This window comes from Pimephales promelas, chromosome 7, assembly GCF_988280905.1.
Source record: "Pimephales promelas chromosome 7, fPimPro1.hap1.1, whole genome shotgun sequence".
Lineage (NCBI taxonomy): Eukaryota > Metazoa > Chordata > Actinopteri > Cypriniformes > Leuciscidae > Pimephales > Pimephales promelas.
Window position 1 is genome coordinate 2994459 of NC_142775.1, and position 71677 is coordinate 3066135.

At 40.2% G+C, this 71677-nt stretch overlaps 6 protein-coding genes across 7 annotated transcripts; 1 reads left to right on the forward strand and 5 right to left on the reverse strand.

The window, feature by feature from the left end:
• Positions 1 to 18427: 18427 nt before the first annotated feature.
• Positions 18428 to 31698, reverse strand: LOC120492722 (urokinase plasminogen activator surface receptor). Its single transcript, XM_039690963.2, has 5 exons — positions 31621 to 31698; positions 31415 to 31537; positions 31040 to 31171; positions 19068 to 19169; positions 18428 to 18928 (listed from the first exon to the last, which is right to left on the reverse strand). The coding sequence occupies exons 1-5, from the start codon at positions 31667 to 31669 to the stop codon at positions 18738 to 18740; spliced, it is 597 nt and encodes a 198-aa protein (XP_039546897.2). The 5' UTR covers positions 31670 to 31698; the 3' UTR covers positions 18428 to 18737.
• LOC148978234 (uncharacterized) lies at positions 19176 to 31029 on the reverse strand. Of its 2 annotated transcripts, none has more exons than XM_089132943.1 (2): positions 30550 to 31029; positions 19176 to 30012 (listed from the first exon to the last, which is right to left on the reverse strand). In XM_089132943.1, exon 2 carries the CDS (start codon positions 23767 to 23769, stop codon positions 22324 to 22326), a length of 1446 nt encoding a protein of 481 aa, XP_088989069.1. In that variant the 5' UTR covers positions 23770 to 30012; positions 30550 to 31029; the 3' UTR covers positions 19176 to 22323. The 2 variants fall into 2 exon arrangements, with proteins under 2 accessions (XP_088989069.1, XP_088989068.1); XM_089132942.1 differs by having other exon boundaries at positions 23768 to 30012.
• A 6996-nt stretch (positions 31699 to 38694) lies between the features above and the next one.
• Positions 38695 to 39496, reverse strand: LOC148978235 (putative C-type lectin domain family 20 member A). The gene has a single exon (XM_089133547.1). The coding sequence runs from the start codon at positions 39472 to 39474 to the stop codon at positions 38695 to 38697; it is 780 nt and encodes a 259-aa protein (XP_088989673.1). The 5' UTR covers positions 39475 to 39496.
• Positions 39497 to 40055: 559 nt separating this feature from the next.
• Positions 40056 to 42513, forward strand: LOC148978236 (uncharacterized). Its single transcript, XM_089133621.1, has one exon. The coding sequence runs from the start codon at positions 40536 to 40538 to the stop codon at positions 42021 to 42023; it is 1488 nt and encodes a 495-aa protein (XP_088989747.1). The 5' UTR covers positions 40056 to 40535; the 3' UTR covers positions 42024 to 42513.
• Positions 42514 to 48581: 6068 nt separating this feature from the next.
• LOC148978237 (macrophage mannose receptor 1-like) lies at positions 48582 to 49441 on the reverse strand. Its single transcript, XM_089133622.1, has one exon. It carries the CDS (start codon positions 49323 to 49325, stop codon positions 48582 to 48584), a length of 744 nt encoding a protein of 247 aa, XP_088989748.1. The 5' UTR covers positions 49326 to 49441.
• An 8862-nt stretch (positions 49442 to 58303) lies between these two features.
• LOC148978238 (macrophage mannose receptor 1-like) lies at positions 58304 to 60355 on the reverse strand. Its single transcript, XM_089133623.1, has 2 exons — positions 59389 to 60355; positions 58304 to 58991 (listed from the first exon to the last, which is right to left on the reverse strand). The coding sequence occupies exon 1, from the start codon at positions 60121 to 60123 to the stop codon at positions 59392 to 59394; it is 732 nt and encodes a 243-aa protein (XP_088989749.1). The 5' UTR covers positions 60124 to 60355; the 3' UTR covers positions 58304 to 58991; positions 59389 to 59391.
• Between the last annotated feature and the right edge of the window lie 11322 nt (positions 60356 to 71677).

Below are 71677 nucleotides of genomic sequence, written 5' to 3' on the forward strand. Positions count from 1 at the left end.
TACTCGTGTGATTTTGCGCTCGTACTTCTGTGATTTTGCGATCGCTACTCGTGTGATTTTGCGCTCGTACTTATGTGATATTGCGCTCGCTGCTCGTGTGATTTTGCGCTCGCTGCTCGTGTGATTTTGCGCTCGCTACTCGTGTGATTTTGCGCTCGCTGCTCGTGTGATTTTGCGCTCGTACTTGTGTGATTTTGCGCTCGCTGCTCGTGTGATATTGCGCTCGCTGCTCGTGTGACATTGCGTTTGCTACTCGTGTGATTTTGCTCTCGTACTTGTGTGATTTTGCGATCGCTACTTGTGTGATTTTGCGCTCGTACTTATGTGATATTGCGCTCGCTGCTCGTGTGATTTTGCGCTCGCTGCTCGTGTGATATTGCACTCGTACTCGAGTGATTTTGCGCTCGCTACTCGTGTGATATTGCGCCCGCTATTCGTGTGATTTTGCGCTCGCTATTCGTGTTATTTTGCGCTCGCTGCTCGTATGATATTGCGCTCGCTGCTCGTTTGATATTGCGCTCGTACTCGTGTGATTTTGCGCTCCTACTCATATGATATTGCGCTCGCTACTCGTGTGATATTGCGCTCGCTACTCGTGTGATTTTGCGCTCTTTCCTTATATTATTTAATAATTAATTTAAATAAGTAGCGTAATTTCCTGCTATTAAATTCAGATAAAACGGAGGTATTAATTATTGGTCCAAAAAACTACTCACAAAACCTCTTACAATACAACTTTAATATAGATGGATGTCCTGTTACTTTATCCACTACAGTAAAAGACCTGGGTGTTATACTAGACGGCAACTTGTCTTTCGAAAATCATATTTCATATGTTACAATAACAGCCTTTTTCCACCTTAGAAACATTGCTAAGCTACGTAACATGCTATCTATTTCTGATGCAGAAAAATTAGTTCACGCATTCATGACCTCGAGACTAGATTACTGTAATGCTTTATTAGCCGGTTGTCCTGCATCCTCAATAAACAAGCTACAGTTAGTACAAAATGCAGCTGCTAGAGTTCTTACTAGGTCAAGAAAACATGATCATATAACACAGATTTTATCATCTCTACACTGGTTACCTATTAAGTTCCGTATCAATTACAAAATACTACTACTAACCAACAAAGCCCTCAATGGTTTAGCTCCTATGTACTTAACGGACCTTCTTTTGCCCTACAATCCACTGCGTTCCTTAAGATCACTAAATTCAAGGCTTCTGGTCATTCCTAGGATATCTAAGTCCACTAAAGGAGGGAGGGCATTCTCGCATTTAGCTCCAAAACTCTGGAATAGCCTTCCAGATACGATCCGAGGCTCTGACTTGCTGACACAGTTTAAAACTAGATTAAAGACGCATCTCTTTAGTCAAGCATTCACATAATGCTTACCGTTTAGTCCTCTATTATGCCATAAGGAACCGTTTGCCACTGAAACGCATTTCCGCGACAGTGGGGCTTGACAGCCTTTTAGACAAACGGGTCGGTGCGTATGGTTGGGTTGCGGAGAGTTCAGGTTACGGAGAGTTTGTGAGATTGTGGTTTCTAACACCGACTCCCGTATAATGGAAATCATTATGAACATCAGCTATGCTAATTATTTCCCATCTGCCTTTCTGCTGTTATCTCGGGACACTTGTCCCGAGAAAAATGGCGTTCGTCAGGTCCAGTTTTGTATCCAGCCTCTCACAGGGATTTCGGATGCCCCAATGCCTGTGATGAGAGGACCAATGCCTGTGAAGAGACGACTCAACGCCTGCGATATGTTATGCCGCCGTTTTATACATAAACAATATTTATATTTAATATTTATATATAAACAATATAAATGTAAGCCAGAGGAGAACTGGCCCCCGACTGAGCCTGGGTTCTCCCAAGGTTTTTTCTCCATCCAATCTGATGGAGTTTTGGTTCCTTGCCACTGTCGCCTTGCTTTTGGCTTGCTCAGTTGGGGTTATTTTGTGTTTAGCAATATTATTGATCTGTGTTGTACTACTTTCATGTTATCACTGTGAAGCTGCTTTGATACAATCTGTATTGTGAAAAGCGCTATATAAATAAATGTGACTTGTCTTGACTTTCCTTGCGCTGATTGGATGATTACCTGAACATGCTCCGCCCGAACCTTGTTACATATAACTTCATTTCACGAGTTTACATGTTAATGAAATCATATGAAATATTAAAAAGCGTATTTGGCTTGCTGTCCGGGGGAGGGCTCTGAGGCTTAGAATTCGGCCCGACCCCAGAGAACTCCCCAAAATGCCAGATAAACGAAGGACAGCGAGCGTAGAATTTTAACCCCCCAAAAAAGTGAAGTTTATGTAATTTACCAAAGAACGAGCTTGCCTGTTCGACTGGGAAGGCTCTCGCAACGACCGACGGAAACTTGGATGCTCACGGCATCGGACGGATAAGCCCATTCTGCAGTCGAACTGACAGCTCGCTGACGTAAGAATTAGCCAGCGTGAATTTGAGGACGAATTTAACCGTTCACCCGGGAGGGCTCTCGTGGCGTCCGACGGGAACTTATATGCTCTCGGCATCGGACGGGTAAGCCTTGCCGGGTTGGACGTGGGAGCGCCCAATGGACTCGCTTCGAAGGGGGGCTGGGGCACGGGAAAGGCCCCTTACGTCCCGATGAATGGGGAGCCTCCTGGCAACGCGAGCACGGACGTCCGGCGACACCTAAGACGTGCAGACTCTCACTGCAATTCGAACGGGAGGGTTCAACCAGCGTTTTGGAAGGGGGACGGAGCCCAGCCTTCGAACGGGTGAGTCATCTCTGCGTGCGAACAGGGGAGTCTGCATGTGATTGAAAAAACGTACTATGAAGCGAGCGTGCGAGTGGCGAGTCCAGATGTAGTTGGGAGGTATAGTGTGAGCGGATGTAGCTGAAGTGAAGCGTGGCAGGAGATAATTATGATTGAATTTGTTCGGAACAACGAAGAAAACCGGATAATGCTAGGATGTACATGGCTTCTAAAGTATAGGCGGTGCTGATGGAGTGGTATCCAAGACGGGTGATGAGATGCATCTGGTGAGTATATCGATTGATTGATTGATTGTCTGGTATCTGGGCGCGTGGGCGGGATCTTTGGATTCCCTTAACTAGAAGGGACGTTTGGGAGTTATTAATTGCAGGTGTGGGTTTACCGTAGATTCATTTATGGAATATTTGAAAGCCGCTTAGATAGCTTTTGAATGGATCCGGCTTGGAGACCTTTAGTAGCCTACTAAAAAGATGAGCTATGGATGAAGTAACTGTTAAAAGAGAGAAAATTCGAGAAACGACGGGTTGAGAGAGGTGGAATGATTTGAAACTATTTCCGTGCTGTGTAATAAGTTTGTAGGGTTCTTGGAAAAAAAACGGCTTGGAGGATGGATTCGATGGACGTGTCCAGGAGGGATTTTAGCGGATGGTTTAAGGGAAGATCAGCTGAAAATAAAGAGGTACTGGAGTTGGAGTGAGGTCTGCTTCTGGTGCCAGCGTCCTGAATTTCTGAAAAGAGAAACGGGAGAGAGAGTCAGCGATTTGATTTTGAACCCCTGGAACGTGTTTTGCAGTTATTGAGAACTGGTCACATGCGGAGATCCATATGAGGCGTCAGAGGAGTGGCATGAGCGCAGGTGAGAGAGAACAACCTTTATTGATACAGTGCGCGGTTGCTTCGTTGTCGCAATGGATTTTGATGCTTTTGCTCGACCATTCTTTCCCCCATAGGGAAGCTGTGACGACGATCGGGTAGAGCTCGAACAGGGCAGAGGAGGCTGAAGCCTGGGAGCTGAGGGGGCCAGGGAGACGCGAACGAGCGTCCTTGGAAATAACCGCTGAAGCCGATCGAGGGAGCTGCGTCTGTGAACAGTTTGATATCGAGGGGAAGAGAGAAGTCGCTGTAGAAAAAGGTTAAGCCGTTCCACTGATTGAGGAATTTAATACACAATTTTAGCTCGTTTTTTTGACTCGCCGGAAGGATAATCCGAACTTCCAGCGCGTGAACGGATGAAGAGAGGGCTAGGAGATGCGCTATAAATGGTTGGCCTTGTGAAATAAGGCGCATCACATAATTTAGGTGGCCCAGCAGCGAGAGAAGTTCGCGTTTTGAACGATCTGTGCTGTCAGTAAAATTGGATGCGATTAAATGAAGGGATCGATTTTCTACTTAGGCAATGAGGCCTGGAAATTTACTGAGTCCAGATTGATGCCTGAGAACTCGATGGATGTAGTTGGACCCGATGTTTCCTCCTGGGCTAACGGAATCCCTAGATCTTCGAAAACTTTTTTCACTGTGAGGAGGTGAGCCTCGGGGATGGTGTCGTGGGGTGAGATTATTAGAAAATCGTTGAGCGGATGGAGAAGATGAGGAATTGCGTAATTATTGGAAAGGATCCATGTGCGCCGCTGCCGGAATCACAGATGTGGAGAAAATGACAGCGTTGTCTTGGGCATCTCCCTTCGTTGAAGTTCCTGCCAACTTGTCTATCCCACTTCTTTTCACTAGCAATTATGCATTATGTGCGTATTATTGTCTATATGAATGAGTTTGTGAATTAGACGCTCATTACAGCATTACTGGTCATAGTCTTGTCTTAAATTGTACCTCCTTAAACTTTACCTCCTTCACTGTATGTACTGTATGTATGTATGTGTGTGTATGTGTCTGCACATAAAGGGCAAAGCTAGCATTGTAAGTGTGTGTATGACCTCAGGGGGAGTTAATGTATGCAGGGTTCAGTGCACACTAGTCCTGAGCAGGAGACATTCACTGCTATCGGCACACTGACATTTAAACGTGTGTGTATGTGTGCGTTTGTGTGTGTGAGAGAGAGAGAGAGAGAGAGAGAGAGAGAGAGAGAGCATGTGTGCATGTCAATGAGCGTACGTGTGTGTGCGTGAGTGTATGTGTGTGTGTGAGAGAGAGAGCGTGAGCGTGTGTGTGTGTGTGTGTGTGTGTGTGTGTGTGTGTGTGTGTGTGTGTGTGTGTGTGTGAATGAGCGTGCGTGTGTGTGAGAAAGTGAGCGTGTGTGCTTGAGTGTGCGTGTGAATGAGTGTGCGTGAGTGTGCAGTTGATGTGGGTCTGTCAGTATGTAGTGTATTGTTGTCTGACAGTTTTCCTTCTCTGCCTTTGATATTATTAGGTAAACTGTATATCAAATATGATTAAAGCAGCTTTAAATGCTAAATACAATTATAAATTCTGTTAAAAAATACATATTTTAAAATGTTCCACTTGCTGTGATTTTCAGTGCTGAGTGACTGGCAGTAGGTGGTGATGTCTTTCATCAGAGTAATTGCCACTTCATCCAAGAACAGATAGTCTTGTGTTCACATATCATCTCTTCTGGTTACCTATTGAGTTCTGTATCAATTACAAAGCATTTCTACTGACCTATTGTCCTAAATGATTTAGCTCCTGTGTAATTTACTGATCTTCAATTGCCTTACAATCCATCATGCTCTTTAAGGTCACAAAACTCTGGACTTTTGGTAGTACCTAGGATATCTAGGTCCACTAAAGGAGGGAGAGTGTTTTCACATTTGGCTCCTAATCTCTGGAATAGCCTTCCTGATAATGTCCGGGGCTCAGACTCCCTCTGCCAGTTTAAATCACATCTCTTTACCCAAGCATTAACATAATGCATCACACTTGGTACTCCCGTTATATCAGATCAAATACACATGATTATCTTTGCTTAATGTAATGAAAAGCAGCTACACGACTTACTTACCATTTGTTGTTTTTTTCTGTTTTACCTAAGGATGCCCAATCAGAGTTTAATAGAGAGTACATCAGCTCCGGTTTGGATCCAGCTTCTTTTGTAGACTTCAGACGCCCAAAACATTTGAAGGGATGACTCTGACTCCTACAAGGACTTCAGATGACGCAAACTTTCTTATATATTTTTAAAGTCCCTATAAAGTCAAAATTAAGTATGTGTTCTGAGTCTGTCACACCACAGAAAAATGTGTTATTAGCCACCCAGCCAAATTTGAATGATAAAAAAGCCGGCAAGTACATAAAATAAGCTATCAAAATCATGAAAAAATGAGCAGTTATCTCTGTTCTTAAACGCTGGGGGTGTGTCCGCTGGCTGCGCTAAAACCACGCCCACTAGCGGGAAAGCTGTCGACGGTGATATTAGCTATGGATATGGCTACAGAAACTTTTTGAAAATATGGATGACGGTACTGAATACGCAGACGGATGCATTATGGATAGGTTTGGGTAACCGGTTACAATAGTCTGAAGCACAGTCTGATCTGTCTCGCATGCACACTCTTGCTCACTCGCTTTAGACTCCGGGAGATTTTAACTAATTTGCGGGCATCAGGGAGCCGTTATCAATATGCAGGAGACTCCCGGAACGTCTGATTGCGAGGGGATTAATGAAGATGCCGAAGACAGAACGCTTCACGGTTTGCCTGCATTTCGCTTCAGAGTAAGTGTAGCGATGATCAGCTGCGCCAGCTGGCTTTAATCTGTTTTACCCTTTATATGTTCAGTAACTGGTGTCTCATGTTGTCAGATCGTTGTTCATCCCGGTGTGTTCCTGAGTGTGTTGGACCTCCTGTGGATTCCCTGTTCGTCTCCGTTCTTCTACCACGGATTACTTCCCGCATGGATCATCACCACTGGATTGGGAGCACTGCACTGGTTGTTCACCGAGGTCCCTGTGTCACTGACCATCTGCACTGGCTACCGCTCGACCCACCATCATCAGCTGTGGACTCCCCTGTGTGATTCTGACATTTATTATTATTATCTCTAATAAAGAGCTTTGCATTTGCATCCTTCTCCTGTCGTACATAACAATTATATTAGCGCGCATTATCTGATTTCATTGTGCGAAATGATTTCCAGGCAGTAGCGTAGAGTGGAGCTCAACTCTAGTCTACATTGATGGGCGGAGTAGTGGGAGTGGTCTGCGGAGCTGAGCATTGCAATGCACTATGGGGATTGTTGTCAATTCACAAGCACTAAAAAGTCATTTTCTGCCTTTTATCGACCCAAATTCGAAATTTATGATACTATTCTACTACATATATGACCCACTTTCAATACATATTCACGTCTCCACGGGTGCAATTACCCTTTAAAGGGGGGGGGGGGCCTGGTTGACTGCTTTTTTCTGTGCATGATTGTGTTCATGGGGTGCAATAAAACATGTATTCGTGGTTTTTTCGTTTTTAAAAAGTCTTATTTTTCATAAACTTCACGTTTATTGTCAGCCGCGCTCTCCTCTGTCCTCAAACGAGCGGTTGACTTCCTGAGTCAATGAAACCACTCCCTCAGAAACAAGTAGTGGGCTCAGATTGGTTAGCTTGCCCCGGTGTGTTGTGATTGGCTAAACTGTCGCTTACGTTGTCCAGAAAGTTAACGCACATTACCTTTACGGGCGAAACGGGCACGTCATGAGCTCCGGTCCAGATGTAAATATGCGTCGAACTGCAGGATCAGTTTGAGGCAGAATCAGACCGAGAAAGCGGCGATGAAGAGAGTCAAACACAACCACACACGGCTCTTAATAAACGTTTCTGAATGATAATTTGCCTCATTTTGTTTAACTTTATACACGTTTGTTTTACACGATAGCATCTGATTGGCAACAATAGCAACTGACTGGCTACTAATGTTATACTCAAACAGCGTTGGCAAGTTTACATTCTTGATCAAATCGAAAATAACGTCATAAAACATATATACATGAAAAATACATTCACAACATTAGTACTTATACAAAATTCATGTTTACGCATTTGTCGTAGACACAAAATAGCATAACTAATAGCCTAGTGGCAATAAAGCCAGCGCTGGCATTTGAAAAATATAAAACACAAGGCTACGTCTGGAATTATACATGCAAATACATTTAAAATGACTAAGTCTTAGCCGACTTACAGGTTGTGGCCCAACAACTGCTGCCTCTGGTTTTAAAGTCGGATCTGCTTCATGTTTTAGTAACAGTTTCTTGTTGAATATGGAGTTGAACTCGTGGAGATTCTGGAAGCTGTCTTCCGTAAAATGTGCAGCACAGAGAGCTAGATTACAATCGTCATTTTCAGGAACATAATCAAACATAAATTGTATCCATTGTTGACGAAGTACAACGTCCGTGGGAAGCTCGAAGACATAAGACCTGGCAGCTGCATGAACAACTCACTCGACGAGCTGCTGGAGCTGCTGAAATATGGCCATGCCCTTTTCTGCATATTCTGAGGGAGGGTTGATGCAAATGTGCGGGTTAGTGACGTACCGTAACCCAGCTGTAGTCCCAATCCAGTCGTTTTTGTAGGCGATTATACTTTCTGATTTTTTAAAAGACGATATCTCTACTTACACTGAACTTTCAGCGCTGCAACTTTGCAGATACTAGGCGTTTCTCAATGTCAAGGAAGGATCCTCGGAAGCCGGAATTTCGAGGATGCTACGTCATCGACGTCCGTCGAAGGACTGTTCCAATGTCGAGGATCCTCAGAATTTCAACCAAGGACTGAGTCCTTCGTTCGGAAAATATCCCATACACAGGAAAGGATGCATATGTGTAGCCTTCGCGCTCTTAAATCACCCACAATCCTATGCGCAGCTTTGCTATCTTGATCAAAAAATAAAAAAATGTCGACCGTTAGCGGAGTCGGAGTGATAACGGCAATATGCTTTCAAATGTAAGCAAGTATAATTTCAGTTTAGCCATTTATTTAATGTTTGTTAAACTATTTAACATATCGGCTCAAATTTGCTGAGGGGATTTAAAGCTGTTCCCTTTTACTGGTGATTAATTTTTTATTTTTTACTTCATTAGCCTTTTTTGTTGGTCACATATTTTACAATTGCATGTGTTTTAACAGCTAACGTTAGATCATGTTGCTATATGGAGGTAGTTCTGTTAACTCCGGTAATATAATCGTTTTTGAATGAATAAACTCCTTTTTAAATCAATATTTTATGTCAAATTATTGATTTATTTGGTAGGTAGCCATGTTATAAGTGGGAAAATGTATAGCGAGGCGGTTGTTACAGCGAATACAACCGGCTGATCAAGACCCCTCTGCTTTAGAGTTTGCGGGGTTGTATTCACTATAACAACCGCCTGGTTATACATTATCCCTTTATTTATTTATTTCTATGAGGACTGACAAGACAAAATAAGGACTGTGTATTTAAACAGTGCAGTACACCAGCACAATGATTTTTGCAGCGCCGAAGCGTACCTTTCACTGATGTAATGACGCACGCAATGACGTGCACTTGCTAGCCTGTTCCATTTACGTGTTCTCCGAATGCTAAAGAGGACCCTTGCCTAGCCTCTGAAGGAAATGACTTGGAAGGACCCGTCCTGCCAAGGAAGTATCCTTGACATTGAGAAACACCTACTGTTCATGCACCAACAGCAACATTACACACTATTTAAAATCAAAAAAGTGAAATCGCAGTCAACCCCCCCCTTTAAAAATACATTGGTTACACTTTTTTTCACATGTTACTACTGTAATAGCAGTAAATTATGCATAATGACATGCAACTAACCCTAAAACCAAACCCTAACCCTATAGTAAGTGCATGTAGTTACTTGATATTACTCAGTACTTGCATGTATAGTTACACTGCAACAACAACACGTTAAAATAAAGGGTAACACTTTATTTTACGGTGTCCGTGATACAGTTTAATACTTAGTATTAGACGTTGTTATAACACGTAACAAAATGTAATTAACATGTAACTAAGGCAGCTACTGTTACACACACGTAACAGCAGAGTCGGTCACACACATGTTACACACTTGGCACAGTGTAATTATACAAGAAAGCACTTAGCACTACACAATGTAACAACAAATACTTAAATATGTCACTACTACGGTCTGGAAAAGCCTGCAGTTACACATGGTAATTTTGTACGTTCTGTATCATCTTCCAATGCATAATTTACTGTTATTACTGTAGTAAATACATGCCACGTCTAACAAGGACACTGTAAAATAAAGTGTTACCGATATATTTTAGTTACCAATGTTTCAGAGGGCTCTTAAAACTGTGCAAAGAAACTTATTAAGATGTATAGTAGCACTTGTGCGTTCATCCATTGCTGAAAATGTATCGGCTTCTTGCTGATATGTTAATTTTGTTGCTGTGATTTTTCGGCGATAGTCTGCAGTTGTGTGAAGCGGGTCATATAGGCCAGGTTAAAGTGGAGCTGGGGGGAGGAACTGCTCCCAAACTGTCCAACTGACCCAAACTCCCAGCAGCGTCGCTACTGTGTGTGTGTGTGGAAGGGGGACGCTGGTCTGGAGGCAGTCATCACCCCTGGTCTTACACACACACACACACGCACACAGCACTGAGCTCAGTCTTTAAAGAGCTGATAAGCAAAACATTTACATATCGCTGGACAGTGTACAGAGCCCTTAGAGGGACGTGGCGCTGGCAAAAATATAAGATGAGGAAACAATATATTTCAAAACGCTCTTTTTCGCTCGCAAAACTTGTGTGTTCCCCCAAGAAACAATTGCTTTCACTCGGAAAACAACTCAAAAGGTTTTTCTTGGGAATGCAAACATTTGTGAGAAAATCAATGTACTATTATTGTAATTTTTTCCTCACATCTCTTTTTTTTTCACATTTAATGTGAGAACACACATTTCTGTTGTCAGTAGTCATTTCAAAAGCAGAAAATCCTGCAATGAAGGCTCTGGCGATGAATAATCCTGGACAGGTCGGCAGAAGAGCACGCGTTTCACACACTTCAGATGACTCCGGTTTGTTGAGTTTGTTGAGTCACGTCTCATGTGCGTTTGTCTGCTGTTTATCTGTGACACAGTAATGATGCGCGAAGGACACATGTCGGTGCTAGTTATGTCATCGTAGTGTAAGCATATACTCAACGTTTCATAATGGGCACAAACACCCCTGGCGTTCACTGCTGGACATCTCAACACTTTCTGTATTGCCATTTACGGGAGCTGGAATGATGTCATACTTGTGTGAGAGTTCAAATTTCCAGGAACACTTTGCAATTTAAATTAGTTAATACAATAAATCAAATTAACAATGGAAATTACACATGGAAATCCTTATAACCCACCCTTAAACCGACCCATACCACTTAATGATGGCAATTTCCAAACACTTTACGAATCTTTTGTTGCGAATCAACGGTTCAGAGTGTGTTTCAATCTGCCAGAGTCACGAGATTTCAGTAAACGAGGCTTCAAAACACTTCAAAATTTCAGTGGTTCGCCGCTGGGGGCGATGATCTTTGTCAACCCATGATCAAGACCAAGATCATGAAGTGTCTGTGGGTTTTCTGATCTCCGATCAGTTTTATACATTTGCAGACGTTTTAATTAGTAGACATTACAATAATTTTAGTTAATAGTCTCTCATTGGACTGTTTAGCCGAGCCATTCATTCAATAAAAAAACAAACCCTGACAATTGATTAAAGACCATAGACACTTGTTAAGCATATTAGATGATAAGATAATTGCATTTGAAAGATTTTACTTTCAATCAAAAATGTGTTAAACTAGATTTGTTAAAGGTGTTTTTATGCATGTTTGGCCTGGTTTTTTGTTGCATTTACACTGTTCTGACCGCTAGGGGTCGCCACGGAGGCGGTGTTTTCAAGCCTCAACACAATACAGCACATTTGCTTCAACTGTTTCTGTGGCACAAAGCCTCAGTCTGCACACCACTAATACCACCAACCCTGTCCTAACCTCACCCGTATCAACCCAATAGCAGCACCAAGAGTTGTTTTGCATCCCATTTACAATTTCAAGTCTTTTATTTTGATTCATGTCACAGTCATGTTTCCTGTCTAATGGTGCGTTTGCATGCTATGCAAAATATGATATCTTCCACTTGTGAACTGGTATGTACCAGTGTGTTGTGTTCAAGTGCTTTTGTTGTCTGGAGATCCAGACCTGTTATTTATAGCTAAAACTATTTTAGATTGCTTACATCATCTGCTAGCAAGAACTCAAAAACTCAAACGGTAAATATGCTGTATATTTTCTAGATCATGAATAGTACACATTTTTTACCATTCACGACTCTCGCATTGGTCTCCGCCATTTTGAAAAGGTCAAAGGTTATCTCATCCCGGCAACTCGTACATCAAACTATTCTACGAGATTTAATCTACGAGAAAAAATCTTTTTTTTTTGGTAATTTTGTTTATGAAATGATGTTGAATGTTGAAAAAAGTATTCTGTACAGTTTATCACACTAGTGTGCTTTAATGTTTCCAGGAAGTTTGTTTTTAAATGCTTTTATCTTGTACAAAATGGCACAAAGTCACACTTGTGCGGTTCCTGGTCAAAAATGACCAGCTTTAATAAAATAAATGCATATAAATTTCTTGTTATGCTATATTATCACTAAATATTGGATTCAGTCTTTTTGTAAACTTATTTTCTTTCAATTAGGAGAGGTTTTGTTTTTAGTTTTGAGACTGACTGATTTTTGAGAGGCAACAGAAAACACCGCAAGCTGAAGCCCTCATGTTCGCCTTGTCTTGTAGTCGTTATACTGAAGAACGTCGTGCTGTTTCCACACATTGTTTGTCCAGTTCATTGCTTATGTTTTGTTTCATGTCAAGATTGAGTTTCACATTTGGGATCTTCATTATAAAATGCACTTGGGTTTTCTTCTTCATCTGCTCCATTACCAAGTACATTGTACCAAACAATTCATTTGTTATACAAGTTATAGTAGTTAAAGGCACCTAATATAAAGTGGGACCAAATGGTGAAATTAACAAACTAAAACAAACAAATGTTAATTGTTTTTAAATTACATTTTCAGTTGATGTTAACTAATTCACTAATGTTAAAAAAATTAAGTGTTACCAAATTTTCGAATTTTCATTGGTAACAATTTTATGCTGAGAAACAAAGCAATAAACAAAAAAATGAACAGAGTTGGAACACTATTATACTTTTCTTTTTTCTTTTTTTTTTTTTTTTTTTTTTTTTTTGCTGTGGACAAGATTATTTCAGAGCAAAAGATTCGGATCACACTTTTTAAATTTGATTGTCTAAATATGTCCAGACGAAATGCATGAATTTGCTCCCATTTTAAATTGGTGGCTTTGGTCATACAGAAAATGTCCCTTGGCCTAGGGTGACATGTTTTCTGGTTTTCTTTTATTCGTTCTTTTTATTTATTTTATTTTTTTATTTCTGTCTGTCTGAACTACAGCTGTCCTGAGGCAAGGTGGAGTGTGTCTCCGCACCAAAACACACAATCTGACTTTGCCTTTCAGGAGAGAGAGAGAGAGAGAGAGAGACCTAAAGGAAGGTCAGCTGTGGGGATGTAAATAATTCTTGTCTAAATTTGTCTTTCAAACACAGTATTTGTGCATGACACCAAGAGAAGCAATGGGTGAAATCACGCAAATTAATATTCAGACTGTGCTAAAAAGAAAAAGAAAAATAGAGGGAAAAAAAATCAGATTTGCACCCAAGCAGACAAGGTAAATAATAAGGTAAAGCAAAATTACGTCATCATTTACTCACCGCCTTGCGTGGACGATAAAAGGAAATATCCTGGCTGTGTTTTCCACAGAATGAAAATGAATGGACACAATGTAGATGAGCTTTGAAAAAAAATGCCCATATGACTCATGCTCTGTATTCAAAGTCTCCCGAAGCCATGGAATAGATTTGTGTGAAGTAGACTAAAACAAAGTCATTTTGAGTTATAAATCTTCACTGAAAAAAATGTGGAGTAGGATTTACTTGAAAAAAGCTAGGCAACTTTTTCCACACAGAAAATGCTAGTAAATTTACAAAGATTTGCCAAGTAAAAACCTAAACATATTTATCAGTCGCTTTAATTAGAAATCTTAAGTTAAAATTTACTTGGAATATGGAATTAAGTAAACTTTAATTTAGTTAAGTGAAAGTAACAAAGAATATAAGTATCTTGACTAGTAAAAGGTTGATTTAGTTGAAATTTCCTTTGCATTACATTTCACTCAAACAATTTTATTAAATTATACCAGTCATTTATAGTATGTGTTTTAATTATAGCCTACCTAAGTAATTTATACTTCATCATGTCAGATTTTAAGCATGATGTGAATGCAAAGACCTCAATACTTGGTAGACAATACACAATGGCGGTAACATTTGATGGATCGTTTTTGTGTTTTTTAAATGTGTCATTTTGAGCAGAAAAATTCCTCAAAATGTCACAAAATGGCAAGTTACTAATCCTGACAACAAAAGCAATGATACAACAGTGTAAATACAGCTGGAAACCAGTGAAAAATTAACCTCATTAATCATTCAAGGTCCAGTTCATGATGGGAACCCCAGTATCAGAAAGGTTGAGTAATTTTTACTTTATTGTATTGAGTTCATATTTATGCTTTCATTTCTACTCGCTTGAACTAAGTACTGATATGGAATTTACTCAGTTTTTTTTTTTTTTTAATTCTTGCCTGAACTAACTTTTTCTTGTAAATTACATTGGGTTTTTACCAAAAAATCATTTTTTTCAGTGTTCCGTCTGCTAAAGCTCTCAAAACAACCACGTTATTCACTAGATCTAAATGAACCTGGTTATGTTATTTGGTGACTTTCAGGAACAATATATGTTTATGAAATAATCATTTTGTGGTGAACAATAGATAATCTCTCTAATGCATCTATTAAAGCTATTGTTCACCAGTAAATGGAGTCCAATGGAGAGAGAGATGGAATAATGCATTTTTGCATCTGTGCGTTTGTACTAAACTCTTATTACAGAGACTTTCACTGTCTGAGAGCCTAAACCGAGACCGTACGACTACAGAGAACAGATCAGACACTGGTAAACACTCCTCGAAAACAGACACAATTTCATATTTGAATTATTCTTTATAAAATAAAATGGTAACCCTTTACAATACGGGTGCACTATGCATTAATTAATGTTTAACTAATGCACAACCAATAAAGGGTCTATATGATTAATAGATTCACAATTCAAAGTGTCATTGTGTATTAATTCCTAAATAACATATTTTAGTGACTAATAGTGGAAATTAATGGTAATTAATATGCCATTTTGGTTTAAAAAAACATAATGACATTTTATTTACCAATTAGTTAATAGTCATGTGCCCCAACAAGTAAAGTCATGACATAAATGATCCCTTTGCAAATCATTAGCTAATGATTAATTAAAGCAGACAACTGGAAGTTGAAGTGCATAGCTTTGCCTAATTGTGATAATTAACACATTCATTTACACTATTAGTTAATAAAATATCTTTATTAGACTCTTTATTAGTTGCTGATGCAGTAATAATTAATTAATGGTTTAGTTCTTCATGAGTCATACATTAACTCATGATTATCTGTGCATTAGTTAAGAATGAAATACCGGTAATGCATATTAGTGCACCCAAATTGTAAAGTGTCACTAGTAAAATATCTGCATATGTTGTCTGTGCTGTATATATATATATATATATATATATATATATATATATATATGCGTGTGTGTGTGTGTGTGTGTGTGTGTCTAATGGATAATGTACCATTGCATATTGCTGCAGCCAGAAGTTTATTTTCTGATTGTATATTATCCAATTTATTGTGAACTGTTTAAAGGAAATACTGATTAAACTGTACAAATTGACAATTGATTTTAGACCACAAGCACTTTACGTCGGAAACAACGCCCGCATGAGCAAATCATATTTTAAATGTTTATAGGCTACATGAGAAATATTTTCCAATCATCTGAATATTGAGAGCTCAATAAAATATCTGTCTTGGCGCAGATCTGCCATCTGCTGGATAAGAGGGACCAAGGATCAGAGATACGCTGCATGTTCATGCAAGTACTCCTCACTGCAGACTGTAGCGCGGTGACATCACGTACGTTTGTCACCTATGTATGTCACGTATATGTTATCACACATGTGCCATATCGCGGTGACAGCGCATGCGCGTTACGCGTTTAAGTTTTTTTTTTTGACATAATATTTAATAAAATGTCAATGTATTAAAAAAAAAACTCCAAAGTAATAATGAAAGCAGCACTATGCACTAAAACTATGCCTGCAGCACTAAAACTATGCCTGAATTAAGTTAAACTTATAAGAAATTGTTCTTAGTGTTCTTAGATATCCTTCTTAACTGCTCGTTTTTGCACAAAATAGAGATGAATGACTGAATGAATGAATGTCATGGGATACGGTGACTGGGAAGGGTATGGACATGTTCAGGTCACTTTGTTTTTCATGGCCACGACAGTAGTCATAGTATGTTAACGTTAGCTTGAAATACAATGACCGGTGTGAACTGCAATGTTAATATAGTGTCATAAATGTGGCCCGTCGGCAGAAGATCAACAGAAGATCAACGACCGAGGCGAAGACCAGGAGACTTGCTTGTATCTTCAGCAGGATTCTTTTTTGAGAACACGAGCTCTAGGTAGCTGGAGTCATCAAGTCTGACTAAAGGCCTGTTCACACCGGGACGAATTTCGCGCGCGTTATTCGTCGACGTTTAACGCCTCGTGACTAAACAATGGGCGCCAATGTGAGTGTTCACACTGACGCGAAAAACGCCACGCGTAAAAGCGTCATTTTTTAAAAAACGCCTCGGGTTCGTTTTTTTGGTTTGACGCGCCGCGTCAAAACCTGTCCGACCAACGAGATTGGCGGGTTTGCTCACGTGTCTGGTACTTGTGAAGTTACAGTAAAACACAACTTGAGGGCGCTCAAACACAAAACGGTCTTGCCGAGCACACATACGGCGAAGAAGAGACAAGATACCTATGGGCATTGGGCAAGATGAATCATGTTGAGCTGCTGGTCTCGGAGAATAAAGAGCTATACGATAATATTTATATTAGTATTTCTGTAATAATAGTATAGTATAGGGTGACCAACAGTCCTGTTTTCCCGGGACATGTGTAAAGCGGTCACTTTGTGCTTTATAGAAATCTGAGTTGAGATGAGAACTGCGCATAGTGTGCGTAATGTCAGTTAGATTTTGACAAGTGAGGAGAGGAGAACCGCTCTGCCGACTCTTTGTATTCTTTCTTTTATTTTATTTTCTATTGTGACCAGATGTTTGTTTGTGTTTTTTTTTCTCGCTCGATCCCCGTGTATGAGGACGAGTGTAACGTTTGAGTGGTTTTATTAAACGCGGGGAAATACGACAACTCTCGTCTCTCGTGCATCTGTTCATCCGACAACTGCTATGTTTTTATCTCTGGGCAACATCTCAACTGTGCGTTACACATGTCCTGTTTCCACGTCCTGTCCTGACTGTTTTTAAGTGATGAAAATGTCCTGGTTCTCAAAAAAACTGCTGGAAAAGATCAGTCCTACAGCAAAATAGCCTATAGATGGGCAAACAAGGTGGACGAGGAAGAAAAACAAGATAAAGAGAATAAAAACTAAAGATATGAATAGATTTTGTTAGTTCGTTTTTGTAAGTGTGTGAGAGCTATTTTTTTTTTTTTTACATTTGGAGGCATTTCTTTTAGTTATTTATTATTTATATATTTTTCTAATACAGAAGACATTATTTCTATCATTATTTCATTTGTTTTTTTCTATCTGTCATAATAAAACATTGAGACATGAATATGATCACCCTAGTATAGTATTCTATTATTATTTCTGTTTTACATTAAGCGCCATCTAATGTCAGGGAATGAATTTGCATGTTCACTCGGCTCATCGTCAGCGAAAAACGCTTGGGTGTGAACACAAAAAACGCGTTGAAAAACGCTGACGAATAACGCACGCTGATATTCGTCCCGGTGTGTACAGGCCTTAAGGCAGTGTATGTACATTTATATACATTTAGTGGGCAGTGGTTAGAAATGGAGACAAAGCACCTGGGTAACAACCTTAAACAAAGCATGCCAATGAAGTATCCAGGTTTAGGAACCCGACCAAGACTCTAGAGTGTCACCAATCCTAATCCAATCAGCCTAACTCTTCAACGACTGAGATAGGGGCACCAAGAGCCACTAAAGACAAAGGGCGAGTCTCTCAGTAATCTGACTCATTTAACTTACAATGAGAGAACAAGACTGGCAGGAATCTTATGCTGGAAACTTTGCTTAACAGCTGATATCATCATCATAACCTTAAATGCTAAATGCAATGTACTCTATGTTGGTTTTCTATGTTATGCTATTTAAGGTCATAAGAACAGCGGATCTAAAACAGATTCTTAAATTTGTAATCCCACAGTCAGGATTTTTGTTAAATAATACATTTATTTTGGGTTTTTTTTCACCAAACCCATACTCCCAGATTACTGGGAATATACAACACATGATGCATGGGACCATTCTCTTTTAAAAAGTTTGATTCTCCTGGTCACTATTCACTGCCATTATATGGACGAGCAGAAGCGTTTTTTTTTTTTTTTTATTATTATTTTTTTGTGGTCCGAAAAAGAAAGATAGACATACGGCATTAGAACAACACCAGGGTGAGTAAAAGAATAATCCAATTTTTAATTTGATGAACTATCCCTTGAATCTTTTTTTAAGAAAGAAAAATGTTGAATATTGCAGAAATTAATCTGACGTTTTTACAACACGACAAGCTTTAATAATTATGACCTTAAGGTAGTATTTTATTTCGTAAAATGTCACAGAAATTCACAGCAAAAAAATAAATAAAAATCGCATCAGAACACCAGATAGAGAGAAGTGATTCAGTCCAGCGTGTCTGATGTAGCATCTGTCGAGCTGCTGGATTCAGTGCATCAGGAAGTAGGAGAGCAGAGACCCGCAGAGGAACAGGAAGCTCTGGGTGGCGCTCTGAGCCCCGTTACACAGGTCCCCCTCACAACATGAGATGCCCCGAACATTTTTAACCAATGCCGTGGCAGCACAAACTGACTTAGAGACACAGCCTTTTATAACTGATAACAGGCCCTGAGAATGACCTGATGAAGAGAAAGAAGAAAAACAAAAAAGAAAGGCGGATTCAGTCTAAGCTGTACATTGGTATTTGTGATCTGTATCAAATGTTTAAACCTAGAGAGTTTAAAAGATAATGAGAATCTTCCATTTCCAGATTCTCACCTGTTCCTGTAATGCAGCGGTCTTCGTCCCCTGAACAGCTCAATGTTTTAGAGCAGCCCTTTTCATCACAAGTATAACATTGCTTTCCATTCGGGACGGGATCTACAGAAGGAAAACAAGTATTCTTTTATTTTCTTTTCTGTACAAAATATGTAATGAAATAACAGTCTTTTATCTGCTCCTTTCAATCAGTTCACGACAGACAGTTGGACAGCACTCCCTGCGTTTGAATGACATTTAGAAGTAAAATGAGTGTTGACTTTACAGAGGATTTGCACATTGTCATTTAAAGCAGCGCTCAGTAAGACTGGGAACTTCTTTGCTGTTTTCTCGCAGGTTTCTCTCTCGAGCTCTCCCTACAGTTTCGGAGTATATATATATATATGAGAAAACTGTCGCAAACTCGTTGTCAACTCCCCCCCTCCCATCTCGTTCAGGCCATGTGCATTTGTTTTCAGAGAAGCCGGCGAACATAGGCGTCATAGGCGAACGACGGGGTCGATTTTGTCCCCACCACTTTTGAAACATCTCGCGGCACAGATGTAGCAATGCAAATAGATCATCTCCAGTTAACAGCATTCGTTTCATTTGTTTGTTTAATAACAGGCGATCTAGCACTGAAATGTGTTACCTTCTCTCAGAAACGCGCTTCAATCCGTGGCGGAGATTCTTTCCGGTGAAATCAGAAATCAAAATGCACACAAACGTGTCCCTTTTTCTCATGGGTTCTAATTCCACTCTCGTATATTTTTTTCCCCCTCATCAAAACATGTAAAACCACTGATAAACATTATATCAATTCAACCACTGATAAAAATTATTGGTTTTGATGAGGGGCACAAAAAAAAAAACTATTCGAGTGTAGAATTCTACCTCTGGACGGACCATCACTGTATGCTATCAAGGGCGAATATTTTCTATATACCCACTATACTCGGACATTGTGCTCATTTTTATTTATGTGCATCAGGAAGCTACAGGACATCGTCTTTCAAAACATGACCTACTCGAAAGAGAAAAAAAGAATGAATGCGTTATTGTAGCCTACCCAGCACTTTTGAAAATGACCTTCCGAATGCGTCTCTGTCCCCAGCACATTTCAAACCAAACTGACGCCCGAGCCATGTCCACTGAGGTATGTATGATTCTCAGAATAATATTATTATGTTGAGATAGTGTATATTTTTATTGTGTTACCAAACGTAATCAGTAACATTATGGTTAAAAATCAATACTATTAGAAATATTTCCGCTATTTATTTATTTTTAGTTTAGCCTACAGCTATAGCTACTTCAGCCTGGTCTCATTGTTAATACGTAGGTATTTTACGTTTTTGCAAAGATAGAAAACGTACTTTTTAGTACGTTTGGATAGGTGCTGAAATGTATAATATAGACGTATCTGCAACATTTAAACGTAACATTATTACGTTTTTACAGCTACAAAACGTAAACTATTTACGTATATTCTATATCATAAAGATATCTGTATAATTTCCCTTTTTACCATTTTATACATAAATGTAAGATCCCGTAACCCTAATCCCAAACCTAAACATACCCATTTTATACTTAATATAAAAAAGGATAAAACGTAACGGACAGGTGTTGGGAAAGGGTAGTTGTAGTGAAGATAATAGGTAGACACTCAGTCTATGTGCTAGTTCTGGTTTTATCACCAAGTTCACTCAGGTGTGTCGGCCAGAACACCTCTTAAGGCCAAATGTTCCAGAGTATGAAATAAATAGTGGAGAAATAATTCTGATTATGTTTCTTTATTCCTCTTTCTTGCAATTCTGTGAGTATTGGTGTGTGTGTGTGTGTGTGTGTGTGTGGTTTCTATAAAGAGAGAAACAAATTACAAATGAATAAATCAAACATATGCATGCACTCATTCCTCTCTATGCACTAATATACATTACTAAACAAAAGCAAACAATAATCAGCATATAACTATACAGTATATCTCTTAAACTCTAATACTGTAAGAATAATGTAAAGATTCAAACACTTATAAAGGATCCTCAGATTTTCTATTATAAGTTATATTCCCACTAACATCACTTACTTCTTATAATACTCAACTAAAAAGTACTGATCAATCCTAACAACAAATATAAAGTATAAACGCATCTAAACACGATATTACATATCTTTAACCTGACGTACTAAATCAGATGAGTCGAAGCTCGTACGTGAAATGTACAAACGCGAATATAATTAGCACCTCAGTCTCAAATCGACTCCTTAAACTCCTAACTCTTATCTACATCAAATAACAGAAATAACTACTTTAACTAATAATATAATACCACCGTTTTACTTTTCATTTTACTTGACCTTACTTTTACTTTTTCATTTACGCACACTCTAAGGGAAAGTGCAGCTCACACAACCGACTGACCAACCGACTATCTCTATCGTACTGCATACTAAGTATGTGATGTCAAATAGTATACAAACCAGCGCGCGCCTCAGCCACCGTTACAAGCGCTGAATCAACGGAAGTCAACGTGAAACATAAACCCTAATATGGTCAACTACACTAAATAATAGCAACACTAAAATAACTTTGGGGCCTTTTCTACAGCCGCCCCCGAATGTATGTAATACATTCGCTCATCAATAAAGGCAACAAAGTTCTATGGCTGGGGTGTAGTTGCAGGAGTGGAACCGTCACCATCTTCTCCAGAAGGAAGTGCAGGGAGGACAACCAGCCTGGCAACTGGCCGTGTGTAGATCCTTTCCTTAACCTTTACATCAGCGGACCTGATGTGCCCGTCAGGGCTGGGATGAGTCTTGATCACTTTCCCAATGGGCCAGAGGGCCCTCGGAAGATGAGGATCAGCGATCATCACTACACAGTCCCCTGTAATATCAGGTGGTGTAGCCTGCCACTTCTGGCGAGCTTGCAGACTTGGCACATATAGTCGGATGAAACGGGCCCAAAAGTGGTCGGCCAAAACTTGGGAGTGTCTCCAACGGCGGCGACAGATGAGCTCACTTTCAGGGTAGACTACCTGAGGTAACGAACCATCAAGCCGCCCCATAAGAAGAACACTGGGAGTCACTGGATCTGGGTCGCTGGCATCTGAAGACACATATCCCAAGGGCTTACTGTTAAGGATCCCTTCAACCTCAGTAAGTACGGTGCGAAGCACTTCTTCCGGAACAGGTTGAGCACCGACTGTGGCATAGAGTGCACTCTTAACTGAGCGTATCTCCCTCTCCCACACCCCTCCGAAGTGAGGAGCGGCTAGAGGGTTAAAGAGGAAGGAGATCTTCTGTGGAGCAAGGAGATGTTGTAATTCATTAGACATTCCAGCGAAGGTCTCCCGTAGTTCTCGCTCACCTCCCTTGAAATTTGTTCCTTGATCGGAAACAGCTCAGCAGGTGTTCCTCTACGGGAAATGAACCGACGAAGGGACATCAGAAAGGCATCCGTATCAATGGAGGTAAGGAGGTCCAAGTGCACCGCCCTCGTTGTGAGGCACTTGAAAATGATCCCCCATCTCTTCTCCCAGCGCCGGCCAACTTTGACCTCAAATGGCCCAAAGCAGTCCATCCCTGTAGAGTAGAAAGCCGGCTTGTAAAGACGCAGACGGGCTGATGGCAGGTCTGCCATTTTCGGCACTGCAGGTCTTCCCCTCCATCGCCGACAGTCAGCGCAGCTATACTGGTAGCGCCGGACAGCCTCACGCCCCCGCAGGATCCAGAAAGAGCGTCGAAGCTCTGCGAATACCCGCTCTGGGCCTGGGTGGAGGAGGCGATTGTCGAAGTCTTGGATCAAGAGCGTAGTTACTCGATGACCTGGGTCTAAGATGACTGGATGAAGAGTGGTCAGTTCTAGGCCTTCTGCTCGACGAAGTCGTCCTCCAACACGAATGAGCTCTCCTTTTTCATCCAGCTCTGGAGACAGCGTGCGGAGTCGACTGCTACTAGGTACTGGTTTACCAGCTTTCAGGAGGCTGTACTCTTGCTGAAAGCTATCCCTTTGAGCCCTCTGAAGTACTAACTGTTCAGCCTGTCGGTAGTCTTCAGCTGTAGGCTTGTAATTAGAGTTGGCCGCCCCATGCAGCTCCTGCACTGTCTCTTCAAGCAGCTCCTTCCACGAGCCGTACTGACTCACGTCTGAAGTTGACTGGCTTGATGCAACTGCAGCGACCCCACAGAAGGTAGACTTGCGCAGCTCTGAGTTATCTTCTGCTTGTTCTACAGCAGGGTCCTCTGGCCATGAGTTCGGACTGGTCAGGAGGAAGGCAGGTCCACACTTGATGACATAGCCCGCCTTTATAAGTTTCTCCATCTCCACTCTGTAGGCTTTTGCCCGTGCAGGATCTTTAGCCAGTCGCCTCTCGACACTTCGTAGACTGGGCATGACGGCTTCTTTAGTAGCCTGAAAGAGCGGCATGTCTCTCTTGCGGAGCAGCGGGGTAGCGTAACGTAGAATGCCATCTACATCTACCCTGATGGTTTTGGTCTCCAGGATGCGGATGGCCTCTTGGTCCTGTCTTGAGCGAGTAACTAGTTTCTCACTTCTGAATGGGACATCGTCGATCTGCCATAATCTCTCAACATGTTTGTGGTGAGCAGGACGGCCGAGGGACGTGAGAGAAAGTCGCGAGGCCGGTGTTGCGATTGCTAATGAGCAGCACCTGCGAAGCACACCGGTCTCGCATCTCTCACGAAGGAGCGGAGCCATAAAGGGGGAGCGACGGAGTGGATGAGGGAGAGAGGAACAGGCCTGCTTTTATTTGTATTTTATATTTTATTTTGGTAAGCCAGCAGTCGTCCGTGAGGGGCTGCTGGCCGGTATTTATGTTTTATTTTGGGTAGCCAGCAGTCGTCCGCGAGGGGCTGCTGGCAGGTAATTTGTTTGTTTATTTTATTTAAATAAAGTTTTATTTTATTATTATTATCCGGTTCCTGCCTCCTTCTTCCCTGAACTTTGTTACATTGGTGCCGAAACCCGGGAAGAGGGAGGAACGCGCTGTCCGAGGGTCCTCGCTGCTGTGGGGAATCCGCGGTGCCATCGAGCATGGTGCGCGAGTCGCCGCCGCTAGCCGTGGGCCGGAGCCTGCTGCCGTCCGCCGCAGATGGGAGGAGCAGGGAGCGGGGGACTCGCGGCCATGGACGCTCGAGGTGGGGCGCTGGGGTGAGTTGCCGGTGGGACGCCCGAGCTCGCCGCCGACCGCCTGGGAATGGAGGGGCGGCTGCCTTCCGGGAGGGAGAGGAGGAGTCACCGCCGCTCGCCGTGGGCCGGAGCCTGTTGCCATCCGCCAGTGAAGGGGAGGAGCAGGGAGCGGGGGACTCCTGCCGTCTGCCCAAGGCACCCGAGGAGCCGTCGCCGTCCACCGGGGGCGGGGGAGCGTCGAGGCGTTCACCGAGGGCCATCCAGCGTCGCCGCCGGGCACCGCGGAGGAGATCGCCCAGCTGGGGAGGGACAAGATGGCAGCGCGTTGTGGGAGCCGGACTTTTTTTTTTTTCCCTCTCTCCCCTCTCTCGTGTCCGTCGCTCCTCAGGCTTCCGTCTCCGTTTCCCTCGGCTCGTCGATCCATACCCCCCAGGGATCGCCGCCGCCGGGGGGGAAGTAGGCACAGTCTCGGGTGTACCCCCCGGCCTGTGAGGGGTGATGGGGGTATGTGGTGAGCAGGACGGCCGAGGGACGTGAGAGAAAGTCGCGAGGCCGGTGTTGCGATTGCTAATGAGCAGCACCTGCGAAGCACACCGGTCTCGCATCTCTCACGAAGGAGCGGAGCCATAAAGGGGGAGCGACGGAGTGGATGAGGGAGAGAGGAACAGGCCTGCTTTTATTTGTATTTTATATTTTATTTTGGTAAGCCAGCAGTCGTCCGTGAGGGGCTGCTGGCCGGTATTTATGTTTTATTTTGGGTAGCCAGCAGTCGTCCGCGAGGGGCTGCTGGCAGGTAATTTGTTTGTTTATTTTATTTAAATAAAGTTTTATTTTATTATTATTATCCGGTTCCTGCCTCCTTCTTCCCTGAACTTTGTTACAATGTTTCATCAGCTCGCTCTGGTGGGGTGCTACTGTTGTAAATAGAGACTGCCGTGGTTGGGTGAGGTGACAGACTACACTAGCTGGGCCCTGCAGTGTCCAGCCCAGCCTTGTGCAGATGGCAGCAGGCCCTCCTGGAGGTCCTAATCTGACCGGTTCAATGGGAGTGACGAGATGGGGGTGGTCACTCCCAATTAGAAGCAAGGGCTTAACATCCATAAGGGTCTGTATGGGAAGGCCAATGAGGTGCTTGTATGTGTTCCTGAGTTGTTCCATGGGGTAAGTATGTGCAGCTAGTCCAATACAAACACTGGTGAATGCACCTCTAATCTTGAACTTAGACTTTGGCTTTGACGGCAAAGAAATGGAGAACGACACTGATGCACCACGGAGGGTCCGCACTTCATCTCTGATTGTGCGTAGTGGAAGGTCCTCTTGAATCCCCTGCACACCTAGCTTCTCCGCAGCATCTGGCAACAGCCTAGTTCTCTCTGAACCGTCGTCAAGTATGGCATAGGTGTTGATTGATTGGTCACCATGGTGAATGCGGACTTTGACAACTTTCAGAAGAACCCGACTGCCTTCAGTGGGTCTGTCTAAATACAGAACCTCTGTTGTGCCCCTTAAGCCTGGGCTATCCGCTGCCGGTGTTGACGATGCCTCCTTAGGTGACCTCATATTCACCTCATGCAGAACCTGGAGGTGTTTCCCTTGGCAGAGGCTGCATGTCTTTTTTAAGTTGCACTGAGCCGCCTGGTGTGGCCGTGCACATCGCCAACACCTCTTGTTCCTCTTTATCCATTCAATCAACTGATCCTTAGTTAGCCTGGATACCTCTGTACACTGGCTGAGGTAGTGTTCCTCGTTATTGCAGAATGGACAGTATGGCTTGCTCTTGTTCCCTTTGAAGGAGCTGCGTGGCACTGGAACCTCAGGTTTCTTAGCTGTGTCCTTCACACCATGGAGGACAGAGGTAGGTTGCTTACCCTTCCTACCCTCTTGACGGAACACTGGCTTCTCCCGCACTCCTCTCACAGCTAACTGTCCTTCAAAGTCCTGGCACCAAGACTCGTACTTCAACCAGTCTGAAAGATTAGTTAAGGTGTGGGTTCTTGTTCCCTGATGATACATGCATCGGCGAAACTCTGCTCTTTGCTCAGATGGCAGCTTGCTCAGCAGACGAGAAACATGTGAGCCACATTGTAGTTCCACTTCACCCTCGTGGCCTAGTGTTCTCAGCATTCCCACGAGTGACTGTATTTGGAGTGCAAACTTCTCAAATGCAGCAAAGTCTCCCCGCTTTATGTCCGGTGAGTCCAGCACAGCAGCAATACGCCTCAGCGCTATCTGATGTGGTTGGCCAAACTTGTCATTCAGGGCAACCATTGTGTCGGAGAAGGGTGTCAGAGAGTTAAGGTAAGCGTCTGCTATTAACCTAGCTTCTTCTAGTTGCAGATGATCGACCAACACTTGGTATTTAAACAGCTCAGATGCGTCATGTGGTAGGAGGTTCTACAATGAGATCTTGAGCCGTGCGAACTCACTTGGGTCCCGACTGGCGAAGTTGGGGATTGTTGGGCGTGGCCCACGGTAACTTGGCTCTGGGATGTTGGAGTTATAACCCTGCGGTGATTTAGAGGGCTGTGCCCATGCCATGCTTGAATGTCGCTGTTGGGGCGTTGGGTTGCAGCCAAGGTCACTCCGTTGACCACCATAAGCTGTAGGGTACTTGGGCTCCGCTGGATGTGGCTGCGGCAGAAACTGAACGGGCTTGAACCAGGGCGGTGGATAACGGGCAGTGTCATCCCATGGCTTTGCAGTAGGAAGGGCCTCACTTGCTGAGTGATAAACTCGTGACTGGCCCACAAACATGTCAAGAGCTGGGGGTGGCAGTGCTTCTTCCTTAGTTCTTGGAACCTCATCTATTCTCCTAATAAGTGAATGTAGCATAGGTCGGTCACCTGGTATAAGTTCGTCAATTACTGGGTCTGGCCATGGTGGTGGTGCAGGCCAATCATCCTCTTCTTCAGCGTTAAGTTCACTTTCTACATGTGGCTGTGATGACATCACTGTTAACTCTGGCTTTCTGGTATGAAGAGAGGTTGGAGACTGCATGTTGCGAACAGAATCCACTAACTGTCTCATGTCTGCTCGCAGAGCTCTAAGCTCAACTAAGTCTGATGCCATGTGGCGCTGTGTCTGCTGCAGGAGGTGTCTTTCATGACGAATGTCATCTAACTCAACTCGGCTGTCATTCTGCGGATGTACTGGATGCAGTGCTGAAGGTAAGGGAGTAGAGTAATCTCGTAGCTGTTCCCTAAACTCTCTCTCTGGAAACCGGTGGGCCTGGGGGGCTAGCTGCTTCTTCTGGCTGTGCTGTTGGCTCTCAGCCCTATAGCCCAGGTCCATCTCCTGAAGAATAGCATCCCGCCTCTGGCGTCGCAGAGGAGAGTCTGGTGGGGAGGTGAGGGACGTCATCCTGGCATTTCCCTCCTGGTGAGAACTCTCTGATTCCTCTTTGTACCTCTGACCGATGTAGCCTCTATAATCAATCTCATAATCTGCATAGCGCACAGGTAGGTGGATATGCCGTCTGGGACGTGCACCAGTAGCATCATACTCTGGATGTCGTTCCATCTCTGATGTGAACCCAGTGAATCCGGCTCGAAGGACCATCAATGTAGTGAAGATAATAGGTAGACACTCAGTCTATGTGCTAGTTCTGGTTTTATCACCAAGTTCACTCAGGTGTGTCGGCCAGAACACCTCTTAAGGCCAAATGTTCCAGAGTATGAAATAAATAGTGGAGAAATAATTCTGATTATGTTTCTTTATTCCTCTTTCTTGCAATTCTGTGAGTATTGGTGTGTGTGTGTGTGTGGTTTCTATAAAGAGAGAAACAAATTACAAATGAATAAATCAAACATATGCATGCACTCATTCCTCTCTATGCACTAATATACATTACTAAACAAAAGCAAACAATAATCAGCATATAACTATACAGTATATCTCTTAAACTCTAATACTGTAAGAATAATGTAAAGATTCAAACACTTATAAAGGATCCTCAGATTTTCTATTATAAGTTATATTCCCACTAACATCACTTACTTCTTATAATACTCAACCAAAAAGTACTGATCAATCCTAACAACAAATATAAAGTATAAACACATCTAAACACGATATTACATATCTTTAACCTGACGTACTAAATCAGATGAGTCGAAGCTCGTACGTGAAATGTACAAACGCGAATATAATTAGCACCTCAGTCTCAAATCGACTCCTTAAACTCCTAACTCTTATCTACATCAAATAACAGAAATAACTACTTTAACTAATAATATAATACCACAGTTTTACTTACTTTTTTCATTTACGCACACTCTGAGGGAAAGTGCAGCTCACACAACCGACTGACCAACCGACTATCTCTATCGTACTGCATACTAAGTATGTGATGTCAAATAGTATACAAACCAGCGCGCGCCTCAGCTACCGTTACAAGCACTGAATCAACGGAAGTCAACGTGAAACATAAACCCTAATATGGTCAACTACACTAAATAATAGCAACACTAAAATAACTGTGGGGCCTTTTCTACAGTAGTTTTATTAACAATATAACATTAAAATATATTTTGAGCCACCAATCCTACCCCTAAACCTAACGTTACCCATAACAATTCCTTAAAACTACGTAACAAACTACAATTATTAAGAAAAACATAACTAACAGACAAGTATAATCACAATCATTTATTTATTGCAAAAATGTCAAAACCGATACCAAAAGCCGTTCACATGATGAAGCGTTGCAGTCGCAGTCTTCTCTCTGTCTCTGGCAGTATTGTAATAGTTTTGTATGAAGTACAGAGCAGAAATTAAATAATGAAAATGTTAATCCGACTTCGGTTCGCGCTTCTCCATTTCAAAATTCAAATGAACTAAAACTAACCAACCAGCACAGTCCTTCATGTCGCAAACTGTGACGAAGCAGGGAAGAGCCAATGAACGTTTGATATCACTGCCGTAAAACACGACGTATCGCTTCTCAAGGGCGCAATTTTTGAATTTGAATTCATCAGCGCGGGGTTTGACATGTACGGTCGCTGCTGAGAATGGAGAGATCACGACTGGATAAGAGGCTGAATTAGGAGTTGTTTCTTACAAACAACTATGTATTCTAAAGATTTGGATTACATCAAACTCAAATTGATGTCTTTTGTGATTTTTTTTGTGTTTTATAGGAGAAAACGCTTTATGTGTCTCAAGGTAAATAAACGATTACAAAATGGTTGAACGAATAGCTAACGTTAAAGACTGTATTTTTAAGGTTTTATAGTGTATTGTTTAACAACATGCAGGCGAAACGAGCAAAATGTTCATGAGTATTATATAAATAAATGCGACTGAAAACTTCATTAATAAGACAGTGGAATGCAACAGAGTTAAAACATAATGCTGCTACGATATTAATATGCATAAATTGTGATACGTACAATGTGTACGTCGGTGGATTTGTTCATACGTAAATAAATTACGTTTTTGTGCTGTCAATATGTAAATATTTTACGTTTTAGTACTGTAAATACGTCAGTATTATACGTTTCTGCGCATATAAAACGTAATTATATATACGTATGATAGAACGACACTTTACGTATAAATACATACGTATTCTCATGAGATCACGTTGGCTACTTAGATTATGCATTATCAAAATAAATGTTACGTTACATTCTTCTATCATTTTTCTGGTGATCCGAGTTGTCTATCGTAACGATTGACCAAAGAAAGTCAAACACGTTTAATTTGTTTATTACAAGTTTGTTTATTTTATTATTGAAGCTTGAGACCGGTGGTACTGGTGGTCTGGGGTGCCCCTTACTCGGAGTTGATGACACTTGCCAACGCTTGTAGCTAAAAAGGAAAAAGAAAATGTATCAATCTTTTATCAACATCATTTATACACAAGGTCAAACTAGCACAGAGTTGCATGTGTGAAGTTGCAATGCAATTTCTCGTTTACTTATAGTTCTGTTTGTGTAAATGTGATTAAATAAATATAAAAAGTTGCATTATTAGCTAGCAGCTCTCGTGTCGGTTTATGCATTAAGTCAGCACAGTATATAACGTTACTAATTCTGAGGCTGACGACAAGCTAAACTAATGCATAATTTGTAGAATTTCATATCGATTTATAGGCGATCTGAGAAACACAAATAAACCCTGATAGAGGAAAGACAAAACACTAACTTACAGAAAACAAGCAAGTTTGTTTGCTAATGAAAATGCTAACATCTAAGTTACAGTATCTGACGTACTATTAAGCCGGTAACAGACAGCGAGCATAATAAAAAAACAAAAACAAACAGACAATAGCAAACATCCCGACTCACGAGGTCACAATTACAAGAAATACAAACATTAAACACAGTTTATTATAAAGATACTTACAAGTGCAACAGCAAGAAGTCCAGGTCAGCATCGGTTTTGCAGGCTTCGCTTTCTTTCAGTTCTCTCTATTCTGAAAAAGCTGGTCCGTTTTCTCTTTCTTTGTTCCTCTGATAAACACGTCCGAGCTTTCTTCTTCTTCTTTTACATCAGCCATCACGAAAACTTGAAGAACTCAATATCTAGCGTTACCTTTTTCTTATAGCTAGCCGGCTCCTAGATGGATGGGGACGTGTACGCATGCGTGTGCGCGTATAGTGCCGTAAAGCAATTCGTTACCTCGCGAGACCTGAAATCTCACGATACTTCCTAACACTGAGGCCGGCGAGCCGCCGGCCCAAAGTTGCAACGGTGGTTTTGCGGCTCACAGGCACCAGGGGGGTGCGAGACGATCACCATTCAACACGAAATCAGTAATATAAGCATTACAATGACTCCAAAGCTGTTCAATTAAGGTAAAAAAAGTTACTTAGTTCTGCTTTAAGTACAATACCTGAAAGATCTTGGGCGTTACACAGGTCTGTGTTACAGCAGGAAGAATTAAACATTACATAGCCGAAGTTAGAGGATCTAATTTGACATTCAGGAGCACAACCTTTAGTCCTCGTTTTAATAGTAACGTCACCTACAAAATATGAATGATACAGGAAAGACAAGTTAAACTTGAGAGTTGAAAAAAATTGTGAACATTTAGAATTTTTCATATTTGCATTTTTTAAATAATCTGAGGGAAAACTCATTTAAAAAAATCTTTGTAGATTATTTTGTGATTGAAAGGATTAATTCCATCAGAAAAACAAGAATTTGTTCTGTCGCAGCTCCAGTAAATAACAGCAGCATCTCCAACTTTAAATCATATTGGACTTACCTAACAATTCTGTTGTTACAGAACTCATGCACCAAAGAGATCCAGCTGGACATGTTGTTGCCGTTTGAGAACCCGTACAAGAACCCGTCAGACTGTCGCACTTATAGCACTGAAGAGAGTGTCCTTGAGTAATAAAGAAGAGAGAAAGAGACATCAATTATCTGTATTTGTACCCAGCAACTTACAAACGTAATGCGTCTTTGTACCTGCAGTGAAGAAAACGAAGAGAAGAAAAACTGAGATCTGCAGATCCATCTTTGATCAGGACAGGAGGTGAATGAAGTAATGTGTCCTTTTCAATGCTCATTTTATAGTGTATCAAAAGGGGAGGATCTTTATGAAAAATTAAAGTTTAACAGAAGTAGACATACTTTGAAACAGAAACTGTAGCTCAAATAATTTATTTATCAGTTAAAGATAAAGCAAAGTTCAATGAGGATTTACAAGAAATGAAGTCTACAGTGGGGAAATAATTATTTGGTCCACTGCTGTTTTTGTAAGTTCCCACGAAATGAAGGGTCTATAATTGTATGGTAGGTTTATTTTATGTCCTGGTCTGTAGGACATAAGTGTCCAAACTTACAAAATCAGCAGAGGATCAAATAATTATTCCCCCACTGTACTTAAATCAATCTTCGTAAAGTGACAATTCACCCTAAAACAGAACATCTTTATTCACCCTCATTGCAGGAGCATAATTTTGCCTATGTTCAGTGACAATTATTGCATGCTATGTGGTGTATTTAAGTTTTTGAATATTTGTGTTTTGATTGTAAACTTTATTTATTTGTGTGTACTATTTTGATAAATATTCTCAATTTATATACAAATGTGTTCAATGTTAAAATTATGCACTGGCCTTTAAAGGCATTGCCATGGTGTTATCTCAGTTAGTCTAATATGCATTGAGAGATGATCTTATGGAAAGTCTCAATGCCAATCTCTAGGTGAAGGGTGTGTGATGATGTGGGGCGATTTTAACTCCAAAGGCCAAGGGAATTTTATCAGGATGCATATTATCCTGGATCCATGAAATAACTGGCCTTTAAAAATAAAAATCTACTTGACTCTATTGGGATTTAACACAGGGGTGTCCTGACTCATGCCCCCTGTATTTGAAGGAAGAACATTTGTTTATTTTCGATACATTATTCATTCACAAAGAAAATTGGTGTCCTTAAAGGTTTGGGTTTCCCTCTTTTTTTAATTAAGGCATTAAGATCAATTTCCAAAATATGATTTTTTTTATTCCTCTTTTTATTCAACTTTAGCATGGGTTTCTAAACTTAGCTAAAGCTAAGCACTGTATATGATACACTCTCTAACTCGAAATGGATAATATAATTCTGAAAAAAATGCTTTTACTATTGGTAAATCATTTAGATGTTTCTCACCGCAGAACATGAAATCCATGGGGAGGAGTTGGATCCAGATCAAACTCCTCCCACATACACCTAAACCTACCCAGCTCCGCCCCCTGATCCCTAAACCCAGCCCTAATCCTACCCATCTCCACCGCTTGGATCTTGATCCGACTCCTTTCCATGGATCTCATGTACTGCGTTGAGGTGCTACTGAAATCATTTGCACATATGAATTTAATGTATGATTTAATGTCAGAAATGACGGATTTGTGAACAATATTTACACTATTTTTATTTTTTATTTTTTTATTTTTTATTATTATTATTTATTTCAGGCAATGACACAAAAGTACAAGGCAGACAAAATGTTTGTCAAGTCATACAGTGCAAAAAGAAACAAGAAACAAACAAAAAAAACAACAACAAAAAACAAACAAGAAAAAACAAAAAAACAACAACAAACAAAACAAATCGAATTCTACCTGAAAGGGAGTGGGAAGAAGAAAACTTATTTAATCCCACCCCAGTTCACCACTTGGTGATTAATACATTAAGCTTCATGTTTACTTTGGTCACGGATTGTTTACATAGGTTGTATCATGGTGGCGTTACCACAGTCACAATAATTTATTATAACAACATTATCAAACAGTTTAAGAAGAACAAGCAATACCAACTATGGTAATGAACAATATACCAATGATGGTAATGGACAATATACCAACGATGGTAATGGACAATATACCAACGATGGTAAGGAAACATTGAGCACATGTTAACATTATAAGACAGAGTACAACATCCATATAAATTAAAAATCCTCCTCTCTGTATTTTAACCAGACCCTATGTTTATATGACAATTTAAATTGATGGATAGTTTGACATTGCTTTTGTTGTAAGTCCAGTTTGTTCCAGAGTTTCACTCCACATACAGACACACAATAATGTTTACGAGTAGTTCGGGCTCTTGGTAACGAAAAATATCCAAAGCCTCTCAAGTTATGAGCTCGCACAGGAATTTGAAAAAAACGTTGTAAGTTAGGCGGTAATAAGTTGTTAAATGCTTTATAGAGGACTATTGTTGTATTATATTTTACAAGATCATCGAGTTTTAACAAATTTGACTGCTTAAACAGCTTATGAGTATGTTCTAAGTAACCAACCTTATGAATGACCCTCACGGCTCTTTTCTGTAATATAATCAGAGGATTTATTGTGTTCTGATAATTATTTCCCCACACTTCAACACAATACATAAGGTATGGTAGTACCAAAGTGCAGTATAGGGTACGGAGTGCATTTTTATCAAGGTATAGTTTTGCTTTGTTTATAATTGAGAGGCTTTTGGAGATTTTTCTTTTAATGTGTCTGACATGGGGCTTCCAAGACAATTTACTGTCGATTATTACCCCCAAAAATTTATACTCACTCACAATTTCAATTTGGGTATCACCAATACTTATTCTCTGTTCAATCAATTTGCTACGATTACCAAACATCATTATTTTAGTTTTGTTTATGTTCAAAGATAATTTGTTTGCATCCATCCATTTTTTTATTATATTTAATTCCCTGTTTACCACATTTACGAGCTCCTTATAATCATCACTACTATAGAATATATTCGTGTCGTCTGCAAATAGTATGAGTTTCAGTACTTTGGATATAGTAAAAATATCATTTATATACACGTTAAATAATTTTGGCCCCAACACTGACCCCTGGGGGACACCACAAACTATGCCAAGAGTGTCTGATAAATACTGACCAATTTTTACAAACTGTAACCTCCCTGTTAAATAACTTTTTAACTATGACTATAACAAACATTTAATTGTGTGCTTTATAAATCGTTAATATATTATTTGATAACACAAGACTATAAAACGAATATTACGAACTAAAAACGTTCAACAATCCACTTTCACAATATAAAATGTCACACTTACTCTGTATCACTTTATTTCTTCTGAAGACACAAAAGGTCCAACACAGGAAATCATCCGGTTTCCACTGGCTTCTCTCGAACATTCTCAGAGAAAGAAAATGATTTAGCAAATCATCTTAAATCTGCCCATGATGGATTGAATCTGACCATGAATAAAAACTGATGCAGCTAGAAAATGCTTTAGTGTAATTTAATTCATCTGTGCTCATAATTGTAAAAAACAGTGATGTTTTTAATGTATCCACTGTAATTAATTTATATACCACAGTAGTGATAACTACAAGACAACCATTGACATTGGCTTGAGAAAAACTGAGCAGAAAGTTTGGAATAGATTTCATATTTTGAAGTTGGAAGATTTATGTTTGAAGCGATTTTAAAAGCTTGAAGTTTAGGTTTTAACACCATGCAAGACAGAAAGATAGATAAATAAATTAAGTTTAGTTTACTGCTATCAAAGCATTAGAGTAAAACCTGCAGAAAATTTTGTGCAGTTGTTTAAACATACATTTTTGAGTTAAAAGTATATTTTTACTTGTTCATTCAACTTTCAGTCTAGTTGAGGACAAGAAAACTTAAACTTTCTTGTTATCTGGACAATCTGGCTCTCTAAACACAAAAAAGTCGGAATAACTAAATTGCAATTGGATTTATTGCCTCATAAAAATGTTCACTCATTTACTTGTTTACTATGTAAAAGATAATAGGTATATAAACCTATTACCTAAACTTGTATTTTACAACTATTATCTGTTTTATACATGCTAGAGATAAGCCTATGCGGATTCACTTTCTCTTTGTGGGTATGCACGTGTGTATACACGTGTGTATGCAAGTGCGGGTCTCAGAACAGTCTACACGACACTAATTTCAGCTAAAAACAGAAACCTTTTATTTGTTTCAGCTGTTCATTTATAACACAACAGTGTTTGGGGATGAGATGTTGGAAACATCTCTTGCCTTAACTGTATACTACTGTCTACACTACACTATGTCATATACTGAACTACCTGTCTATACTGTTCACATTGCACTTTTTGCACTTCTGGTTAGACGCTAACTGCCTTTTATTGTCTCTATAATTGTAATTTGCACAATGACAAAAAAGTTAAAACTCAAGTAAATCTAAATCCTGCTACCTCTACACAAATACATTACCTAATATCATGGTTATGCAACCATGTAGTTGAATTTTACATATTTATAGTATTATGTCAGTATCAGTATTTGCTTTCAACCATGCACAGATAAAAAATGTCACTGAACGTTTGCTGTGTAATTGTAATACTGAGCACTCAAACACACCAAACCAACAATTATTAAAAACACACACAAAAACTGCTTTTGCACAGGCACTGCACTAGTTACTATAAATTACAGCAACACCTCCCCCTTTGCCAGGAGACTCATATTTATAACAATAATCTTGGGGGTAGACTCATATAAAGTAATGAAATCCTTTGGTTTTAGCCAGGTTTCTGTCAAATCTATTCTATGATTTGTTATCACATCATTAACAATATGTGCTTTTGAAGAAAGTTAATGTATAACTAAAGAATAATTAAACCATTAATTAACGATTACTGCATCAGCAACTAATAAAGAGTATATATGATTAATAGATTAAGTAATACATGAATTGCTGTATTAATTCAATGTGTCATTGCGTATTAATTCCTTAATAACATATTGTTACGCCCCGTGGCTCAAAAGGGACGCAACAAAATTGGGACACACGAGAAAGCTGAACTTTTAAAGAAATTATTTATTAACACAAAGGAAATTATACAAAACTGTGTAATGTAGCAGTCAGATATCAGTAGTGTCATGCTAGGTGACTGTGTGGAAATGTAATGTGCTGTAGTGTCGTGATGCATGCAAAAGAAACAATAATCAAAGGAATAACATCAAATCAAGTGGGTCGCCCGCCGTCTGCCACTTTGTCTTGCTTCTCTTAAAAGGGAAAAAGGGAAGTTGGCCACAGGTGTCCCCCATGCAATCAGGTAGTGGGCGGAGAAATCCATCCAAAACAGATGAAACCCACAATAAAGACGCAGGGCGTCACACATATTTTATTAACTAATAGTGTAAATTAATGTGTTAATTACCACAATTAGTCAAAGCTATGCACTTCAACTTCCAGTTGTCTGCTTTACTTAATCATTAGCTAATGATTTGCAAAGGTATCATCATTATACTATGACTTTACTTGTTGAGGCACATCATTATTAACTAATCATTTAGTAATTGTAGTAATTCGCACATGAATTTGCACTTACAATTAAGTAATTAATCATGTATTAATGCATATTATTTTACCTGTCATATTATCTGGAAGTTGAAATACAAGGCTTTGGCTCATTCTGGTAATTAACATATTAATTAACACTATTAGTTAAAAAAATGAGTTATTATGGAATTAATCCACAATTACATATTTAATTAAAAACAATTCATGTATGAACTAATACATAAACCTTACAGACTCTTAATTAGTTCCTAATGTGGTAATCATTAATGAATAGCTTAGATAATCATTACTTACACATTAATTCAGTATAATCTGTGCATTAGTTAAGCATGAATTAATGCTTATTAGTGCACCCTTATTGTAAAGTGTTACCGGTTAGTTCACCCAAAAATGAAAATTCTATCATCATTTACTCACCCTCAAGTTGTTCCAAACCTCTATGTGTTAATTTATCACAGTCTTTTGTGACGTCTTTTGACCATACGTCAACATTTTAGGGTACCCTTTAACGTCAAAAGATGTCAGTTATATTACGTCTTGGGATGAGACTGCGCTCGTTTATTTGTTCTGCTGTACACAAAGGAAGATATTTTGAAGAATGTTTTAATCAAACAGATCTCATTCCCCATTGACTACCATAGTATGTATTTTTTCCTAAATAAACACATTGAGGTTTGGAACAACTTGAGGGTGAGTAAATGATGAAAGAATTTTCATTTTTGGGTGATTTTTGGGAACTTTTTTCCTTCTAAACAGAAAAACAAAAACCATATTTTTTCATATTTTTGTTTTCATCACACTTTATTCTAATCCGCCAAATGAAAACAGAATAAAACCAAAATGAATGAACAGCTTGAATATTTCTTCTCTACATGGGCAGGAATAAAAAGCCCCTTTCCGCTGACTGGTCAAGCTGTCATCATTCTTACTCAGCTCTGCACTACAGAATAAATTATATGTAGAAAGCGATCAAAAAACGTTCCCGCTGGAACTCAATCAAACAGCTCTCGCCAAAACTCCTGTTAGAATCAATGAATCTCTTATTTACATTGTGTTTGCATTGTAAGTTTTGAAAGCATTCGTTAGTGTGCAGAAAGTGAGCTATCGAGATCACTGCATTCATGCACTCAACATCCACTGCAACATTTCAAGCCACGATATAAATATAATTTTATAGTCAACACTTTTCACGATGAGTACATCTTGAGAACTGTAATAGTAAAAGTGGGCTAAAAATCTTCGAGAGAATTCCACATGTAATACTTAGCTATTTCATGTGCAAAGATGTTAGCCAATCACAGCTGTGGGCGTCTACACTGAAGTATCACACAGACACGCCCCTTCAAACAGACAATTGAAATAAGAGGGCTAAAATCATTGTGTGGAAAAAATGCCAAAAGAAATGCAATTTGGTTATATTAGATGTTTAATTTTTTATTTAACCATTATCAAGAGTTACACTGTAACACAATGTCAGTACCAGCATGAAAAATAATTAGAATAGAATTAAGATAAAAATAAAAAAGCAGAATTTTACCTTTGCTAAACAATATATCTGTCAACTGATTGAAGGGATGTTTGAAAATAAATATCATTCTCGATTGAAGAAGCTTAAGTTTAAGGCATATAAACCATGAAATGTATGTAGTGTCTGGAAAAAACAGAAATGTCAAGATCTATTAACCTAACAACAGTCAGCTTCAGTTCTCTGCTTCCTAGGGAGTTGGGCTTGCAGACTGTCCATATGACACACCATGTTCTAAGTGCACAGAGCAAAAGAAGTTGAGCTTCTCCTCACAGTCTCTGTGTGTCCAGACCCTTGTTAGCTTGTCCAGGGCTCCACAACGAAGGTTTCTTGCTGGACACTGGGGCAGTCCCGTCTGAGGCCAGGCCGTAAAGTCAAGATCATCTCCATCGACCCATCTCCACTCTCCTGCTAGAAAGCGCAGTCCAGTCCACACATATCCAGTTTCAGCCAGTGGGATTTCTTCTGAAGCAGAAGTAATATTTTTCAGACTCGCCAGATCATTATGATGTTTTCTGCAGTATTCCAGAGCTCCTTCCCAGCTCTCATTCTTCAACACCAGAACGAACTCTGATATATTCATACAGAAGAAGTCTTTTTTATCCGTGCATTGAATGTCATTCAGTTTCTTATGACCTCTGTGTAGAAGAGCGCATTCTTCATTGTCTGGTTCATTATCATCCCAGCTAATTCGTGTTGCGTTTTCTCCTCCGGCCCACTTCCACACTCCTGCTTCTTTGAGGAGACCAACCCAGGCATCAGAAGTTTGACCAACTGCATCTTCCAAAAACTGCTTTTCCTCGCTCTCAGTGGTGAAGATGGACAGGTCATGAAAGAAAGTTCTGCAGTGCTGTCGCGCAGAATCCCAGTCCTTGTTTTCATTGACAAAGTAATGTTGTTTAATGAGACCAGAGGAGAGTCCGTAGAGCTCCAGGATTAGGAGCACAGCGAGTGTCGTCTTCATCTTCATCCAGTGGCGAGGTTTGGTGATTTGTGCATGATGAAACTGACTCTCTTTTACTTAAACTGACAGAGTGTGAGGGTGTGACCAATCACAGCACACCTTTACAGTCAGAACAAACAAATCAGCTGCATTTAACCAATCAAATAACCCTGTTAAAAAGCTGTGGGCAGGTAAAAGTGGCATGGGACATTTATGCATGTGCATGTGCTGAACAACATACAAATACATTTTTGGTAACACTTTATATTAGGACCTGCAAACAACTGTGTAAGTAAAGCGAAATTATAGTGTACGTTTACTTAACTACAGTCTACTTTCGTGTAGGTATAAGGGAACAATATGTTAAGTTTTGGGCAAGCAGATATACAACCTGCAAGTAAACCGAAATTGTGGTGTACCTTTCTTTTATAGTGTGCCTCTGTGTAGGTATAAGGGAACATGTTTAATTTACAGCCCACAGATGTCAAAATTACCCTGTAACTACATTGCACAAGAACACATTTTGCCAGAAATGTGATAAAAACCTTTATATACAACAGACGTAGCATAAAATTGTTGCCTGGACTATATTAACAGGATAGGTGTCATGATTCTGCCATCACGTCGCTGATTTTTCCTAGTCTTGTGGCAGGATCATGGCAGAACCATGTTTTCTGTGTAAGCACATGGCCATTTGTTTGTGCTGTGTGCTTGCGTTGTCTCGTCTCATAACCCCGCCCCCTTGTTATCCTTGTTTAGTCATTATTGCCCTGTTAGAGTCAGCTGTTTCCCTCATTAGTTTCTCCCTATTTAATGCTCTTTTGTTTGCTGTCCTGTGTCGGTACATTGTCTTCCTTACCTTGTCAAACCTTGTGTGAGTCTAGCTGTAAGTTCTCTGTTGATCATCTTGTAAGAAGTGTGTATCTAGTCTTGTCTGTGAGTTATTACCTGAGTCTTAGTTTAGTGTTTGCTACCTGTTCTTGTTTTGCCCCATCGTGGGTTTTGTTTTCTGTTTTTGTCATTAATAAAACCTTATTTTGAGTTACTTGCTGTCTGCAATTGGGTTCATCCTTCCACCACATGACAGAATGTACCGACCAGAATCGAACCCAGCAGACGTGCAGTCCTTGTCCGCTTGCCTTCAGCCTTCTGACCTGGAACTGTGGTGGCGCTCAGCTATTGCTGACAGTGCCAATGGCAAGCTTCCTTTCCCTCCCCAGGGTGAGTTGACCCTAAAGAGGTATGCCCAGGTCATTGAGGAGAGAAGGTTTCTCTTACCAGAGTCCCTGGTCAACCGCTACCTCGTCGCTGGTCTCAAGGTCCTCCCTCCCCTTGCTGAACGAGAGAGTTTGGTCCGCCGTCCATTTCGCAGCATGGTGGACTACCTGTCTCGTAAGGAACAGCTAGGTCCCACTGGATCTTCACCTCCTGCCACTCTTCCAATCATCCCCGAGGGTCACGTGTTAGCTGTCGTGACACTTGAGGACCAAGCTTCTTCCACCCTGACTCCCAACCCACCACCCGTGTTCGTCAGCCCCCATGGAAAGCGTGGAAGACGTTTGTCGTGGGAGTCAGCGTCGGAGTCATCCTCCACGGAGTCCCCCTTGCCTGCGGTGGTCTTCCCAGCGCCTGCTTCGTCTCCCTCTTTGCCCCCCTTACCGTTCTCTGTCCTAGCTACGGACTCAGCTCCGCGACCCAGAAGGAAGAGGAGGAGGAAGAGGGGAGCCTCTGGTCCTCCAGCAGGCGCCGTCCCAGAGCCCGCTCCAGCAGGCGCCGTCCCAGAGCCCGCTCCAGCAGGCGCCGTCCCAGAGCCCGCTCCAGCAGGCGCCGTCCCAGAGTCTACAGTTGTGAGTGCTGCAGAGAGGGAGGCGGTCGACTCTGCTGCTGAGGCTGTTATTCGCTCTATTTCAGCTAATCAGGAGATACCGATTGTTACTGCTGCAAGAGCCCTGTCCAAATACCTGTCTCGTCTTGCCCAGATCTTAGAAGTCCCTGTCTTGTCCCCAGACCCTGTGCCAAGAGCTGTAGAGAGTACTGCTCCCAAGCCAGCAGCAGAGAGTGCAACTACCAAGTTTTCTGCAGAGAACGATGTGTCCGAGTCTGCGATGGAGAGCGCTGGTTCTGAAACCGAATCTGAGAGCCCAGCATTGCCTCTCAACACTCCCCGGTCGCCTGCAACATCCCCAGCCATGTGTCCTGATATGTCCCCTGCTGTTCCCCCGGTCTGGTTTCCTGTTTCTTCACCCTCTGTGCCCCCGTGCGTTTCCCCGGTCACCCCTGTCACCACATCACCCCGGACTGTCTCCCCTAAGACTGTGCCTCATGTGTCCCCATCCAAGTCTGCCCGGATTCCTCGCCCTCAGCCCTCGTCCCGTAAGCCCAAGACCCCTAGTCCACCCATCCGCCCTGGACCTTCCCCCATGAACTCCTTTGTTCCCCCGCCCCCCCTCCCGTGTTTGTTATTTTTATTGTTTCACCCGAACCCTGTTATAGTTTTTTCATGTTTGCCAATGTTGACGTTTGCTATGTTCTGTTGGTTTTTGTCTATGTCTCGTTCTGTCTTGTCTTGTGCTTAGTGTCCATTTGAGGAGCGTCTGGTAGCCGCTCCTTAAGGTGGGGGTTCTGTCATGATTCTGCCATCACGTCGCTGATTTTTCCTAGTCTTGTGGCAGGATCATGGCAGAACCATGTTTTCTGTGTAAGCACATGGCCATTTGTTTGTGCTGTGTGCTTGCGTTGTCTCGTCTCATAACCCCGCCCCCTTGTTATCCTTGTTTAGTCATTATTGCCCTGTTAGAGTCAGCTGTTTCCCTCATTAGTTTCTCCCTATTTAATGCTCTTTTGTTTGCTGTCCTGTGTCGGTACATTGTCTTCCTTACCTTGTCAAACCTTGTGTGAGTCTAGCTGTAAGTTCTCTGTTGATCATCTTGTAAGAAGTGTGTATCTAGTCTTGTCTGTGAGTTATTACCTGAGTCTTAGTTTAGTGTTTGCTACCTGTTCTTGTTTTGCCCCATCGTGGGTTTTGTTTTCTGTTTTTGTCATTAATAAAACCTTATTTTGAGTTACTTGCTGTCTGCAATTGGGTTCATCCTTCCACCACATGACAATAGGTACCTGTTAGTTTTAAAATAATAATAATTAAAAATAAGTTGTTTGTATATCTGTTTGTTACCCTTTATTGCCCAGACTTAACATATTGTTCCCTTATACCTACACGGAAGTACGCTATAATTACAGAAACGTACAGTGTAGTTTGTTTGGGAGTTGTAATATAAAGTGTTACCACATTTTTCCCTCTTTGGTTAGCTAAATCTTTTCAACAGTCACAACGAAAGTAGACACACTGGTGTCCACCTGAACACCCTTTGGAACATATTTTGCAATTTCTTCTTGGTATTTTTCCAACTCTTTTCAAAAGTGTTTGGGTAGATTCTCTTAGTTGCAGAAATGCAAACAGATCTAGTAAACCATATCTTGAATAGCATCCAAACAAACTGAAAAGCATTTGCCTTTGGTAGCTAATGAGGTGAAAAGTGTGAGCGATTGCAAGGTGCAGGCAGGATTGACGTAGGATCCAACGTCATAAATTAATTTTGTAATACATCGCAATGAAAATTATACGACAAATACTCTACAATGCATTGTGTGTTTTGACGCATTTCTATCATGGGCAGCATAACATTTTCAGCAATTTGAGCTACTGTAACTCTTCAGTGTGATCGGACCAGATGGGCTAACCTTAACTCCCGATGTGTATCAATGAACCTTGACCCTAGCGCCAGTTCACTGGTTGTCCTTCCTTGCACCACTTTTGGTAAGTAGCATACCGGAAATCACTATTTGGCCACTCACTTCACTCAGATCCTTTTCGCTTGCAAATTTTCCTGCTTCCACCACATGAAATGATGATCTTCCACCTCAAGAACTGACTGATCACTTAATGCCTAATATATTCCACCCCTGGACAGATGTCACTGTAATAACCTGGGGACTCATAAAACTGGGGACTTCATATTGTATTTACTACCTTGGAGCCAATAAGCAATCGTTGGATAGTCTTAAAATGATTTTAAATAGTTTTTATATGCACTTTTATAAGACATGCTACTAATAAAAATCAATTATTTACCATGCACATAAGTTTGCATGTATAATTCCTGCTTAGTTTTAGACGATTAGGTGAGGATTTTGTTTACAAGTGAACTGTGAGTGAATGTAAATGTGTATTTGTACATTCCGTACATCACAGCTGACGTAGCAAAACCAAATTATTGGTAACCAAAGTTACCAGCAACATGTCAAACAAAGCATCAGTCTGTCTGAGAGTATTGGCCCTTAATTTGCTGTTGAATGTTTAATCAGTGAAAAATTATCTTTGCTATACCACTTGTTATACTCAAGATGGCTTTGTGGATGTCACACTTTGTAAATGTAAATGACAGCAACATAAAACAAACAAATAAAGAAATAGCCGTCAATCAACATCCAAAATCATTCAAAATATTTTCTATTGTCAGAGCGCGACTCACTCACATGAAGGGCCAGGCTGCTGGGAGTTCACTCAAACCATCAACACAAACGATCCCTAACATGCAAAAGATGCCGGCAGATATATAGGCTGTTCCATAGCCTATAACATGCTCTCACACATTTAATTTTTAGAATTTTTGGGAGGAGTAAAATTTACATATGTGGTTTCAACAACCAGTTGCATTTACACTCGTACAGTTTAGTCTGGGATGCGGCCCAGACCACCTCCTGAAGTGGTTTTAGCAATCAGATTCAAATCCGTCTCGAATGCGTTTCGGAGGTCATTTACACCTGGTGTTTTCACGATCGGATCACTGAGTGAAAACGCATGAAGTGGCCAGGTGTAAACAGCCCCTAAGTGCGTCCTGGTCGAAAGAAAATACTTTTGTACAGGAACCCATGCCTCTTGCCTTTCTTGGTGAAACGTATTTGTGTGCTTTATTTGTATTTTCCCTGTTAACCTGGAGTGGAGTGGTCACTAAAAATTTAGCCACTTACTATATATGTTTTAAATTAATTTTCTTCTGTAGTGTATATAGTTTGTATATAAATGTTCCATGTGGTTTTCTATTTCAACACAGATTCCAGGTAGAAATAAGGGTTGTGCTTTAATTGGCCTTATGCACAGCTGCACTGAACTTAAGCCAGCTCCTTGTTTCCAGCAGGGGCGTAGCCAGTATTGGGCCAGGACGGCACTGGCCCGCCCACATTACTCACTGGCCCGCCCAGGCATGTTTGATAAATACATTTTTAGTTTATTGTCAAGGATCAAGCAGTAAAGGCAAGGCACAAGGTCACGGATTTGCAAAAAATGGCTTTATTTAGCCTACAAATCAAACAAAATTTCAAATCATTAGAAAAAAAGTAATCAATCAAAGTGGGTCTCAACTAAACTGAGGTCAACGTAACAAACCCATAAAATAAGTCTGAACATAACAAATGTGACCTCCTGAATGACACAAAATAGGGGTATATATACACATAGGCTAGCCCACTCCAAACACAAAAGGGGAAAAAACTTAATTGATTACAATTAAAAAGACCCAAAATAAATCCAAATCACCAACCATAAGAATATACTGTCCAAATAAACACTACTGAACCCCAATATTAACCTAACAAACAAAATATCCACATGCTGCTGTTTAATCAGGAACTTTGTAGCTCAGAGTCCCTCTGCCCACTGCCAGGAGTTGGTTCCTTCCACTTCCTGTGGTGGAATAGACCTTTTTCACAAAAACCGGAAATACGTAATCGTTGTGGAAACGGAGTTCCCGTCAACTGTTAACACATCAGAAAAACCTACTCTGGGAGGAGAAAATTGATCAGAGAGTCTTCAAAACTTCGAAAAAATTTAAACTTGTCATGGTCCAGTTGTTGATGACTTTGTAAAATGCTGTGGTGATGCTTGTCTGCAGCTGATTTATCTAAGGCCAAAGATATGATATTGATTTTAGAACTGAAGCTCATTCTTCCCAATATACGTTAATTAAAGGTAAGAAGGTGGAGTGTGTGGAAAGTTATTCATATTTAGGGAGTATTATGCCTATTTACAATAAACTACATTTTGATGAGAATACCAGAAAGAAGTTTGTCAGTTTTATTCAACAGTTATCCTGAATTTTTTGCACTGCTGTTGCTATAGAACGATCAAAGAAGAAGAAAAATTATACAAATATTAATTTATTCCTTGTCCACTCAGATTGTTAAATACTCAGAATGGTATATATTAATATTTTAAATTTATATGTAGCCCACTGTTGTGTGTTATTTATCTTGTTTTATATTGTGGTGTATATTTTATGTGCTTATTCCGCTGGATACAAATATCTTAATAAAGTTGAACATGAACTAACGTTACTTCAAAAATACGCAAATCATAAAACATAAAAAATAAACAAACAATGACGGCTTATTAGTGAATGGTGACATGAGAAGTACAGAAGATCACAGGATCAATAACATCCCGCCAGATTGCCTGAATCCATTTCCGTCGAACTTCATCGACAGGGAACTGACGAGGGAAGGAATGAAAACGACAGGTATGGCTGCTTTTGCGAATAACAAAAAAGATCGGTACGCAACAACTCTCACTAGTTGCCTTCGGCGCTATCTGTTATGAATGGAGCGGAAGAAGATTACCACGACAATTGCGTATTTCCGGTCACAAATACGGAAGTTGTGAGAAAGGTCTATATAAAAGGTGCTCTCAAACTCCAGCACCCCCTTTGGCAGATGACTCGGCAGCCGCATGTGGAGAAACAAAACACATAAACGATTCTTCTCAAATGAATACTATTCACCAAAATGCGTGCACTCAGATTGGAAACTAGCATCATTGTAAAAGAAATAAAAATATCTAGAAAAAAATGTGTTTGTGATTCATTTACAAAGAAAAATAAATGCATTACCGCCATTTTAGATGTCGGTGGTTGGTAGAACCGCCACATTTATTATTATTATTATTCAAATGTATTTAAGAAAACATATTAATATATACCTGATTTATTGTTGACTCCTGTGTGTGTTTAATTTGTTTTGCCGTATAAAATGCAACTGTTGAAGCAAGTTGTGGAAAGCCTCCCTCCGGAACGTTATTGGTTGCTATATGGTTGCTGCTAAAACTCTCGGCGGCGCCAGAATAACGGCTAAACAACTTTCTTTAATGTGCTATTTGGAAAAAGCGAGAGTTGAGGAAGAAGACACATGCCACTGCCTTCATCTATCGAGTCCACCCCAGCCAGTTCTTCAGACTCATTAACCCACAAGAAGACTAGTCAGGCGCTGGCGGCGGCCGCTTCTCTCTCCCCCTCTCCCGGTCAGCCTGACGCGGGTTTACCCGCCGATCTAACTGCGATTATATTATTATTTTAGCTTACTATATTTTCAGGTGAACTGTCCTTGCACTGCTCACTAGCCTGAATAAAATAGACAAGTTATTGTCTACACTGGTTTGTCCAGCCTTTATTGAGCTCTGTTGGTTAACATGATGATTTGCCGAATATAACGGTGTAACTGTTTTTGCAGTTTGCCTATTAATTTTTCTACTCTCTAAGGTTAATTATTATTGAAGTAATTTTCTTCTATGAAAAACTATAGGCCCACTCACATTTTCACTGGCCCACCCAAAATAAAATTTCCGCCTACATCACTGGTTTCCTGTCTGCCATTATTGATCAAATTGATTAATTCAGGTGTGCCTGACCTCAGTAGTCACGGCAACAATAATCAGACACACCTTAATTAATCAAGTTTGGCCAATAATGGCAGACAGGAAACAAGGAGCTGTCTTAAGTTCAGGAAGTAGTGCAGCTGTGCATAAAGCCAATTAAATGCAAAATAAATAGGACCCATTCAATATAATTTCAATAGTACATATTCAATGAAGTAACACTCTTAAAAGGATACAGTAGTTCACTCAAATCATCCTCCTCATACAGTTCATCCACTAATATACATTGATTATATGGACTCTTCTATTCTGATGGTGATTAGAAAACTGTCTAGGAAAGTTTACTCACGTCTCTAAGTTTACTTGCTTCTTAAATACTCAATTCAAACTGGTCAATTGCAGAATTTACCATCAGATATTTAATAAATTTTCACAAGAGACACTTAAAAATAAACTAGAAATGGCCATTGACTTACATTACATTGCATTACAACCTGAATATCCATATTATAAAGTGGATAGATATGCCCTAAACACATAACAGAAAGATTAAAATGCATAATTACTGTACATATTATTCAAAATTAATAATAATACTAATAAACAATGTGTTATTAAGCACTAAGATATATTTACTTTGTGATTTAATAATTCATGCATCGGGAAGATAAAGTTGCTGAATGGAATTTAAATGATCAATTTAACAACAGAAGTAAAGAAGTAAAGTGCGTCACACACTACAGCTCCTTGAAACACAACAACTACTAATGTTTTATTTGATTTTTTATATATATAATACATTTTTCTATGTATTATATATATATATATTGATTGTCCATATATATATATATATATGTGTGTGTGTGTGTGTGTGTGTGTGTGTGTGTGTGTGTGTGTGTGTGTGTGTGTGTGTGTGTGTGTGTGTGTGAAAAACTTTGATTATATTGTTAAGTTATAAAACAAAAGAACATGAACCATTTTTGTATTTATAAGATACGCATAAATTACACCAAAATTAAACAAAATCCAGTACTTTAATCGAAAACAATTTTCTGGATTGTTATAAGAACTTTATAGTGTCAGGCAGTGTTTTATGAAGTGAAGCCGGAGCGGGATACTTTCTTTTTTTTCCAGTAAGTGTGAGTGGTGTGGATCTGTCGACTGATCGTTGAATGCTTTGAGTGAGGAGAAGAAATTGTTGTTGAACAATCCCTTCTGAGAGTGATCCAGTTTGTCATTTTAAAAAAGGGAAAAGATGGTTTACATACAAGACAGCATGCAAAAAAAGTTATCAATAGCGTTATTAATGAAAATGTTCAACAGTTGCGATAACAAATGAGACCTGCTGTTGAAAGATGGCCCACATATTTGAGTGGTACCAAATCTAGTTGTAATCTTTGCTCATAAAATATCTGTGTAAGTGACGTACCATCTACTGACAAAAGAAGTTGAGCTTCTCCTCACAGTCTCTGTGTGTCCAGACCCTTGTTATCTTGTTCAGGGCTCCACAACGAAGGTTTCTGGCAGGACACTGGGGCAGTCCCGTCTGAGGCCAGGCCGTAAAGTCAAGATCATCTCCATCGACCCATCTCCACTCTCCTGCTAGAAAGCGCAGACCAGTCCACACATATCCAGTTTCAGCCAGTGGGATTTCTTCTGAAGTAGAAGTCATCTTGTTAATTGAGCTCAGACTCGCCAGATCATTATGATGTTTTCTGCAGTATTCCAGAGCGCCTTCCCAGCTCTCTTCCTTCTGCACCAGAACAAACTCTGATATATTCATACAGAAGAATTTGAGTTTAACATCGCAGTTTTCATCATGGAGCTTCTTAGTACTTTTGTATAAAAAAGCACATTTTTCATTAAAACCTGGCATATTCAAACTATCCCAGTTAATTTGTGCTTCGTATTCTCGTCCTGTCCACTTCCAGTATCCAAAATATTTGTGGAGACCAACCCAGGCATTAGAAGTTTGACCAACTGCATCTTCCAAAAACTGCTGCTCCTCGCGCTCATTAGTGAAGGTGGACATGTCACGAAATAAAGTTCTGCAGTGCTGTCGCGCAGAATCCCATTTCTTTTCCTCATTGACAAAGTAATGTTTTTTAAGGAGACCGGAGGAGAGTCCGTAGAGCTCCAGGATTAGGAGCACAGCGAGTGTCGTCTTCATCTTCATCCAGTGACGAGGTTTGGTGATTTTTCAATGATTAGTTGAGGTAGAGGCCAGAATTGTGCATGATGACACTGACTCTCTTTTACTTAAACTGACATACAGCCAATGACAAAAGAGTGTGAGGGTGTGACCAATCACAGCACACCTTTACAGTCAGAACAAACAAATCAGCTGCATTTAACCAATCAAATAAACCTCCCCCAGTGAAAAATAAATACACTAAAACATATATAAAATTTACTACAAATACATTTATATATATTGTTTTATATAATTAATATAAATACCTTGCAATTGTACTTTTGGTTTAAATTGGTATACTTAAAGTCTGCTTAATTGGAACAACTAATGTTGTACTTTATACTTTAATAATCCAGAAATAGTGCTGAGCTCCAACTAAAGATATACTTTAGTATATTTGATGGTGCTAAAGTGGAACTATAGCAAGTATACTTTAAGTACACTTTAAATATCTGTCATTTAAAATCTGCTCTTATGAAAAAAGTGCACTTAAATGTCTTTTGTGTACTTAAATTATAATTTCAATAATGCACTTCCAGATAATATAGTTCAAATTAAAGTCTACTTAAGGGTGCTTAAAGAGACAACACTTTAATTTCTACAAAAGTGCACTTTTTTTAAAATGCTCTTTGTAATAATGTCTAATTAAGTTTTACTTAAACATACATTTTAAATAGTTTTACAAATTTTGCAGTGATGTATTGACTATATACATACTCTTTGATACTTGAACGTGTCAGTTTTATACATAATATTTGATATAAAGTGTAATTTATGCGAGGAGTACTGTATTTGTACTTAATGTAATAGTTCTTGAAAAAAATAAGCAGTAGCCTATTCTCTGTTTTCAAATGCTGGGGGCGTGTTCACTGTCGGTGTTGAAACCACGACCATTCGCGGGAAACTTACACTCATTGGTGAATCAGCGGAAGAATTAAAAAAAAACTGGTTACTGACCCATCTTTCTAGAGCAAGCGTTTTGCGAATCCCGAGATTTGAGAATCAGTCGTCATGTCAAGTGACATGTTGTGGGCTGGTCAAGTTGTTTGTGAGCAGAAAACATACAACCTAGGTGGGAATTATATGCAAATGTATCTCCTAGTGACGTAGAACCGTAAAGCAGTAGGATTCGAAACCCAAATGACTCGTAATAAAAATACCTTTATTTATCGCGCACTTTCAAATTTACAACTTTGCGGAACGTTTGCATTCACAAACAGCTATGTTACACACCATAATAAGTGATAAAGAAAAAACATAATAGGGGCACTTTAAGAAATGTACATTGTGCAATAAAGAAGTACTCCAAATAAAGTTTAATTATAATATTCTTACCAAGCAATATGTCGGTAAATCAGTCAACGGATTTGTTGGAGTATACTTAGTATGCAATAAATGCATTTTAAATAAGAAAGAAACTGTGGGCAGGTAAAACTGACATGAACGTTTTTTCATGTGCTTCCTAAGTAGTGTTCCCAGATTAGGCTCTCAAATGAACAACGAACAAATACAATTATTTTTTCTTAGTTCAACTATAACCCTTCAAAAATAGGCATTCTGATATACCTTTGTATCTGTAATCATCTGGTTTCCTCTCTTGTTCGATGTTTTACAGACCCAGTGATGTATTTCCATATACAATGCAAATCAAATCCAGTAAAATCAATCGTGAATGCCATCCAAACAAGCTGTCAAACATTTGCCTTTGGGATCGGTGTTGATTGTTGGTAAGAAAATCTGCAGAGACTGAAGGACTATCCATGAACAACGCCCATCAAATGAGCACAAAACCACATTGCAAAGATCAGAGATTCCCTCGGTACACATTCACGAAAATGAAATAGAAAAACTCCTGCGGCAAGTAGAAAAGTTTGCAGTTCATGAAGAGCGCCTCTAAATTAGGACAACATACTGTATTAGATCTGCTAAGAGACTCAACTCCAGGCAGGCTCGGTGGGCACTTTTTTCGGACGTTTTGACTTTTCTCTCTCGTACCGAGGTCCAAGAACATCAAACCTGATTCCTTATCTTGCATTTTTGATCCATCCGAACACAGTTACTCCAGAGTGTATTTTGCCCGAGAAGGTAGTTATCTCCACACTCACATGGGAGGTTGATTCGAAGGTCAAGACGGCCGTAGAAGGGGTAACGCCTCCGCCCAGTTGCCCACCGAGTCGATTGTTTGTTCCGGAGGGGTTACGATCCGAGGTTATTCGTTGGGGTCATTGCTTGTCATCCGGGAGTAAACCGCACTAGTTGTTTAGTAAAGCAACGATTCTGGTGGCCTTTAATGGCTTGCGACATTAGGAATTTTGTTTTGGCTTGCTCAGATTGTGCTGTTGGTAAGACGTCTAACCGACCTCCTTGTGGGTTACTCCTACCGTTGTCTGTCCCTTCAAGACCCCAGTCCCACATAGCGCTAAATTTTGTCACCGCCCTCTAATGGCATGATGGTTGTTTGGACCAGTTCTCGAAGGCGGCACATTTCATTCCCTTGCCTAAATTACCTTCAGCCAAGGAGACAGTGGTGACTGTAATTGATCACGTCTTTCAGTTACATGGCCTCATGATTAGGGTTGGGTATCGAGTATCGATTGGAACCGAGACTAACTTTTCGTTTTTCCCGGAATCGTTCAAAAGTTAAAAATTCGATTCCTAGTTTCAATATTCACAGTCCGCCGAGCGGAAGAAGAAACCGCTGAACAACACCAACGAAGAAGCGTCTACCGGAAGTGTTGGCATAACCACGCGAGTCGAACATGAGTACCTTACGTCGGCGATCCAAAGTGTGGCTTCGCTTTTCTAAAAATAACGAAATCTCGGCAAAATGCAAAATTTGTGACAAAAGGAGTATTTTTACAGAAGGAGAATTTCCTTCAGAAAGGCCGTTGGTTAGCAAGGTTAGCTAAACTTTTTTGACCCTGCCTCTTAAAAGAATCGGAATCGAGAATCGTTAGGAACCGGAATCGAAACAAGGAATCGGAATCGGAATCAGAATCGTTCAAATTCAAACGATACCCAACCCTACTCATGATGGATGTAGTTTATGACAGCCAGGGGTTCTCAATTTGTGTCCAGATTCAAGTTTTGTAGATTATTAGGAGCTACAGTTAGTCTGTCTGTGCAGACTGATCTCATGAAGTAGCGTGTGTATGACACGCCAATTCGTATTTCCATTTTTGGCGTGCTATCAAGACGCATAATCGCCTTTCAGCGTGTTTATGAACGCCGTTGACTTAACGTTATATAAATATATGACTTACCTCAACCCCGTAACCGTCACTGGGGTTAATGGCATTTATGACTGTTCCCTTACCATCCTAGGTAAAAAAAAGATATGACTTACCTCAACCCCGTCCCTAAACTTAACCATCACTGGGGTTAATGGCATTTATGACTGGAGATTTGACTGCGTGTTCGGACACGCGGAATGACGCGGACGTTAATGGCGTAGACATATACGCATACACGCGGATACACGCGGATAGCACAAAATGCGTGGAGATGACACGCCACCTGACTCGAAAGTGGCGCATTTGTTTACGCAAAAGTCATGATGTCATGTTGGTCTGTGAATTATCATCCCCAGAGCAATGGTCAGATCGAGCGAGCCAACCAAGATTTGGAGAGAAAGTCGCGATGTTTGTTTTCCAAGAATCCTTCATCCTGGAGTCAGCAACTTTCTCTGGTTGAGTACGAACATAACTCAGTACCATTGTCATCCATGGGCCTCTCCTTTTCCCAGTCTGGAATCCGAGGTCACGGTTCCTTCCGTTCACGCCTTTGTCCAGAGGTGCCACCGCACTTGGACCAGACCCCTTAAGACTCTCCTCCAACTGGGGGCACGCACTAAGGCTAAGGCTGATCGCCACAGGTCAAAGCCTCCGGTATACGTTGTAGGTCAAAAAGTGTGGCTTTCTATCAAGAACCTTCTACTCCGTTCTGTTTCTAACAAGTTAGCTCCCAAATCTACTGGCCCGTTTCCTGTCACCAAGATTATTAGTCCAGTGACAGTACATCTCAAACTTCCTCCGGTGTACAGGAGAATTCATCTCACCGTGACTCGTAGATTGGGAATCTACATATTCAGTCAATCACATTCTGGACTGGAGACGGAGGGGACGCGGATTCCAGTACTTGGTGGACTGGGAGGGTTACGGTCCGGAAGAGAGAAGTTGGGTACCTGCTAGGGACATCCTGGATCACTCCTTTATCGATGATAAGGAGGCGTTCCTAGGAGGGAGGGTACTGTCACAGTTAGTAAATCCGCTGTCTCATTCTGGTCTTGTGTTTATTGTGTGTGTTCCTTTGTCCTAATTGCTTCAGGTGAGCGGCGCGCTGATTATCAATCACGTTATCAGCACCAGCTGCACTTCATCAGTCAGCCTACCCAGATAGCAAACTGACATCGAATCAACGTGGAAACAACGTCTCTCATGACATTGAAACAACGTTGATTTTGCTCATCGAATTAACGTTGAACCAACGTCAGACGCGGCATTCTTCAAAGCTAAATGAAAATTGAAAATTGGTTTGCTTTCATAACGTTGAAACAACGCGTTGATTTCAAGTTGATTTTCCGTTAGTTTTGAAAGAATGACGCGTCTGACGTTGGTTCAACGTTAATTCGATGAGCAAAACAATGTCAGATCAACGTTGTTTCGATGTCATATTTCCACGTTGATTCAATGTCAGTTTGCTATCTGGGTATTTAATGCCTTGTCTTTCGTCTTGTGTTTGTCAGATCATTGTCGAAGCTTCTCGTGTCCGTGCCTGTTCCCTGTGTTCCTTGTGTTTCCTGTTTTCACTGGATTCTGGAGGTTGCTTCATTTACTGTCTCATTCATTGGTTCATCTAACACAGTCTCATCCCAAAAAGTCATATAACTGACGTCTTGGGGCGTATTTTGACCATACGGCAATATCCGCCTTTTTAGGGCCCCCTTAAACGTCGGTAGATGGCGATCCCGGGCCGTCATACAACTGACGCTTTACCTTTAACGTCAGTTAGGTGACGGGTTAGGTTTAGGTCTGGGGTAGAGTTAGGATCCCATAACCTCATCTACCGACGTTTAAGGGGGCCCTAAAAAGGCGGATATTGACGTATGGTCAAAAGACGTCCCAAAACGTCAGTTATATGACGTCTTGGGATGAGACTGTGTTGGTTCATCACTCCGCTTCACACATCTGAGGATCGCCCGTCTCAGTCCTCAGTCTCAGATCGCCAAGCTCTCCTGCTGGCTGTTTTTCCGGCTCTGTGTTCCCGCCTTCTTCATGGCTTCCCATACCATATACTACTGAGACTTTGTTATTGACCTGAGTGAACCATTGTTCAATGAACCATCATTTTACTTGCTATTGCTTCTGTCTATATCGTACCATTACACATATCTGATATCCGACCTGCATCTAAACCCGCAGATCTGATTCTTCTTTGAATTCAAGCCACCACAAGGAGAGGACAACATGTTTATTCACAAAGATTGCTTTTTAATGTTGTATTATGAGGCCGACGTATGCACTCCCTCACAGCTTTTTATTGAGGTGGGAACTTTATATTTATTTGTAAAGAAAAGAATTTGCGCGAACACAGAAATATTCAGAAACTATTTGTTTTCCTTTACCCGTGACGTTTATAAATGAAACAGCTTCACTACTGAAAACTACATTAAATTTATCAGCAATGAGGTGATGAGTACATTTGCAGTAATTAATTATACCACCAAGCTTCACTATTAAGTTACTCACTTGCACGCTCTCTCTCGATCTCTCTTTCTCTCGCTTGAAATTATAAACCAGACTTGAGTCGCCTGAATTGCAGGTGATAGAATGTGCGCTGTAGCACGATACTACCATATTTCTTCAAAAGAAGATCACAGAGACATTAAATCATCCACCATCAAAAATCGTGATATCACATAAGCACAAGTCTATAAAACGACTTTTATCATATCTGAAAACATATGTATCGGAGTTTACAAAACTGTATTGCATGCGCGCTACAGTGGTAAATTTATTCATCGCACAGACCAATCTTTTCATAAATACATGTCGTGCAGCATAGTCCTGTATAACACAGTCTCATCCCAAAAAGTCATATAACTGACGTCTTGGGACGTCTTTTGACCATACGTCAATATCCGCCTTTTTAGGGCCCCCTTAAATGTCGGTTAGGTGACGGGTTAGGTTTAGGGTTAGGTTTAGGTCTGGGGTAGAGTTAGGATCCCATAACCTCATCTACCGACGTTTAAGGGGGCCCTAAAAAGGCGAATATTGACGTATGGTCAAAAGACGTCCCAAAACGTCAGTTATATGACGTCTTGGGATGAGACCGGGTTGTCCTGTACAGGACCCTTTTTAATGAACGTTTCGTTTAGGTCTACTAGGCATAGACACATCTGAACATCTTTAGCAAGTGCAAACCAGTACAGAAGTAATCAATAAATTAACTGGGAGGGTCGTGGCTTTTTTCACAATCATTTCAGAGGGTCATAGAAAAATGTAGCCTATTGCTGCTGAAGGGAGGGTCAAGTCTAAGTTGACTATAGATCTCAAAACTCCTCCGGTAGCCCCTTAGATAAAAAATAAAAAAACGAACAGTCCCTTAAAACTCTCTCTCTTTTTTTTTCTATGAAAATATTTGTATTTGTTATGTTTCCCACTGACCCTTCCCTGACCCTCCCTTCCTGACCCTCCCTTCCATAGCCACGTTCAAATAAATGGTAAAAATGGTAAATGGACTGCATTTATATAGCGCCTTCATAGACCTAATGGCCACCAAAGCGCTTTACATATTGCCTCACATTCACCCATTCACACACACATTCACACACCGACGGCGGTGTCAGCCATGCAAGGCGCCATCCAGCTCGTCGGGAGCAGCTGGGGTTAGGTGTCTTGCTCATGGACACCTCGACACTTGGTCAGGTGGAACCGAGGATTGAACCACCAACCTTTCGGTTCGTAGACAACCCACATGAACCACTGAGCCACTGCCGCCCCAAATATCACAGCCAACATTCAGGGATACTTTACTTCTTCTGAATTTATTATTAAGGAACATTATTAAGCTAACAATTGCAAGTGGCAGTGTAGGCACAATGGGGGGATAGCAGTATTATACATACATAACATTTCCTCCCCTCTTAATCAAGAAAGAAAGAAAACAATGCATTTTCAATTATACCAAAACTATGCATTTATTTATTTTTTCTAGAGGTAGAGGGTAGCCTTTTCCGGGATTATTCTGCCCCATGTCAGAACAGGCTCACTAACATAACTAATTACAGTTCAATCCACCAGAGGTGTCTCATGGCTCTATAATGTCAGACCGTTGGGTGGTTTAATCACTCTGGCTGGATAACATCTGACCTGCACTAAGCTCTCTTTTGAGAGAGCTTAGATCCTTTAATGTGTTAAAGTCTATGTATCTATCAAGATAGAGAATTGGCATTGCTTTTTTTAAAGTCAGAAGGAAAGGAAATGTTTTGTCCAAAGTTAATAAACCCTTTACAATAATTGATTAGAGTCTCCTAGTGTTTCCTCCTTTTATTCCTCTACTTATCTCCTTGCCAAGCATAGCTGGTCTTTCTCACAATTTGGTTGTGAACTTGTATTTTCATTGAATTTTCACCTATACGACAATTCACCCTGACGTCACAACAGTAATAGACGTTTTCCGGGTGGCAAAAGCCGAAGTGTTCCTATGGCAACGCTAATAAATTGCTTTGAAGGGAGACCCACCGTCAAATGTAAAAATTTAATGTTTTTTTTTTATTATTAAATACAATGTGTTTTTTTATCATAATAACAAATGTTTTAATGACATAAGTAAAAAATATAATAAATATGTAATATAGATGCCTACACATAATTGGTAAAATACTCTCTAGCTCATTCTTCTGGCGCTTTCCGACACTTGCGCTGACCAAAGCGTCTACGCCCTCAGATCACTTGGACGTGGCTGTGATTACAAGAGGTAAAAACTATATAAATACTGTTAATTTTCTCATATAAACCACTCGCTTCGTGTCTTAGGCCATCAATGTGTACTTACATTTACCAGTCATAAAATCATGTTTAATTTGGACGTCTCTGTGCATGCTCTTTGAGGTGGTGACCATAGACCTGCATTATATGACAGACATGAACGGTTTGACCTAAAAATATCAAAATTGAAACTACTGTGGAAACAAAGACACCTACATCTTGGATGTCCTTGAGGTAAGATAAAACATATCAAAAATTAATGTCAAAGTGAACTATCCCTTTAAGGACAACTGCTATATTATCCGAGTTGATGTGGTGACAAAAAAATGGGGTATTCCCAAATATTGGACATATACATGACCAGTCTCTTAGCAGGCAGCCTGTGGTGGGTTTTCAACCTAACTGGCAATTAAAATAAATGTGATTGTGCTATTTCTAATTTCTTCATTTGGGTTGATAATTTACTTCTGGATATTGATCTAGGTGTTAAAGGCAGAGTTCTGCCATCTGCTGGTTCGATGGAAATACCGTATGAAGGAATTACAATTTTAGAAACAAAGTGTTTTGACCATATATATCCACCAGAGGGCCACAGAGATCTGTTCATTTTCTGAATGTGGCCAACTGCTCCCATCACAACTTTTAAAAACAATATATATTTTGGGAATATGTATATTTAAACATTATAAAATGTTTAAATATACATATTATTTATACATATAAGGGTTGTACTTTAATTAAATGCAAAATAAATACGACCCATATAATTTCAATAGTAGGCCTACATATTCATTGAAGTAACACACTTAAAAGGATACAGTGGTTTACTCAAATCAAAATACTTTTATCATCCTCATGTCAGTACATCTACCAATATACATTAATTGACAATATGGACTCTTCTATTCTGATGGTGATTAGAAAACTGTAGGAAAGTTTACTCACGTCTCTAAGTTTACTTGCTTCTTAAATACTCAATTCAAACTGGTCAATTGCAGAATTTAGCATCAGATATTTAATATATTTTCACAAGAGACACTTAAAAATATACTAGAAATGGCCATTGACTTACATTACATTGCATTACAACCTGAATATGCATAGTGTACAGTGGATAGATATGCCCTAAACACATAACAAAAAGATTAAAATGCATCATTATACATAATTCAAAATGTATAATAATACTAATAAACAATGTGTTATTAAGAACTATTTACTTTGTGATTTAATAATTCATGCATCGGGAAGATAAAGTTGCTGAATGGAATTTGAATGATCAATTTAACAATTTCAGAAGTAAAATATGTCACACACTGTACAGCTCCTCGAAACACAACTACTACTAACGTTTTATTTGATTTTATATTTGAAAAAAAACTTTGAATATACTGTAGAGTTATAAAACAAAAGAACATGAACCATTTTTGTACTTATAAGATACGCATAAAATACACCAAAATTAAACTAAATCCAGTACTTTAATCGAAAGCAATTTTCTGGATTGTTATAGGAACTTTATAGTGTCACGCAGTGCTTTATGCAGTGAAGTCGGAGCGGGATACTTTCTTCTCTCCAGTAAGTGTGAGTGGTGTGGATCTGTCGACTGATCGTTGAATGCTTTGAGTGAGGAGAAGAAATTGTTGTTGAACAATCCCTTCTGAGAGTGATCCAGTTTGTCAAATAAAAAAAGGGAAAAGGGTGGTTTACATACAAGACAGCAATAAACAGTTAGCAATAGCGATTAATAAAAATGTTCAACAGTTGCAATAACAAATAAGAGGCTGTACAATACAGGAACGTGCAGAGAGTTCCTCAGGGGCAGGTTCTCAAATGTTTGGACACTAAACTTTTAAGCATTTATTTGATGTAAAATACAGAAAAAAACAGTAATATTGTGAAATATTACTACAAATTTGAAATAATTGTTTTCTATTTTAAGGGGCTCCTCTCTGCACGTGCCTGCTTCTGTTAAAAGATGGCCCAAATATTTTATTGGTACCAAATCTAATGTAGTTGTAATCTTTGCTCATAAAATATCTGTGTAAGTGACGTACCATCTACTGACAAAAGAAGTAGAGCTTCTCCTCACAGTCTCTGTGTGTCCAGACCCTTGTTAGCTTGTTCAGGGCTCCACAACGAAGGTTTCTTGCTGGACACTGGGGCAGTCCCGTCTGAGGCCAGGCCGTAAAGTCAAGATCATCTCCATCGACCCATCTCCACTCTCCTGCTAGAAAGCGCAGACCAGTCCACACATATCTAGTTTCAGCCAGTGGGATTTCTTCTGAAGCAGAAGTAATATTTTTCAGACTCGCCAGATCATTATGATGTTTTCTGCAGTATTCCAGAGCGCCTTCCCAGCTCTCTTCCTGCTGCACCAGAACAAACTTTTTCATGCAGAAGAATTTAAGTTTAACATTGCATTTTTCGTCATGCAGCTTCTTAGAACTGTTGTGTATAAAAGCACAGTTTTCATCAGAACTAAACAGATTAGAAGTATCCCAGATTATTACTGTTGGATTGTCATTTCCATTCCACTTCCACACTCCTCCTGATTTTTCGTGGAGACCAACCCAGGCATTAGAAGTTTGACCAACTGCATCTTCCAAAAACTGCTGCTCCTCGCTCTCAGTGGTGAAGGTGGACAGGTCTAGAAATAAATCTTTGCAGTGATGTCGCGCAGAATGCCAGCTCTTTTCCTCATTGATAAAATAATGTTGTTTAATGAGACCGGAGGAGAGTCCGTAGAGCTCCAGGATTAGGAGCACAGCGAGTGTCGTCTTCATCTTCATCCAGTGACGAGGTTTGGTGATGTTTCAATGATTAGTTGAGGTAGAGGCCAGAATTGTGCATGATGACACTGACTCTCTTTTACTTAAACTGACATACAGCCAATGAGAACAGAGTGTGAGGGTGTGACCAATCACAGCACACCTTTACAGTCAGAACAAACAAATCAGTTGCTTAATTGGAACAACTAATATTGTACTTTATATTTTAATAATCCAGAAATAGTGGTGAGGTCCAACTAAAGATATACTTAAGTATATTTGATTGTGCTAAAGTGGAACTGTTGCAAGTATACTTTAAATATCTTGCATTTAAAGACTGCTCTTATTAAAAAAAGTGCACTTAAATGTATTGAAAGTGTGCTTTTATGTCTACTTTTTTAAAAATGCACATGCAGATAATATGTAATTGTAATGTAATAGTAGTGTACTGTACTTTACATCTGTGTAGAGAATACTTTCAATTTTATTATGTCGTAAGTTGATTGAGCACATTTAATTGCATTAATTGTAATTTTTTTAAAGTGAAATTTTAACAAATATAGACTTATAAATTAATTTGCACTCACATTCAGTTACTACTCACTACACTACACTGTAACTTATTGTGCACTTTCAAAAACGTTGTGGAACGTTTGCATTCACGGCTATATTACACACCATAATAAGTGATAAAGAAATGTACATTGGGCAATAAAGAAGTACTCCAAAAAAAGATTAAGTATTATATTAATATAAGTCTTAAGCGATATGCAAGTAATATGTTAATGGATTCGTATTAGAATGCTTTGTATAAAATAAATGTATTTAAAATTAGAAAGAACCTGTGGGCAGATAAAACTGACATGAAAGTTTTTTCATGTGCTTCCTAGTTTGGTTAAAGTAGTGTTCCCAGATTAGGCTCTCATTTGATCAACAAATATATATATATATATATATATATATATATGAAGAGTTCAGATGCAAAAGCCTCTAAATGCCATTTGAAATTTTCAGCTTTAATGATGATTTTTATCAAACTTGTATATTTAAGTTCAGTAATTTCACTTAAATAACAATTAATAGGTAATTATCATTGCCATTTAAGTGAAATTACTGAACTTAAATATACAAGCTTGATAAAAATCATCATTAAAGAAGAAAATTTCAAATGGCATTTAGAGGTTTTTGCATCTGAACTCTTCATATATATATATATATATTTGTATCTGTTATCGTCTGGCTTTCTCTCATGTACGCTGTTTTACAGGATTGTATTTCCATAGACAAAGGTATATGAAAAGATATGGAAATACAAAATATGCTAATCAAATCCAGTAAAATCAATCGTGAATGCCATCCAAATAAGCTGTCAAACATTTTCCTTTGGAATCAGTGGTGATTGGCGGTAAGAAAATCTGCAGACACTGAAGGACTATCCATGAACAATGCCCATCAAATGAGCACAACACCACATTGCAAAGATCAGAGATTCCCCACCGAGCCATTAGAGAGTCGTAAAAAAATATCCATGGTGCCCTAATTTGCTGAATTGACCATCTCTCCCATGCTTACCTTATCTAAAACACCAGGGTTTGTGATGAAATTTCTAATCAATAAAGTAGACCTTCCTTGTTCCACAAAATTAAAAGCCCTGCATGACCAAATGGCCAAGAGACACCTTTGTAACTAAATGCATAAATCCATATGAGAGAACAGAGACTTGTGAAGACAGACCCAATGCCCAAATCAACACAGTCTGAAAGAGAGACATTTATTTTCTCCTCTTCAGGGCACCTCTTCTTCCCAGCAGCACGTTCTAGAGACATTATTAAACCAGCAGAGACTTCAAAAATTTCTACCATTAAGCTGAATTAATCACCTGTAGTTGCCTTAGATATATCTTATTAATCATGTATGTTTTATACCTGTTACTAATTGTGGTGTAACAGTGGTCGAGTATATAACTGTCTCTGGTAGGACATGTAACATGCTGTCTGTATTTTGGCAGTTCACGGGAGATATTTGCTTTGTTAAAATCCCCAAGAGTGATTTATAAAGACTCTGGATCAGAGGTCTTCACGGGTCCATTTGGATCCGAAATCCCGAGGTCCGACCCGAGACCCGAGCGGGTTCGGGTCCAAAACTCAGACGAGTGTCTCGGACACGGGTCGGGTTCGGTATTATTGGTCTCAGGTCTCAGGTAATTTAAAATAAATATGCCTTTCCAAATGGACCCGAGAATACCCAAATCATTTTAAACTATGTTGGGCATTTAACAAAATTGCAGTATTTAAAATATCTTTTTTTAAGTGAGAGAGCGAATCCGCGCTTTTACGTGCAATGGGATATAAGCATAAGCACGGTTACTCAGTTGCTCGCTCCACATAACCAACCCCTCCGTTTGCCAAGAAGAACTAGTGCGCCATCATGTGGATGGATGGTTGACTACATGCAAGTATTTGAATTGTCGTTAAGCCAGGCCTGTCAATCAATTTTAAAAATACGCAACGCTAGCCATGTTTCCATCCACTTGCCCAGACAGCAAACTGACATTGAATCAACGTGGAAACGACGTCTCTCATGACATTGAAACAACGTTGATTTTGCGCATCGAATTAACGTAGAACCAACGTCACACGCGGCATTCTTCAAAGCTAAATGAAAATCGAAGATTGGTTTGCTTTCATAACGTTGAAACAACGCGTTGATTTCAAGTTGATTTTCCGTTAGTTTTGAAAGAATGACGCGTCTGACGTTGGTTCAACGTTAATTCGATGAGCAAAACAATGTCAGATCAACGTTGTTTCGATGTCATATTTCCACGTTGATTCAATGTCAGTTTGCTATCTGGGTGTCAATCGAATTATCTGAAATTCGGTTACTCATGCGGATAAAGCTGGTGAAAGTGTGTTTCCATCCAACGGCTTTAAAGCGAATAAAAACCTGTACGTAGTGACGTCACATGCTGTTTTGCGATCAAATTGGTATATCGAATTGATTTGAGACATTTTAAGGTGTTTCCATTTATTTTCGCACTGAATCGAACAACATTCAAGCAAACTTTTGCGAACAAAGTTTTGTTAGACAAAACGGATCGCGCCATCTACCAAAAATGATCAATATTTCACAAGTTGAAGTCTAATAATGCTTATGTGCCAGCTGATTGCGACATATGAATGGGATAATGTATGCGAGGCGGTTGTTGGTTGTATTCGCTATAACAACCGCCTCGCTATATATTATCCTGCTTATTAGCCTACATATAAATCAACCAAATAAATAAATAATTTGACACAAAATATTGACTTAAAAACGAGTTTATTGATTTAAAAACGAGTATTGCTTCTGCTAAAGAAAATGTTCCGTCTCTGAACTGCGTCCATGGCAACGGTGTGTTATAGCAGCGCCGCAGTCTGTTAACTAGAAATAACAGACCACATCCCAGATAGCAGACTGACATTGAATCAACGTGGAAATATGACATCGAAACAACGTTGATCTGACATTGTTTTGCTCATCGAATTAACGTTGAACCAACGTCAGACGCGTCATTCTTTCAAAACTAACGGAAAATCAACTTGAAATCAACGCGTTGTTTCAACGTTATGAAAGCAAACCAATTTTCGATTTTCATTTAGCTTTGAAGAATGCCGCGTCTGACGTTGATTCAACGTTAATTCGATGAGCAAAATCAACGTTGTTTCAATGTCATGAGAGACGTCGTTTCCACGTTGATTCAATGTCAGTTTGCTGTCTGGGATTCTACATTAGAATTCAACCAAGCCACGTAAAAACAAGCAAAACTAACCTAAGAAAACAGCGACGCTATAAACATTGCTATGATGATGACGATGCACGTATGCCCGACGACAGCGGAGGTGACTGTGGTTTGGGAACGAGCGCTCCATCAGTTCTGGGAGATCGTGGTTCACGGAAACCCTTTAGTTGAAGCATCTTTTTGCTTTATCCACTTACATCTGTCTTTGTTGACATCCGCCATGTGTGCGCAAACAGACTGGCCGGAAATGAACTCGTCTTCTGACGTGTTGCAACCATGAAAGGTCATAAAACTTAATCGCAATTCATTATTTATTCGGCAAATAACGTTTCCATCAGCTTTTATCGCATTAGCCGTATATCCATCAAGAGAAAATCCGATGAGACCGAACGTATTTCATTTGAGTCGATTTTCATGAAATTTCATCGAATTTTACTGTTTCCATAAGGCATTTTTCATTGGATATCACTTAATTCGGATAAAAACGTGTCGATGGAAACATGGCTACTGTCAAGCATGGAGGCGATAACAGACAAATCCTGAAAAAGGTGAGGGAGAATTTGATTGAAAATCTTTTATAGGCTACATTTTAAAAACAGCCATCGGTAAATTTTACCCTGTGGTGGTTCTAATCATCGTATGGTCAGGTAAATAAAATTAAGCCAAATTTTATAGGACGTAATGGGTAACAGTGATGTGTGATTGACATTTAGCACTTTAGCGCTTACACTTGCGCGTCTATATTAAGTGCATTTTTGAGAAACGCAGGGCTGCAGGCTGTGCACAATGTCAATGCCATTTACGTTCGGGTCTAGTCGGGTTCTAAAGGAAAAGGCGTCAAGTCGGGTCGGACTCGGGTCTAATTTTATCGGGTTTGTCTCGGGTCTGGTTTTTCTTTTATAAAAAATTATTTATGCACGTCGGGTTCGGGTAAGTAGTGATTCGGGTTGATTCGGGTCGGGTGCAGTTTTTAGGACCCGAGATGACCTCTACTCTGGATACCTTTTCTCCATTGCAGTTATTTGATCAGCCAGATGTTGCAGCTCAGGGTTCACAGATGCGTCAGTACACATTCCCGAAAATGAAATAGGAAACTCCTGCGGTGAGTAGGTTTGCAGTTCCCTTTCGAGAACGTCCACTTCGTTCAGCTAGCACAGTTAGAGTCTGGCTCACTCATTGGCTGTGCTGGGGCAACTGCACATCCAATGGCGCGGGCAGCTACAGCGTGTGAGCCAATGATCATTACGTCAGACACGTAATGAGTACTCTGAAAAAGTTTTCAAGTCGAATACAGCTCTACAGCATCTCGCAGCTGATTTCGCCTTTGTTCCAGAAGTCGTCTTCCCCTTTCGCTAACCGGTGACCAACGCATATCCTTTGTTTGCTTTTGCTTTCAGGACAGCGAGTATTGTTACTAATGCCTCGCTCCTCATGCACCAGGAAGCCCTCCAAGAAGCCCAAATAACTTTTCGCAGCTCCCTGTTTAGTTTAGGTGGCTGGGGATTTTACTGCTTTAAACAGCAGTAAAACAGGAAAAGCAGTAAACAGGGAAAAAAAAGTCTTCAGGGCCTGAATTTCGTTTTTGCCAAACAAAATTATTAAATGTATCTTGCCTGAATGTTTGCGCTCGTTGCATTTTTTACAATGAGGTAATGTTGTTAAGAATTTACACAACACAAGGCTATATTTAAGCTCCGCTTAGTCCATTGTGCGGTTTAATCGCCATGTACAATACTTTCCTTTTTTTTCCTGAACTTGAAGCGTTGCTCGCTGAATGCTTAGCTAAGAAAGTTCAGCATCGATGTATTTTATAACATCCTTGTTTCATCATTAATTATTTTGCGCACTATAAAAAGTGAAATGTGCATCTTGCTTCTAATCATAACGTTCAGTCAGTACATTTAATAAAAATCAGTACATTTAATAAAAACACAAAACAAACTCGATAAAGCCATATGCTGAGGCAATGGATAACAGGGGCCCGTTCTTCGAGCATGGAAACAAGTAAAAGGGAAGTACTAGATTTACATCCTGATAGCAATCGACAATAGAGGGGTCTAAATATTTAAAAAATGTACATATACTTATGTGGAAGTCTCAGGACTAAAAAATTGTAATCAGTACTTTATTAGTACAGTGATAAAAGTCAAATAGAATGATGAAAACGGAACACAAAGACTTTTATTTTTTGTAAAACCATGCAAGTAAAAGTAAAAGCAGTTTTAAGCTAATTCTAAAAAAAAAAATTGTCAAAATGTGTAATGTTTGATGGCTTAGTGACTAACCCTGAGCCTCAAATCATGCAAATTTTAGTCATTGTAGCATTTTAAATTTACATTACTTTCCATTATGCTTCCTTCTGAAGAAAAACAAATGTGTGTCAAAGAAAACTAGCAGCAAAAAGGAACTTAAAGTATTTCAAAGAATTAAGTATGTTTTACAATAAAGAATTGTATTTAAAAATATTTTTCCATCATTACATTTTTATGAATCTAATAAAATGAAAAACAAAAATCTACCAAAATTTAGCTTTCCTTGAATGTTTCCATTTTATTTTCTTATGTAGTTTTTTTAAGAGTCTTAGCAGAATTTCTCCGTGACAGGAGATGGTAATTCAAGAGAGGGGGGTAGGGGGGGGGGGGGGGTCCAGGGTAATAATAAATACTGCAGGGTAATAATAATGTTCCAGGGTAATAATAAATACTGCATTTGGATCCACCTTTGTGTCTCAGAGCATTTCCTGACAGCTTCGTTCCACAACTGTGTGTGTTGATCAATGTTTATTAATGTGTAATGAGTGTAATGATGTCACGATTCGATACATATCACGATACTGAACTCACGATACGATATTATTGCGATACTTCAAGACATGAAGAAAGGTTAACAAAAAATAACCATTAAAATTATAAATTTGATGTTACATTGTGTGTGTGTTAGTGTGTTAGTGTGTGTGTGTGTGTGGGGGGGGGGTGTTGGAATGGTGGTGTTTCATCATTAATCATATTATTATTAGTGTTTTTGTTATTAATTGCAGAAAGTGTTTGACACATGGCACTGACAATTCAACCAAATAAGTATTTATTCAATTTCAGAGAGAGATAAAGAGAGAGAGAGAACTCCTTTATCATTTGTGGTGCTGGCTCCAATTTAAAACACTTCGGTTCAAGTCCAGCCATTTTAGGGGGCTTTCCTCTCAGGGCAAATGAGAGGATACTTGTTCGCTTACCTGACATCTTTGAAAGACAGATGCAATGATTAATGCATCCATGGCCAGGATAATTATAAAATATGATTCTCTAACAGCAGTTAAGTTGTCATTGTTTGTGTCAAACAATATGTAAATTTGTTGTAACATTAAAACAGGAGATCATGACTTACTCTGCTCAAAGTGATCCACCACTCGTTTCCTCTGCGGGTGAACGAAACTTTTGGAAGAGAATCTCTTCAAGAGAGAGCTTTTTTTTATTGGTTGTTGCTTTAAATCTTACCCAGATACAATAGTGCTATTTTCTGATTGGCTAGCCTTTGTGTGCCCCTTCCTTTTTTTGATTGGCTGCCTGATAAGTGACAGGCTCGAGGGGAGACGTGCACGTTCTACAGTGAGAGTGGAGCGGCCAGTGACAATTTGGGCGCTGCGGCATATTAAGTATATTATAAATAGTTTTTCTGCGTGAGAAATACAATGTGTGGCGGGAGTGCGTGACAAAAGACCGAAATGAGTGACTGTCACGCTCAATGCGTGATGCTTGAGAGCCCTGTATTTATGACAGTCCGACTTTGACGTGAGGTCAGTATCACTAAACAATAAACAACTCGATAATTTACATCAACCAAACAGTACTGTGGCAGTTAACTATTAATAAATCTCGATTAAGTAAATAGACTTACATTTTCTCATGAACGCACACACAGAAGATAAACACTGAAGGTTAAAGGCCCGTACACACCGGGACGAATATCAGCGCGCGTTATTCGTCAGCGTTTTTCAACGCGTTTTTTGTGTTCACACCCAAGCGATTTTCGCTGACGATAAATGAACATGCAAATTCATTCCCTGACATTAGATGGCGCTTAATGTAAAACAGAAATAATAATAGAATACTATACCAGGGTGATCATATTCATGTCTCAATGTTTTATTATGACAGATAGAAAAAAAACGAATGAAATAATAATAGAAATAATGTCTTCTGTATTAGAAAAATATATAGGCCTAAATAATAAATAACTAAAAGAAATGCCTCCAAATGTAACAAAAAATAGCTCTCACAAACTTACAAAAACGAACTAACAAAATCTATTTATATCTTTAGTTTTCATTCTCTTTATCTTGTTTTTCTTCCTCGTCCACCTTGTTTGCCCATCTATATTTGATCTTTCCCAGCAGTTTTTGTTTGAAAACCAGGACATTTTCATCACTTAAAAACAGTCAGGACAGGACGTGGAAACAGGACATGTGTAACGCAAAGTTGAGATGTTGCCCAGAGATAAAAAACATAGCAGTTGTCGGATGAACAGATGCACGAAAGACGAGAGTTGTCCTATTTCCCCGCGTTTAATAAAACCACTCAAACGTTACACTCGTCCTCCTCATACACGGGGATCGAGCGAGAGAAAACAAACAAACAAACATCTGGTCACAATAGAAAAATAAAATAAAAGAAAGAATACAAAGAGTCGGCAGAGCCGGTTATTTATCTCCTCTCCTCACTGGTCAAAATCTAACTGACATTATGCACACTATGCGCAGTTCTCATCTCAACTCAGATTTCTATAAAGCACAAAGTGACCGTTTTACACATGTCCCGGGAAAACAGGACTGTTGGTCACCCTATACTATACTATTATTACAGAAATACTAATATAAATATTTTCTTATAGCTCTTTGTGCTACGAGACCAGCAGCTCAACATTCATCTTGCCCATAGGTATCTTATCTCTTCTTCGCCGTATGTGTGCTCGGCAAGACCGTTTTGTGTTTGAGCGCCCTCAAGTTGTGTTTTACTGTAACTTCAGAAGTACCAGACACGTGAGCAAACCCGCCGATCTCGTTGGTCGGATAGGTTTTGACGCGGCGCGTCAAACCAAAAAAAAACGAACCCGAGGCGTTTTTTTAAAAATGACGCTTTTACGCGTGGCGTTTTTCGTGTCGGTGTGAACACTCACATTGGCGCCCATTGTTTAGTCACGAGGCGTTAAACGTCGACGAATAACGCACGCAAAATTCGTCCCGGTGTGAACAGGCCTTAAGATACAGGAAGATATGATGCGCGTTCTTCTCTTAACTCCACTTGCTAACTGATCAGGAAGTTTATAACTCGCCACCTAATGTCAGCTCAGCGTCACCAATAAGTTCTTCGCTGATTGGTTAGATCTCCTTAACAATCATGTTGCCGGAAAACCGTTTCGACAGACGCCTCCCTTATTGGATGGGGCACGGTCATTGACGGTCGCTTTGCCAGGGGTCTGTGGCAGGACCATCATCATTCTTGGCATATAAATTGCCTAGAGATGTTAGCTGTGTTCAGGGCTTTGAGGAGCTTCCTGCCAGACATCAAGGGTTACCATGTCTTGATACATTCGGACAATATATCAGTGGTGGCCTACCTGAACCGACAGGGGGGACTCAGATCGCGCCCTCTATCCAGACTGGCGCATCATATAATTTTATGGTCCCAAGGGAAAATATTATCCATCAGAGCAATATATATCCCGGGGATTCAGAATCAGGGAGGCAGTGTTGTAGTACTCGAGACTCGGACTCGGTCTCTAGACCACATTTTAATGGTCTTGGTCTTGTCATGGACTCGTGTGCATTTGGACTCGGAATTGACTCGTACTCGAACATTTTTTTTTTAGGACTCTGAATTATTCCCGAGTCAACTCGAGTTCAATTCAAAATATTTTTCATGATTATTAATGTATGTTAATAAAATATTTCTTTAAATTGATTGACACGCCCAGTGATTGGCGATTTTCTAGTGCGCAACTGCGCATGACAAATTGTAATAAAATTACTTTCAACACCACCTACTATGTGGCCTTTTTACCCTAAACTATCATATTTTTTAAACTCTAAGTAAATTCAGTAAAAAAAAAAAAAGGATTTCTCTAAGTAAATAAAAGTAAATTAGGTAATCAACCCTCTCTGGTCTCGGTCTCGACTCGGACTCGACTCTCTATGGACTCGGTCTTGACTCGGACTCGACTCTCTCTGGTCTCGGTGTCGACTCGGACTCGAGTGAGGTGGTCTCGACTACAACACTGCAGGGAGCAGACATCCTGTCGAGGCCCGGGGAATGGAGACTTCATCCAGATGTGGTGAAGTTGATATGGGAGAGGTTTGGACCAATGGAAGTGGATTTATTCCACATTTATTTATTTATTCTGCATTTATTCCGAGAGACGTCCCACTGTCCACTTTGGTTCTCCCTCTCACATCCAGCCCCACTGGGGTTGGATGCCATTGTACAGGCCTGGTCGAGGCTTCGCCTGTACGCTTTCCCCCCGATCGCTCTGCTTCCGGGAGTCCTAGGGAGGGTCCGTCAGGAGGGCATCAGTCTTCTTCTGATAGCCCCGTTCTGGCCGGCCCGAGTATGGGTCTCAGACTCAGTATCACTCCTGATAGATCAACTGTGGCAGATTCCTCTGAGGAGGGATCTGTTGTCTCAAGCGGAGGACACAATATTCCAAATGTCAGGATCTATATACTTAAAAAAGTAAGTATACTTACTTTTTATGCCGATCGAGCTGTCGAAGCACGGTATCATGGCTGGAATACAGAAGTCCGACCAGTGGAGGCTTTGTGGCGCAACATCAACAACCAGACTGCTTAGAGACCTGGGAATTAAGGGCCAGAGCCAGCGTTCGGCAACCAGAGCTGTATCGGAGGTGGCGGAAGGCAGCAGTCAGCGGCTCTGGATAAAGAGAAAAGACCCCAGCTGCGCCCCGAAGTGATAGGGCCAGGAGGTATGCAGTCAACAATGCTTGACTAAGGGAGGAGGACGCCCCTGCCTTGCATAGTCCAATGGGATGTTGGCTATCAACAACTCAAGGTAACTCCTTTGACTAATTGGGAATGGGACGCAAGAGCAGGTTCGATCATCCTGTCGCTGGCCGCCTTTGGGGAGGGTGTATAGTGTGAAAGGCCGAAACACCCTAGGAACCAAAGGTACACTACTGACGATGCGATGCTACAGAGAAAGATCAGCTGATAACAGGGGAAAGTCCTTGTGGCAGCACGGAGAGACGGCTGACAGGAGGGAATAGAGAGAGACAGAGGTAATCAGGTTATGACTTCATGTACGTCATCTCATTTTAAAGATATTACTCTTAGATATTAACATACAGGGGTTGGACAAAAAAACTGAAACACCTGGTTTTACTACACAATAATTTGTTAGAATGGTGAGGGCCTCATTTTGCATCCAAATACAGCACCAATTGACAGATAGAAGTCCTTCACAGTGACCAGAGGGATTATGAGCCGTTCCTCTTCCAGAACAGTGTCCAGGTCACTATATGATGCTGGTGGACTCGCTCCTCCTAAACACCTCAATAATATTCAGATCTGGTGACTGTCAGACCATGGGAGATGTTCAACGTCACTTTCATCTTCATCAAACCCTTCTGTCACAAGTCTTGCTGTGTGTGTTGGTGCATGATCATGCTGATACACGGTTTGAGCATCAGGTGCTCATGATCCTCCAGAAGGGTTTGGTAGTCCTCGGCAGTGTCGTGTCCATCAAATACAATCAGGATTGTCATGATATTGGAGCTCAAACCATCACTGAT

Coding starts and splice junctions, on each gene's coding strand:
- LOC148978235 (XM_089133547.1), bottom strand. CDS start 39,474: ATGAAGATGAAGACGACACTCGCTGTGCTCCTAATCCTGGAGCTCTAC.
- LOC148978236 (XM_089133621.1), top strand. CDS start 40,536: ATGTACCGACCAGAATCGAACCCAGCAGACGTGCAGTCCTTGTCCGCT.
- LOC148978234 (XM_089132942.1), bottom strand. CDS start 26,469: ATGGTTGCCCTGAATGACAAGTTTGGCCAACCACATCAGATAGCGCTG.
- LOC120492722 (XM_039690963.2), bottom strand. CDS start 31,669: ATGGATCTGCAGATCTCAGTTTTTCTTCTCTTCGTTTTCTTCACTGCA. Junction 31,538..31,620: donor CTTCGTTTTCTTCACTGCAG/GTACAAAGACGC, acceptor TTATTACTCAAG/GACACTCTCTTCAGTGCTAT. Junction 18,929..19,067: donor CCGCTGCATTACAGGAACAG/GTGAGAATCTGG, acceptor TCTCTTCATCAG/GTCATTCTCAGGGCCTGTTA.
- LOC148978238 (XM_089133623.1), bottom strand. CDS start 60,123: ATGAAGATGAAGACGACACTCGCTGTGCTCCTAATCCTGGAGCTCTAC.
- LOC148978237 (XM_089133622.1), bottom strand. CDS start 49,325: ATGAAGATGAAGACGACACTCGCTGTGCTCCTAATCCTGGAGCTCTAC.